Below are 69173 nucleotides of genomic sequence, written 5' to 3'. Positions count from 1 at the left end.
CTTGACCAAGTAAGGGTAGGCTGGGTGAACAGGTACAGGAAGCTTGAGGACATGGCTCTGCCCACTTCCCTCTGAGCAGTGACAACTGGAATGAGAAGGCCAAAGCAGAGACAGTGCCTTGCCACCCAGTGTATGGTCCCCAGACCAGTAGCATTAACATCCCCTGGGGGTATGTTAGAATGCAAACCCTCTAAGATACCAATCAGACCTACTGAGTCAGGAGTCACAGTTGAACAGGACCCAGTGATAATGTGCACATTAGGTTGTGGGAGGCTTCTCGCAGTCGTGCTTGGCATTGGCTATACAGTGGAGTCACCTAGAAAGCTTTTCCAGTTCCTGACACCCCGGCCACAAGGCTGACCAACCAAGTCAGAATCACAGAGGGGCACCAGCATTAGGATCGTGTGTTTCTCCATAGGGAGTTCCTGGCTCAGTGAGGAAACCAATCCCACATCCTTCAACTGAGGGTTCCTCATTGGATGGACCCCCACAAGTTTCTTTTCAGAAAAGGAAGGAGCCAGGACTGAGCCTCTTACCATCTCATGTAGCTGCCGGTGGGGTCCAACCCTCCCCTCTCCTCTTCAGGAAATTGTAGACATTGCTTTCCCAGATTATTCTCGAGTTCTGGGGACTCTGAGTTCAGCCCATGCTCCCCCTTCCCCAAACTGCTCCTATGTTTGAAGCTAGGACTCCACGGGGCAGCTCTCTGTGCAAGTGTGAACAGCAAACAAATCCATCTGGGTACAAACTTCCTCACAGGAACCTCAGTGCCGTGCTAAGCAAACAGCCAGTTGGAGCCCCCATCCCACTCTCAGACCTCCAGGAGGCAGGTGGCCAGGCCCAGCCTCTGCACCTGGCCTGGGTGAGGAGGTTTCCCAGTATTCCTAGTGCCCTCCCCCACTGAGGGCCTCCCACCTGCCCGCCTCTTGGACTCACCCTTCAGGGGTGATGGCAAAGGCTTGGTGACAACTCTAGAAGCCCAGGTGTAGAAGAGCATTAAAAAAAGCAACAGGGGTTAAGGAAAGGTCTGGGCTAGTATGCAAGGCCCAGCACAAATCTGTATTCTTCCCCCTGCTCAACCCCCTGGAATCTACCTGTGAGGCACACTCACCACCAGCACCAGCACCAGCACCTCCGTTTTTCTCTCTACTGAGCAGATACTTCTTTCTAGGTGGTTCTCTCATCCTCTCCCCTCTGTGACTCCAATTGCTCATAAGGCACTTGGAGTGGTCATGCCACCCTAACCCAACATTCTTTGTGTCTGTGTATTTCCACAATGCCCCAAGCTCAATGGTGAGAATGCTGAGAGATGAACTGAGGCTAAGATAGGTGATTTTTAAAAAGGAACTCACACTGGGCACACGCATGTAACCCCAGCAGCTCTGGAGGCTGAGACAGGAAGATCACAAGTTGGAGGCCAGCCTGGGCAACTTAGTGAGACCCTATCTCAAATGAAATTTTTAGAAATAAATAAATAAAAGGAGCTGGGGATGGAGCTCAGTGGCAGAACACTTGCTGACCATGTTTGAGACCCTGTGTTCAATCCCTGAGAGTGCAATGAATGAATGAGAGCACATTTCTTTGTTCTACTCTTCTACTGGGGTAGGAAGTTCAGTCAGTTATGAGTAAACTTAGCCTTTAACAGGATTTACTCTGTCCCCTACACACTCTTCTACTACAACTCTATTTCCTCCTCACCCCCTGAATGGAGGGGAAAAAAATACCTCTTTCACTTCCAAGTCCTGTGAGCCCAGAAGAGAAATCAATTCATTTCATTTTTAAATATTTAAATGCACACTCTGATTGTGGGATTGTTTTTTTTTTTTTTTTTTTTTGCCTATGCTGGGTGAGTGCTCTACCACTAAGCTACAGCCCCAGCCCTCATGTGGGATTTAGAGCAGGACAGGCCTAGGTTTGAATTCAAGCAGCTTACTAACACATCACTTAGATCCTCAGGATCTAGTTTCCTGCTCTATAAAATAGGAATAAAGCACATTTGTGGGGATCAACAACATAGCATGTGAGTACACCCTCGTGGTGCTTGTGGTATAACAGGGGTTCAGTGGGGACCATCCCTCTTTCTTCAGAAACTAGACAAATAGGAAAGAGATTTTTGACTCAATAAATAAGTGCTAAGCACCATGTGCATATGGCCAATAGATACAAAGGTGAATGGAGCACTGACCTGGGCCTTGGATTGTCATAGAGGTGTCGTGTAGAGTGAGTCGGAAGTTCAGAGACCTGGATTAAGTTTTACCTTTTGGAAAAGTTGTTCCTCACTTAGTGGGTCTTCAATGTCCTTCTTATTAGAACAAGAAAGGGCTACTAGTTTGCTACTAAGATTCCAACCAGGCCCAAAGTGCTCCATGTGGCTAGAAAACATACTAGTCTGACTGCACACAGGTTTTCTACCCTGGTTCTCACCCTTCCTCTCTGGTCATTCCTTCTTCCTCTGTCTTTGCCCATCTTCAAAGATGGCAGCCCCCAAGGGTCCAGACTAGCCACTCTCTCTTCTAGTATTTTCTTTCTGCATGGTCTTACCCACTCCTGAGCCTTGGTAGACTTAGCTCTCTTCAGAGGTACCTGCAGAGGAAAGTCTCCTCCAAGGAGTCTTCCTGCACCTCTGAAGTTATCACTGATCTCTCTATCCTTCAAAATCCCATAGAATCTGTCCCTTTAGTTGGGCAGTTGCCTTAGTTAGTTGTGGATGAGCCTCTTTGTCCCCTCTCTCCACCCCCAGAGACTGTGAGATCTCTTTGGGCAGAAACGGTATTCTTCATTGCTCTTTGTACCCCTCATAAAACCCCACACATTGACTAGGCCTCAAACAAAAGCATGTTTGTTGACTTCAGTTTAATTAAAGAGCATAGGATTTCAGAGAGAGTCTTAAAAGCAGCATACATAAGAAAAAGTTAGGAAACATTAGGTAGCTGCAAAGTGCAATGTGTGTTAGCACACATAGCACCTCCTGTCACTGTTCATTCCTGGGAGGGAGGAACAAACAACTTGTTTGCTCTTGGCCTTTCAGGTGCAGGGGATGCAGGAGGGGCAAAGGAAGCAAGTGTGGGCTGGAGCTGAGACAGCCTGGGCAGGGTGAGGAGGTGTGGAGTTCCCCAAGGCAGCCCTGGGCCCTCTCACCCTGCAGGCTGGGCTTGACTTGAAGCTCTTTGGTGTGGGCCTTGTGTCTCAGCTCTATGAACTGCATGGTCTCATTTAGTGCCTCTTCTAGATTAAAAAGAAAAAAAAGCTTCCCCTTGGAAGGATGAGGGGGAGAAGGGGAGAGTGGGGAGGGAGAGAGAGAGGGAGAGGGAGAGAGAGAGGGAGAGAAGGAACTGTAAAAGAAGGAAAGAGACAAGGATTTACCAGGTGTTTGGGAGAAAGGATGGCAAAAGGGCCTCCTTCACATCTTTTCCAATATCCTAGTTCCCCAGTGGCTCTGCCATCTCACCTAGGACTAAAATGTTGGTATCTGTATCTATGCTTCTTCCCTCAATCCAGAGGAGGAAACTCCTTCTCTACTTAAGTGAGACATCCAGGTGCAAAGCTCAAGTGATCTGGAAATACTGCCAGTTACTGTTATTACCACTTTCTTTTCTTTTCCTCCTCTTTCTCTCCTTTTTCCCCTCTCTACTCACTTTACCAGTCCATTAGTAAATTCAGACAGCATTAGTGGGGAGGGTTGGGTAGAGGGAAGGAATTTGGTTGGGGGACAGCTAGAGAGCTTCTGGACAAATTTATCCATTATGTTTATTTATTAATTGACTGACTATAGTACTGGGGATTGAACCCAGGGGCGCTCTATCACTGAGTACATTCCCAGCCCTTTTTATCTTTTGTTTTTGAGACAAGGTCTCTCCAAGTTTTCCAGGCTAACCTCCAACTTGAGATCCTTCTGTCTCAACCTCCCAAATAGCTGAGATTATAGGCGTGTTCAATTGCACCCAGCTTTATACATTTTATTTATGTATTTGTTTTTAAAATTTTTAATACATATTTTTAGTTGTTGATGGACCTTTATTTTATTCATTTATTTATATGTGGTGCTGAGGATCAAACCCAGTGCCTCACACATGTTAGGCAAGCGCTTTACCACTGAGTCCCAGCCCCAGACCTACATTTATTTATTTTTTTTAAGTTGGTCAATTGAATCCTTTGCATTGTGCTAGGCCCCAAGGATACAGAAAGAAGCAAGGACCATGTGGATTTTGAGAACGTTTTGGAAATAAATATGGCATAAAACATAAACTCATATAAATTTCCGTCCATTAATCCTATTCATGGACATTTTTGTATAGAAATAATAGCACCAGGGTACAATAGCTATTTCAAATGGTATCTATTTCCTGTTATGTTTGGGCAGAAGCTGGAAACAACCGGAATGCCCCTGAGCAGAGGAAGGGTTGAATAAACTGGGGCCCACCCATACAGTGGAACACCACATAGTCATTAATAAGAATGAGTTAAGGGCTGGGGTTAGAGCTCAGTGATATAGTACTTGCCTAGCATGTGTGAAGCCCTGGGTTCAATACCACCTAGTACTGAAGGGAAAAAAGGCCCAAAAATATAAGTTAGTTTAAATCAAGGTGGCTTGGCAGGATATCCACAATTGAATGAGAAAAAGGAAACCAATTTCTCTAAGAAAAATGCCAAGAATAAATTTTATCAGAAAATTCTGGGTTGCAGAATTCTCTTAGCACTAGGGATTTAGAGAATGCTTAAATTGACTCCAGGTTTTTGATCCTATAAAAGATACCACAATGAACATCTTTAAAAAAAATTTTTTTAGTTGTAGATGGACACAATACCATTAATTAATTAATTAATTAATTAATTAATGTGGTGCTGAGAATCAAACCCAGTGCTTCACACTTGGTAGGTGACCACTCTACCACCGAGCCACAACCCCAGCCCTACAATGAACATCTTTATGCAAGAATTCTTAAATTGACATTTTAGTAGTTAATATGAGTTATTCTCAAAAAAAAAAAAAAAAGGAACTGGCTAGGGATGTACAGCTAAATGGTAGAGTGTTTACCTGCATGCACAAGACCCTGAGTTGGACCCCTAGCAACACACACCACATAGAGGAGCTAATTTAGATGCTTACCTGTAATCTATGAGAGTACCTAATTCCCTACACTTTCACCAACACTGATATCATCAATCCTTTAAATATTGGGAATTGAACAGCCAAAATATAATTTATCTGAACAGTAAGTAGCATCTTGATTACCAAATCAGAATATGTATCTTTAGCTCAGCATGAAGAGTGCCAGGCTCACCCCATTAACCAGTATATGCAAAGAATGGCAAGGGTACAAGCTGTGGTTGACCTCAGAATCAACCACTACCATCCAGCACCTCCTTCAGATTCCTTCCCAGTAGCTGTGCCACAAACTCTGAACCATACTGCATGCTATCCTCTTAACCAAATTGCTCAACTAACACCAAATTCTCACTTGACTGCTCAGGGTTCCAGACCTCATCCATCCTCCATCCAATGTATGATGGGTTCTATTGTTATAGTCACTCCTAGAAAAACCGTTTAAAAACTATGAGATCAGCTTTCTCTCTCCCTCTCTCTCCCGTCCTCCCTCTCTTTCTGTTTTTCTTCTTTTCTTTCTTTTCCAAGGTAGGGGATGGGTAGGCTTTGGGTAGGCGAGGCAAGCACTTTACACTGAGCTATGAGCTATATCCAGCCCCTGAGACCAGATTCCCCACAGGTCCCAGGAGTCATGGCAAATCAATGCATTGCTAACACATCAACACAGACAGTGTGTCCTCAGTACTGTAGCTGCTTTTGCCATCCACCATTCCACTATATAAACATGCTATGAGTTCACAGTTTTCAGTTACCATGCAACAGCTTGTTGTCCATGTACAAGGCCAGAGACATTTGACTGCTTCCATGTTGATATCTGTCCCTCCTCATGAGCAAAAGCAAAAGCAAAAGCAAATGGTGAGTGAACCACTGTTTCTTCCAATTCAAGCCACGTAGCACTATACTCTTGTTTGTAAACTGGCTGGCGTGTTGTTGTAGATTGATAATATAGAATTTCTTCATATGTTTGTATCTCCAGAGTCTTTCTGTTCTGTGAAGCTGTAGCTGTACTGCAAACCCACCAAGCTAGAGAGGCTGCTCAGAAAGTACTCAAAAGTGCTGCAGTATCCAGATGTTTAAAATTTCTTAGGGATGATGAAGGAAATTCATGCTTTGCTGAAGAAAAATATCAAAAAAAATTTTTAAAAATTTTTTTGCAATGCTGGGGGTTGAATCCAGGGGCCTGAGCATGCTAAACAAGTACTCTTAATGAGCTATATTTCTACCCTTTTTATTTTTATTTTGAGATAGGGTCTCACTAAACTGCCTAGGCTTATCTCAAACTTGTGATCTTCCTGCTTCAGCCTCCTGAGTAAGTGGGTTATATTGACATGTGCCATCATGCCCATCTCAAGTTGTATTTTCTCTTTAAAAAATATGACACTTTTCAAGCCTATAGATAAGGAAAGTGAATAATAAAAAGAATATCCATGGGCTGGGATTGTGGCTCAGTGGGAGAGCACTTGCCTAGTACATGCGAGGCCCTGGGTTCAATCTTCAGTACCACATAAAAATAAATAAATAAAATAAAGGTATATAAAAATTATCATTTAAAAAATAAAAATTAATAAAAATGATATCATTTTATAATTTTTTTTATCATTAAAAGAATCCATATACCTACCACTACCCAACTTTTGCGAACTCTCTCTATATAGATATTTAGTTGTAGATGGACACAATACCTTTTTTTTTTTAATTTTTATGTGGTGCTGAGGATCAAACCCAGAGCCTCATGCGTGCCAGGCAAGCATTCTACCACTGAGCCACAACCCCAGCCCTTAGCAGACATTTTTACTGAAGTTGTTTTGTGTTAAGAAATAAAATAATACAAAAAGTTGACAGCCCACACTTCTCTCTCTCTAGTCCCAGTCCTTTTGCCCTCCCAGAGCTCAGATCTATCTTGATTATCATGCCCAAGAATGTCTCTAGGCATTTACTGTGTAATAATGTTTTTTGGCTTTTTTTGTGGGTGGGAGGGGGACAAGGGATTGAATTTAGGGGCACTCAACCACTGAACCACATCCCCAGCCCTATTTTGTATTTTTTCTAGAGACAGGGTCTGAGTTACTTAGCACCTTGGTTTTGCTGAGACTGGCTTTAAACTCATAATCCTCCTGCCTCAGCCTCCCGAGCTGCTGGGATTGCAGGTGTGCACCACTGCACCCAGCTAATTATGTTTTATGTTATACATGTTTTAGACCTTTTAATAAAGGGTGTGATGCTTTTACTTAGTTAAGCTAGAATTATTCTTGGGATGGTTATGGACTAGGACTAGCCTCAGGAGAAATCTGCATAATGCTTCTGATGCACAGGTGGCAGAAGGAAAGCAGCAACCATGTTAATACCATGCTGGGCAGGGGTTAGGGCAGACCTGCTGGCTCACCTTGCTGGCAGGGAGCAACAGCCTGGCTCCTTTAGCTCCTACTCAGCCCTCTTTGGTTGCCCTAGGAAACAGCATATATGCTTAGTTCCATCCTGAAGGACATCAGATTTTCCTGCTGTTCACCTGCATCAACAAAATGAAAAGCTTGGGGATGTGAGTCTGAGGTGGGTTCCAGTTAATTCTTGTTCTTCCTCCCTGAGTCTCAGTGTGTCCTTGCTTTCCTACTCCACGTCCATCTTTCCTATCCAACTGCCAGCCTGCACACTTCAGTCCCCAGCTCCAAAGTAACATCCTCACATAGACTATGTAACAAACTCCCACAATTATGCAAGGTCAAATTCCCTTAATAAATTCCTTATTCTGTGACTCCTAGTATTTTTGCTTTTCTGGATCATGAATGATAAATAATCTGCTACCAGTCATGGTTCTAAGAGGAAAAAAATGAAGAGTTCTCTGAATTTGACATGTGTTATCTAGAATTGGTTCTGTAATTTAATTACATTTAAAGGCACAAATGATCCTTACCAGGGATTACTAACTGTAAAGAGCTGTCTGGTACTCCAAGATATATAATGAAGAGAAAAAAGTGGTTTGTATCATCACCTGTACTAGCTGTCATCAGGTGCCTATAGAAGTCAAAGCTTTAACCAAGCATTCACTTGGATATAACAATTATCATGGGATTGGTGGATTATTCTAAGCACCCTAAAGAACTTGGGGGGATAAGGCTTTGAATTCTCATTTCTACCTTTTGTCTCCTTTTCTTTCTTTCTTTCTTTCTTTCTTTCTTTTTTTTTTTGTTATTGTTGTGCTGTTGCAGTGCTGAGGATCAAACCCAGGGTCTCACCCTCACTAGGCATGTGCCGTACTACTGAGCTACATTCCCAGGCCTTGAATTCCCATCCCAAGGACCATGAAAAAAATCTGAAAGTCTTATGGGACAAATTGCATTCCCAACCTCACAGATCTCTTCTGTTAAAAATTAGATCATTGATTGGAAAGTAAGACTAAAAATTATAATGGAGTTATATAGGGCCAGGTTCCAATAAATCTAGGGACCTGGAGTTCCTAAATTCTGTGAGCCTTCTTTTCCACCTCTCTCTGAATTTAGATTCCCCTTTCTTAAGGGACCTAAACCAGACTTCTCCCAAGTGATAGCCCTCGAGATATACCTCCATCACTTCTCAGTGTTATAGATTCAAGTCCAAACAGTCTCTAGAGAGTGAAATATGAAGCATGACCTATAAGAAGGTGTTATACACACCCAAACAATAGCATGATGTTGCCAATTTATTTCTATAGGAACCTAAGGAAATATATGGACATAGATCCCAAAGACATGAAATCAGGTTAGAAGCAATATATATCATATGAGGCTGAATTTCTTTCTAAGGGCTCACGAAGCAGAGATTATTGATTCAATGTGTTAGATTCAGAGACTCTGCTTATCCAGTTGGTTGACTGAAATCTGGGAAGTTGATGGTCTGGGGCTATAGCTCAGTGGCAGAGCACTTGCCTAGTGTGTATGAGGCATTGGGTTCAATCCTTAGCACCACATAAAATAAACAAATAAAATAAAGGGATGTTATCCATACACAACTACAAAAAAAATTAAGAATCAAAAAGAAATCTGAAAGTTGAAATGCCAGAACTTCTTTGGTATATTGTAAAAAGAAGACACCTAATGGCTAAGAAAGATAGGGCAGATTTATCACAGAAACTGTTCATTGTCTCTTACTATGTGCTCAGGAAGATCCAGAGAATACTCCCTTTATGATGCCTGTGAGAAACACATTCATGAGTAAAGCCCTGATGTCCTTGAAGAACTCTAGAGTGGCTATTTCCTGCAGGCCAGAAGTGATGGTAGAAACTTCTGCCATAAAGCTGGGTTACCTAAATGATAAGATCCCACGTCAGCAGGACCACGTACTGGTATTCAACCACCTATGACAAACTAGATGTGGTTACTTGTTCTGGAAAAACATGGTATAAAAGACCTGACCACAAAGTACCATGAGACTGAAAAAGAGACAGATTGAGGATTACCCAGAGTGCAACTTATTGACAGAGGATGGCAGTAAAACCAGTGGATCCCCACAATTTGGGTCAAACAGAGAGAGTTTTATAATGGTAGGACAAAAGTGAATTCAGGGGGGCTGGGGTCATGGTTCAGTGGTAGAGTGCTTGCCTAGCATGCATAAGGCACTGTATTTGATCCCCAGAACCACATAAAAAAAACTAAATAAAATAAAGGTATTGTGTTCATCTACAACTAAAAATATTTTTTTAAAAAAGTGAATTCAGAGAGACTGTGGAACCAACCCAGATGCCCTTCAATAGATGAATGGATAAAAAAAAATGTGGCATCTATACACAATGGAGTACTATGCAGCAATAAAAAATGACAAAATCATAGAATTTGCAGGGAAATGGATGGCACTAGAGCAGATTATGCTTAGTGAAGCTAGCCAATCCCTAAAAAACAAATACCAAATGTCTTCTTTGATATAATGAGAGCAACTAAGAACAGAACAGGGAGGAAGAGCAGGAAGAAAAGTATAACTTTAAACAGAGACATGAGGTGGGAGGGGAAGGGAGAGAAAAGGGAAATTGCATGGAAATGGAGGGAGACCCTCATTGCTATACAAAATTACATATAAGAGGTTGTGAGGGGAATGGGAAAATAAACAAGGAGAGAAATGAATTACAGTAGATGGGGTAGAGAGAGAAGATGGGAGGGGAGGGGAGGGGGGATAGTAGGGGATAGGAAAGGTAGCAGAATACAACAATTACTAATAGGGCATTATGTAAAATTGTGGATGTGTAACCGACGTGATTCTGCAATCTGCATTTGGGGTAAAATTGGGGTTCTAACCCACTTCAATCTAATGTATGAAATATGATATGTCAAGAGCTTTGTAATGTTGTGAACAACCAATAAAAAAAAACAAGTACATTAAAAAAAAGAAAGAAAAAAAAGTGAATTCAGAGGAATCACCTGATTTATCTCACATTAATATTTAACAGTGCCAGGAGCTGTCATAAAACGCCACATACCATTTTAATAGTTTTGTTTACTGATAGTATGCTGGGAAACTCTGCAAGGTGGTAGTGATTGGAAACAGGCCAGGATTACTCAGGGGGAAATCATGGTGGTTTCAACTCCTGATGGCTGTAGTCAACTCAAGCTTGGACCCTACATTATTCTAATGGGCTCATGAAAAATGTGGCCATGGTGGGAGGGATGGAGGTCAGGCATGGGCTTAGTAACATGGGTACCCAGTTACCAAGGCCAATCTGGTTACAGTCACTACTGAGTACCCAAATCTCCCATCAGCTGGGATAAACACTGAACTTCCAATATGAAAGTCAACCATCCACTTGGTGGCTGGCTGGTTACATAGAAAGAAGTGGTGCTTTGTTCTCATTGAAAAATCCTTTTCTTATGACACAGATTTGTCTTCTGCCAAAGTTACCATCTGTGAGCTTATAGAATGCCTTATTTTCAGCAATGCTCTGATCAAAGAATTTATTTCACAGCAGATGAAGGACAACAGTAGCCTTGGGCTCATGGAACTCATTGGTCTTACCATGTTCCTCATGGCTTGCTTATGGCACCAGCTGGGTGGCAACTTCTTGCAGAACTTGGGTAATGTCCTTCAGGCTGCAGGATGTACTCTAAACCAGCAACCAACATATGGCACTAAGGGAAATCCCAAACTGAACAGGAAGAAGAGGATAGAAATGAGAACAGATTCTATCAATACAGCACAGTGTGTTTATCTAGCAAAACTTAAGCTTTCTACCTCTAAAACTGGGAGCTCTGCTTATTTAGAGGCCTTAGTTACCAAGAAAGAATTGTTTCCACAGGGGAAACAGCGGTGGTTCCATTGAATTGAAAGTTAAGACTACCCCTGGCTATTTTGGACTTCTTCTGTCAGTGAATTAACAAAAAGGATTAGTGTACTGACTGGAGTGATGGATCCTGAGTATCAAGGGGGAGAACAGGAAATGTCTTGGTTTTCCCAAATCAAGGAATTAAAGTCAAAAGCAAAACGACTACAACTCAATGCCAGAAGGATTGCTAATGGCCAAGACCAGGTATAGCCAAGGTAAAGTATTTATGTGCTTCACATGCTACATGTCAGGCTTCTAAGATGCCTGTTTTAGTCCATCAACCCCCAGAACCAATCAAACTCATAGATGACTCTGCAGGATTGCAGACCTAGAGTGCAGTGACCCCAGACTTCAGACACCTTCACTGCCTTTTGGGACACAGATGTATTTTGCTTGAGTTACTCAGGAGGCTGAGGCAAGAGGATTGCAAGTTCCAGGCTGGCCTCAGCAAATTAGTGAAAGGCTGTCTCAAAAAAAAAAAAAAAAAAAAAAAAAAGGGCTGAGTATATAGCTCGATGGTAGAGCGCCCCTGGGTTTATTCCCCAGTACCAGGGAAAACCAATCAGTAAACAAATAAAAATAAAAGTTAGGGACCCAAGGACCCAATACAAAAATAAGCAAACCAGTGGAACAGGCACGTCACACAAAAGACAATGTCCAAGTGGCTGATAAGCATATGAAAAGATGCTCACCACAAACAGTCTTCAAATAAATGTAAATTAAACCACATACTAGGCAGATTTGAACCAAGACTATAGTTAACTTCTCTCTTCTCTCTTTTCTCTCTCTTCTCCCTTTCTTTCTTTCTTTCTCTCCCCCCACCCAGAGGGAGTGATGGAGGTGGCATCCAGCGGTGCTCTAACATTGAGCTATATCACCAGCCTCTTTTTTTAATTTTAGGTTTTTAAGTTAGGTACTTGTTATATTGCCCAGGCTGGCCTTGAACATGCAATCCTCTTTCCTCAGCTTCCAGAGGCTTATGGTACTGTGGCATGTGGTACTGTGCCCAGGTCCCAGTTCATAATTAACTTCTCTTGCTCTATTTACTTCTCTCTGACCCAGAACCCCTTGGTTGGAACATAGTAAGCTTGGAGCTGGGACCAGTCCTGCCATTCCGCCCCCCTCATTTCACCCTGGATAACCTCACTTCCCAGGCTGCTTTCAGGGTGGATCAGAAGGCAGCTGGTATTTGCTGAAAGGGGTGGAAGATTCCTCTAACTCCTACCAGGTCAAGAAGAAGGGACATGTTTGCATCCCAAATAATCATAGCCAAAGAGAGTGTGATGGAACAGACCTTCTCACTCCATGGCATTGGTGAAGGGGTGGACAGCAAGCCAGGGACAAGTATACACTCCCCCCGTGACTTATTTTCTCCAACTAGGCCCCACCTCCTACAGTTTCCACAACCTTTCAATAATCCATTTAATTATGAACCCATCAATGGATCAATCCATTGATAAGATCAGTTTTCTCATGATCCAAGCACTTCCCCAAAGCCCAACTTTTAAACACTGCTGCACTGAGGACCAGGCCTTCAATAGATGAGCCTTTGAGGGACATTTCAGATCCAAACCATAACAACATTATTGAGTAGGTATCAATTTAGCAAGAGAGCATGCAATGGGAGCTTGGGAATCAGGAATCCCTAGGATCCCCACAATCATATCCTGCAGCTCACCACATACCAGGCCAATACTAAAAGTGTTGCATATACAAACTCACTCATTCAATCCTCCTTGGAACCCCAGTGTAGCCATTATTATCCATTTTACAGGTAAGAAATACAAACTAACTTGTAACTTAGTAAGGACAACAGTTATAAAGTACTGATTATCTATCTGTAAAATGGGGGTGCAAATGCCTGCCCTGTATCCATATGCTGCAAGTCATACTCATATAAGGCAGCCAACTCCTACGTATTGGCAATGAATTAGATTTCTTATTCAAATTCATTACAATACTCTGAATTCTGTATATAAATTTTCCGTGTTTTTTCCCCCCATTCGACATCTTTTTGGACATAGGAAAGTTCTTTCCTATGAGGACCTATGTGTGCAGGCACAGAAAATTCCTAGAAAGATGGGCCTGGTGGTGCTAGCCTATAAACCCCAGCGGCTAGGGAGGCTGAGGCAGGAGAATTGCAAGTTCAAAGCCAGCCTCAGCAACTTAGCAACTTAGCAAGGCCCTAAGGAAAGACTCTGTCTCTAAATAAAAAATATATTTTTAAAGGGGGCTTGGGGTGTGGCTCAGCGCCCTTGGGTTCAACCCCGGTACCAAAAAAAAAAAAGATGATGACCAGAAAATCATAGTGAGCTCAAGGTCTTTCCCCAACAGCACAGGAGTGGGCACTTTTAGTTTTTATTATTATTATTTTTATTTTTGGTAGAGGGGATTGCACCTCTTACCGCCGAGCCACATCCCCAGATCTATTTATTTATTTTTATTTTGAGACAGATTTTTGCTAAATTGCCCAGGTTGACCTGGAACCTGCAATCATCCTGCTTCCGCTTCCCGAGCCTCTGGGATTACAGACGTGCGCGACAGTGCCGGCGACTGGGCACTTTCCAATGCGATGGGAGGGAGAGAGCAGAGTCCTTAGCGCGCTGTGCCCACCTTGCTTCCCCCGGAGTTGAGTGCAGCGACAGATTTAGGAGCAAGTGCGCACGGATTTAGAAGACCCCGCCCGTGCCGCTGGGGTTGGGAGTTGGGGGCCCCGCCCCGCCCCGTCCAGCCCCTTGAAGTTTAAGAGCTCTCGCCGGCAGCTGAGGCTCTAGTTCCAGGGCAAGTCCCCTCGTGTAGGGTCTTCTTACACGCCTTTCGCGCTCCCACACAGCCCCAGAGGCCCCTGCTACCCTTCCGCTCCCATCCCGATTAGGGTCAAGCCATGCCCAGCCCGGGGCAGCTAGGCCGCCCGCTGCCGACTGGCCTGGGCGCTCAGGTCCAGCCCCTGCGTGACAGCGGCTCTCCGGTTCCCGCGTCACCCGCGCTCTCTGGCTGCACGGCGGGCCCAGGCACGCCCCAGTCCACCGGTCGCCTCGAGTCCTCTTTCTCTGTAGAAGCCATCCTGGCTAAGCCCGACGCCCGCGCGCCGGTGACCTCCCCTCCGCCAGTCTCTTCCTGTGCGGCCCTGGGCCTCTGGACCGTTCCCTCTCAGTCTCCTGCCCCAGTTCTGCCCTGCGCGTGCCCAGCAACTTGGCTGCCCGCCTACCTGAGAGTGGGTGTCTACCCGCTGTGCCCACAGCCGGCTGTGCCTGGGCTGCGCAAGGCTCACTTCTGCGGCTTCCAGGGCCTCGGCGTCACAGGTACGGCGGGACAGAGCGCCCGCGCGGGATAATTGGTCAGGGGATGGAGAGTGGAGGCCTCACACTGGAATAGACAAGTACCTGAGTTTGAGACGCGAGGTTTCCCCGCGGGTCGCTGAGGTAGGAGCGGGAGGTGCTGGTGTTCGACAGACTGGATCGGTAACCCAGTGCTGGGGATGCAAGGAGACCCAACCCTCCTCCCAGTCTCCTCCTTCCGGACTCTGCCCCACACCCGCTTTGGCACAGACATTTCCCTAAAGCTGCATGGTCCCAAATCCACAGCTCTGGTCTTTGAGAAGGGGATGCATGCGTGATGCGTGGTGCGGGACCTGTTAGCTGGCAAAGGCCGAGATTCTACCCCTGTCCCTTGCTGCTCACATCTATAGGAACTTGGACTTAACCTCTCTGAGCCTGCCTGCTTACAGCGGTCTTAAAATAGTACCTGAGCAGATCTGCTGCACAGGCACATAATGCCAGTGGGAATTTAACTGTTGAGGTAACACTTCTCCTGTAGCATTAACCTTTTGCCACTTGGGACACCTGCTTCATGCTTCCCCATGTCCCCATGAAGAAAACAGGAGCAAAGTTAGTCAAGCCTCATTAACCCATAACAAGATCATCATAATACAGTCTTACCTGGTTCCTACTCCTGGGACACCCCTCGCCTTGCATGTCCTCAACCCCTTTCAACAGCGCATTAACACCTGGACTCCCAAGCCGATCCAGATTCACACTCTCTGAGAGCTTGTCCATCCCTCCAACTCCCTTTCACTAGCTCTCCACACACCTGAGGGATGAATTGCAGTTTGCTAATTTATGTTCCAACTGTCTAATTTTCAAGTTGGTTTTCCCATGGATATTAAATTCACACATCCAAACTTCAAAATGTATATCAAGATCTATGGAGAAAGTTTCCTCTCCCCCTTCTTGTCCCCTAGCCACTTAATTCTGGGTGTAGTTGTGCATATTAAAATATCTTAGTGCACACAACTATTCTTTCCCCCTTTTCCCTATGCATACCATACACACTGCTCTGCACTTATTCTTTTAACTTGATCATATATCTTGGAGAGGCATTTCCTGTCCATAAAGAGCTTCTTTTACAACCACAGAGTAGTTCGCTGTAAGAATGTAAGATAACTGATCTTGTCCAATTGATTTTTCATTTGCTATTATACATAGTGCTGTGATGGATAATCTGCACATAAGATATTCAAGAATAGCTGGAATCATTGGCTTAAAGGGTAGATGCTTTTGTAGTTTTGTCAGATTGTCCTCCACAGATCTTGTATCCCCTTTTCACTCCCACCAGCTAAGTGTAAGAGTGCCCCTTTTCTCCACAACCTCACCAATGCAGGGTGTTATTCAACTTTTGAAATAGAGCCAATGCAATAGAAGGAAAAAAAATGATTCAGTGTGCATTTCTCAAATATAAGTGGGATTGAGCATTTTTTCTCAGTTTGTTTATTGTTGCAACATTTTGTTTTTAACACTAAACACTGCACCAAAATATAAGCCATTCATCTTAAGAGAACTTTACCATAACTAAAGAGTATTGTACTGATGTTTACAATTAATTTGATTTTTTACTGGGTATTGAACCCAAAGGCACTTAACCACTTATTGCTCATTACTTATTGTAATAATCAAATACTTCATCATTGGTTAAACATAATTATCAAATTAAAAGAGCAAAGTTTTTGTTCCCCTTCTTACCCTCAAATCAAACCAAAAAAAGTCATTTTTTCACCTGGAAATAACACTTATTTTAACCAGTTTAAAACAAAACCAAGCATGCTCTAAAACATGGGAAAACAAGGTTTCCCAGAGTGAATATGATACTTGAAAAGATAAAACTCCCTGGATGAATTTGTTTCCACCAACTTGCAAAAAAGAGAAAGTACTTATGTCTTTCTAACCATTTCTTCTCTCAAAGGCCTTGTTGCACCTTCAAAGCAACTAGAGAAGGGCTGTGTGCAAGCCTATGATCAAGTGGGCTATTCAGGACAGAAACCAGTCACTTAGTTGTACTCCTCAGTTGGTCTCCGCATGACTTTTAGCAGCTTTTGTTTTAGGACATCAAACTACTGGGTTGCTTTTAGATAGAGCTTTTTTTTTTTTAATGTCTAATAACCATCTTTATTTCCTTTTCTGTGTACTTAGCCCGTTTTCTAACTGGACATTTATAACAATCTATTTGGAGCTGCCCTGGCTCCCTGCACTGAGGATTGAACCCAGGGGTGCTCTGTGACCAAGTAACATCATCATTATTATTATTATTATTATTATTATTATTATTTATTTTGGGACTAAGTTTCTGAGGCTGGCCTCAATCTTCCTATTGTCCCGCCTCAGCCTCCAAAGTTACAGATGTGCACCACCATGCCCCCAGCTAGTTCCTTTTATATTGGGAAAATTAGCCCTTTGTAATAAGATGTAAATATTCTCTCAGATTATTGTCTTTTCACTTTGATTATGTTTTTTTTTTAAAGAGAGAGTGAGAGAGGAGAGAGAGAGAGAGAGAGAGAGAGAGAGAGAGAATTTTTAATATTTATTTTTTAGTTCTCAGTGGACACAACATCTTTGTTGGTATGTGGTGCTGAGGATCGAACCCGGGCCGCACGCATGCCAGGCGAGCGTGCTACCACTTGAGCCACATCCCCAGCCCTGGTTTTTGTTTTTGTCACATAAAAATTTTCATTTTTATGTGTTTGAATGTATTAATTTTTTCACATTTTTTTTTGCAGTACTGATTTTGTTTTGCTTTGTTTTTTTTTTTTTTTTTTTTTTTTTTTTTTTTTTTTTTTTTACTGGGGATTTAACCCAAAGGCACTTAACCACTGAGCCATATTCCCAGACCTTTTTATTTTTTGAGACAGAGTCTCACTAATTTGCTTAGGACCTTGCTAAATCTCTGAGACTAGCTTCCTGAGTCACTGGGATCATAGCTGTGTGCCACCTGTCTGACTGCAATATTAGAGATTAAATCCAGGGGTGCTCTGCCATCAGTCCTTTTTTATTTTATTTTGAGACAGAGTCTCAGTAAGGTGCCCAGGATGGCCTTGAATTTGTGGTCTTCCTGCTTCAGCTAGAGGCAGGAAGTAGCTGGGATTGCAGGCATGTGCCACCATGCCCCACTATCACTTTACCACTGAGCTATATTCCCAGCCCTTTAAAAAAATTATTTATTTATTTATTTAATTAATTTGAGACAGGGTCTTGCTAACTTTCCCAGGCTGACTCCTAGCTTGGGATCCTCCTGTTTCAGCCTTCTAAGTCACTATATCTGGCAGGGGTATACTTTTTTTACATTTAAATATTTGTTTCATTTGAAAATTTTCTTGGTGCAAGCTATGAGATATGGTACTGGCTTATTTCTTCCCATATCTGGAAATAATCCACCCCTTCCCCCACTGCATTGTCTATTGTGTTGTTATAGGTTTTTAAAATCATCATTGACTTTCCTTTTGCTCTGTACCTGACATAGCACTAAGCACCTTGTGACATCTGTAAGTATGGATTATTACCACCACTTTATATATGAGGAAATCAAGCCCACAGAGGTATATTGACTTGCCTGAGGCCCTATAGCTGGTAACTGATGGCAGAGCTAAGATTCCAAGTGAAGCTCTTAAGGATCACATTCCAGCCTAATTTTCCTCTTGAAGGGCTCTACTACTTCAGATTTTGAAACAAGGCAGAAGAGACTAGACACACTAGGCTGCATACCTGTTGGGCTTTGCCTGGTCTTTTGGTCTCACCTCATGCAGGCACATGGTAAACTGGGTAAGCCCAGTGGTTGGAATCCTGGGCAGCTGAGATACCAGCCCCAATCCCTACACTGGAGCAGTCTGACTGCTAGCCGTGAGGCCTCTCCAAGACTAGTGGATGCTGAGTGGCCTGAGCACTACATTTGGCATTTCTCTGCCCAGAATATTCTCCTCTGGGATAAGTCAACAGCTCACTCCTTCATCCTCTCACACAGAGTCAGATACTGCTCCCTGGTAGATGTACCTCCACTGGACCACAAGTTGGTGAGCTGAATTAAACTTTTGTGTCCCTTAGAAAAGGGCATCACTTCCTCCAGGCAGACATAACCCCTTGTTAGGGGCAAGAGTTGGCCTGCAGAGAGTGGGCAGATTTTCACACCCACTTACCCTCTCAGCTGGGTACCTATGTGCAAAAGCTATACATAGTGGCCCTGTTCAAATGTTAAAGATGCAAACTGCCCTTTCCCATGCATACACACCCTGTCCCTGCTTCTCCACTTACCCACTCCTTAGCACTTACTGCTATCTGACATATTAAATATTTTACTTATTTACTGTTTACCCACTTCTAAGATGTGAGTTCCATGACTACAGCATTTCCTGTGTTTAACATATAGCAGCTATTCAAAAGGTATTTGTTGAATGAATGAAAAGGGTGATATTTTAGAGATCCCATCTCTGCCCATCCCTTGGAGTTTTCCAAGCAGTCAAGGAAAAAAAGCAAGATAAGGAGGGAGGAGTTTGGCAACTCCTATTAGGGGCCAGAAGTTAAGCCACTTGGCTGAGAGGAAGAAGAAAAAGGAGTCACATTTCACTGTTCTTTCTTTCTCGTCTGTTTTGGGTTGTTTCCACATAATTTCTTCCCACTCCGTCTTCTTGCCCTGTTACCTGGCCAAGGGGGAGGCAGGATAGTAAACCACATGTTTGTTCTCTCCCCTCCAAGATGCGTTGGCAGGTAGCTGTTGGCTGACTCTCCTCTGCTGATGGTTGCTCTTTAGGCTTGGAGCTGGCTCACTGCCCAGGCCTCTGGGGCTCCCCGCACTGGACCCCTAGTGAGGAACTTCGGGATACTGAGAGACATCAAAAGAGGGTTCGAACTATGTTTAACTTGGAGCAGCTGGAAGAGTTGGAGAAAGTGTTTGCAAAACAGCACAATCTGGTGGGGAAGAAGAGAGCCCAGCTGGCAGCCCGGCTCCACCTTACGGAGAATCAGGTGGGAGCAGGGAGTCCTATGGGGCCTGGGTTTCATCTGGGGTCAGATACCAACTCTGGAAGGCCCTAAGTTGGGAGTGGGAGGAAGACATGGACCATCTTTGGGCCAGGCTGTTGGGAGACAGGCCCTAGTTTTTTACACACTCCCTATGTAATGAGAAAAATAGTTGTGGGAATAACATACAAAGTTAATCTAAAACTTTGATAAAGTGTTCTATGCTAAAGTGCTATCAGAAAAATTAAGCAGGCATTTTCTTTTTTAATATTTATTTTTTAGCTTTAGATGGATACAATATCTTTATTTTTATTTTTATGTGGTGCTGAGGATCGAATCCAGTGCCTCACGCATGCCAGGCGAGCGTGCTACTACTTGAGCCATATCCCCAGCCCCTAGTAGCCATTTTCAAGAGACTAAATATTAAAAAAATAATAAAAAAGATTACCTTGACTCCCATATTTCCCTCCAGCTATTGTGCCATTTCTCTGCTCCTTTCACAAGCAAACTTCTCATAAACATTCACTGTCTCCATGTCCTCACTTCCCATTTGCTCTGACTCATTTCAGTATGAATACTTTCCTTCCCATTCCATTAAAACTTCTCAGCAAGTTCTCAATGACCTTCATGTTGCCAAAGCCAACTGATGCTTTGCTTCCTCAACTTACTCCACCACTCAGCAGCTCTCAGTACAGTGGCCACTCCTTCCTTTACTGAAACACATTCATATTCTCTCTCTCTCTCACCGGGGTTTGAATTCAGGGTTGCTTAACCACTGAGCCACATCCCCAGCCCTATTTTATATTTAGAGACAGGGTCTCACTGACTTGCTTAGGGCCTCACTAAGTTGCTGAGGCTGGCTTTGAATTCTCAATCCTCCTGCCTTAGCCTCCTGAGCTACTGGGATTATAGGCATGCATCATGGCATCCAGCTAACACATTCTTCTCTTAACTTTCAGACACCACACACTTGGTTCTCCTTCCTGCTCGCTGGCCATTTCTGTGTTCTTTTCAGGCTGCTCCTCCCTTTGTGACTTCAAAAATCTCTCTCAGCTGTGGGGAAGAAGAGAGCCCAGCTGGTAGCTGGGCTCTATTCTCATCTATTCCCATAGGGTTTTTTTTTTGTTGTTGTTGTTGTTTGTTTGTGTATCAGGGATTGAACTCAGGACCACCCAACCGCTGAGCCACATCCCCAGCCCTATTTTGTATTTTCTTTCGAGACAGTGCCTTGCTGAGTTGCTTAGCACCTTGCTTTTTGCTGAGGCTAGCCTTGTACTTGCAATCTTCCTGTCTTGGCCTCCTCAGCTGCTGGTATTATAGGTGATAATATAATAATTGCCATGCCCAGCAATTATTCCCAGTTTTAAATACTATTTATAAGCAAATGACTCTCAAAATTTCTATCCTCTGCCCAGTCTTCTCTACTGACTAGTATTGCTACCTTGTTAACATACCCACTTAGGTGTTTTTTTTTTTTAATTGCTTTTATTTTTTAGATACATGACAGCGGAATGCATCACAATTCTTATTACACATATAGAACACAATTTTTCATATCTCTGTATATAAAGTATGTTCACACCAATTCATGTCTTCATACATGTACTTTGGATAATGATGTCCATCACATTCCACCATCATTGCTAACCCCCTTCCCAGTCCCTTTCCCTCCAACCCCTCCACTTAGGTGTTTTAAGGGTAGGTAATTCAAACTTCACAAGACTGAACCTCAATTTCTGATTCCCCCTTCAAATCTATTCCATTTCCCATTCATCCAGGTCTCACCATTCATCCAGTTGCTCAAAACACTAATTCATTCTAGATTCCTCCTTCTCCATTTCCAACCATCAGCAAACCTTGTCACCTCTACCTCCAAAATGCAGATGGAATTGCTTCATTGTCCCTAGTTTATATCCCAGTTCTCATCACATCGAAGCAATAGCTTCCAAACTGTCTCCCTGCTTCTGCCTCCATCTTTTCTTCACACAGCAGCTCAACCATGTGCAATTCACTCAAGACTGTAAACAGAACTATGTTATGTCCCAATTAAAAGCCTCAAAGGTGACACTCCTTCCCCATGGCCCACCTAGGTCCTGGTTTTTATGGCCCCCGCCAACTTCTCCCACTTCCTCTCCCTTTTTTTTCCCCTCTTATTAACAGCCACATTCTCCTTCTTTCTGGTTCTCAAACACTCAAGTTTGGTGCCAACTCAGATTCTTCCTACAGTCTGGCCTATTCCTCTCTATCCCCACCAGGCTGACCTCTCATTCTCTAACCCTTAGTGTTGGGTCCTCAGGAAAACTTCCCCAACCCAAACCCTTGTTTCTACCCCTATTTGCATTTATATATTTTGGCTTGTTACATTTATTACTGTGAGCTCCAAAAGGGCAGGGACCATGCCTCTATTGCTCACCACTAAATCACCACTACCTAGGATGGTGTCTAGCACATTATAGGAGCTGGTTTAGGTGGATGAATTGTAAGTGGGATTATAGTAAGGGCATTTTGGAGGAGATGCTTCCCTTAGCAGGAGGAACAAATTTTGGCCAGACACCAAGGGTTGGGTACTCTGGGACTGGGGGAGGAAAAGGACCTGCTGGTCACATTCTGATGTCAGCTCATTGATCCCAATGATAGGTGAGGATCTGGTTCCAGAACCGCAGGGTCAAGTATCAGAAGCAGCAAAAGCTGAACCTGCCAGCCATGTCTGCTATGGCCACCTCCCTGGACGAGCCCTCCAGCAGTTCTGACAGCAGCATCCAGAGTGAAGATGTGGAGTCAGGAGTGGACAGCTGAGGACAGACACCCTACCTGTGCTATTTGGTTTAGTTCTAGGGGAAATCAATGGACCTTCCTGCCCACATCTCAATGAAGAGAGTCCTCAGGGCCAGGGAGCAACAGAGGAATTTGAACTGTCATGCAGGAGTCCCCTTTTCTATATCAACCCCTGAGAGCCATAATAATGTAGTGGTCAGAGGCACACACTTTGGCCATAAGCTATAAACTTGGCCAATTACTAAACTCCTGAGCCTTTATTCTTGATCTGTATAAGTGATTATAAAGGGGCGAGGTGATGTCTGTAAAGCACTTACAATGTGCCAGGACCAGTGGAAATAATGTGTGGTAATTGTTAAGGCTTATAGGCTCCCCCAGTGGGGGTAGGGTGTAGAGTGGCAGGGGAGGGGGAGAGTGATATCTGCAGCAGCCCAGGCTGCCCAGGGATTAATCAGTTTTTTTCTGGCCTGACTTTAGAAAGGGAACTTCACTTAATCAGTTCTGGATTTCTCCACCAGAGATGGTAGAATTAAGAGCAAGGAGGATCAAAAGGTAGACTACTTGGCTTATTTCTCAGTTTCCCAAAGTTTTCCTGTTTTGTCTGAACTATTACCATCTCTCAGCTGCCTCTCTTGGAGCAACATGCTACCCTCACTGCCAGCTCCCTGCTTCATCCATCCCCCCACCATCTTTATGTAGAATACAGAAATTTGACTCCACTTTGTCATAAACTTGCCTGTTTTCAGGATAGTTAATGTGTTTCCCCTTCATGCTGCTGACTCATGGCTCCCTTTCCTTCCCAGAAATCTGCTCTGTTTTCCTCTAGGAAGCTAGCTGAGAGCTTATTCCCTTGAAGACAGCCACCAGCATCTTCAGAGCTGATTTCCATAGCACAGATCCTTGTTTCTAGAACCAGTCCTGGGGTTGAGGGAGAGTGTGGAAGGAGGCCGGCTCTGCCACCTGGTGGTGAGAAGCCAGGCTCTAGCTGCTCTCAGTTTTCTGAATGAGGGGAAGAAAGGAAGGGAGCAAGGGCGGCCTTGGAAAACAATCTGTACCTAAAACAGGGGACTCCTGGACACAAAGTGGCAGACTTGAGTGGAGCCTGGGTCTAGCTTCAAGAACCCTTCTCTATCCCTGTCTTCAGGAAAATCCTTATGCTGAACCCAAAGTCAATTCTATTAATCAATGGCTCATTGACCCCGATTATAGGCAAGGATATGGTTCCATGGTTTAAAATACCATTAATTTGGGTTTTGGTCCAAGGAGTCCAGCTGCAGTTTCCTCGTTCATGAACAAATGGCTCACTTAAACAAACAAACAAACAAAAAACAATAGAACATTTAGCATTTACCTATTCAACATTCACTGGGCTCTACACAATCCCCAAATGTCACCATAAGGCCAAAGCAGGTGTAGACACAGGTCCCTTTTTAAGGAGTACAATCAATTGTAGGACCAGGAAACAAAATAAGGCACGATGGTCACCAGGTCTAGTTGTAGGGACAGGTGTTATAGGTCAGAGGTTGGCGGTTTCTGGGTCTTGAGACAACGTGCCCCTCTTGCGGTCTCAGAACAACGCATGTGCACATTCACTTCTGCATCCAATTTAAGGGGCCCCTAGGTCCACTGTAGACTGCTCTACCAACCCAGCCTGGCAAGGTTCTTACACCCCTGGAGAATGGGCGAGAGGCGCTCGTCCAGCTTGGTTTTTCAGAACTAGTCTTTCCCTTCAGGATGAGGGTCAGCGAGAATAGGAATAAATCGGCCTTCTACGGCCCCCGCCCCGCCCCCTTGTGTCCAAGCCTGGTCCAAAGAGCGTTTTTCACAAAACAAGTCACTATGTGGACTCATAAACTGTGTGGACACATAAACACGAACCTGGACTTAGGTACATCAAAACTACGGAAGCACACAGGACGCTGATGCCGGCTATGAAGACACAGGCACAGAACTGTGCAGATGGAAAAGCACAAAAGCAGGCCCTTCTACACCCACTCAAACAACCCGAGGACCAAAATTCTGACTAGCCAAATCTCTCGCCTCTCAGGCACTCACGCCCCGGGAGGGGCTGCAGGGGGCGGGGCTTCACGGGTCGAGGCGGGGTCAAGGGTCAGAATGCGGAGGCGCGCCCAAGATGGCGGCCTCCATGTGCGACGTGTTCTCTTTCTGCGTGGGCGTGGCGGGCCAGGCCCGGAGCGCCGTGGAAGTCCGTTTTGTGAGCAGCGCCAAGGTGAGGTCGGAGAGGGTCCCGCCTGGAGCCCCAACCCCGTCCGGTCTTGGAGACAGCCTCGGGCACCCATGCTCAGAGCCTAGAGGCTCTTAATGTAGCATGGACACTGCAGCCCGGCCTCAGCTCGCGGCCCGGAGCTCCCTGTCTGTCCCCGTACCCAAGCTCGTGGAGCGTTCACATGATAGACCCCGGACTCTGGAGTCCCGGTGCGCGCCCTCCGCCTAGCGGAACCTGGTCCTTTACCCGGCGGCCCTGCTGAGGCTGCTCCGGGCAGGCCCACGGGGCGGTGGGGGGAAGGGGTGTGGGCTCTGGGACTCCTAGCTTAGGCCGAGAGCATTGCTGCTGGCGGTTGGCAGGGACGCGCTGGGCAGAGGCAACCGAGAAACATAAAAACCTGGGTCCTCTGGACCTTTCTGAGTGAAATATGGGTGGGAGAATAAGGAGAGAGTCCAGGACTCTTTACAGAGGGTCTTGGAGTGCTGGGAAACTTGGACCAAACCCAAAGGCCTTGGGATTATTTGATGAATTTAATCACGAATGACATGATGTGGTCGTTTTGGTTGTCATGTTTTAGAAGTTCGTTGTAGAAGAAAGAAAATAGAAGATGCATGTAAGGAAAGTAAAGACAATAATTATTCATAATCCAATACTTGTGCAAATATGTATATATTAAAACCACATTTTTAGAAACTGCTTTTATGATGCAGCAGTGACTCTTTTAACATCAATAAACCTATTTCTACATATTAATTTTTAAGAGTGGAGCCTGTTCCACGGTAAGGCCAAGTTCACTCAAACAAATCCTGATTTATGGGCACTTTATGTTGTATCTTATTCACCCTTGGGCTCAAAGGTCTTGGAGTTAATTTCTGTGCAGACATCCTTTTATTCTCTCCAACACTATTTTCTTTCTCGGTTATCTTTGCCAGTTGATATGTACAAAATGGTATTGCTTTGTTCTCATTTACATTTCTTTGGGTAATACTGAGGTTGAATAATTAATAACATGTAGTGGCTGAATGTATCCTTGGCCCTTGCCCAAGATATTAGCCCTCTAGTCATCTGTCTCCTGCTGTCAGCGTCTTCATATTGATCCAGCTTCCCAGCCCAAGCTTCCCTTGACCTCATTCTGAAGCATCTGGAGCATTCTTTTTGGGAAATCAGCTCCCCTGCATCCTTGGTCTCCTTCATTGCTCACATCTTCTACTCCACCTGGAGCCTCTAGTGCTACTGGGTGGCCCACAGTTTAATGGCGTCTTAGTGTCTTATTGTATCACTCCTAGTTTACAGCAGTATTCACTCGTGTGTGTGTACGTACGTACTGGGGAGTGAACTGAGCAGTGCTTTACCACTGAGCTACATCACCAGCCCTTCTTATTTTTTATGTTGAGACAAGATATCCCTAAGTTTCTGAGTCTGGCCTTGAACTCAGAATCCTCTTGTCTCAACCTTTCAAGTTGCTGGGATTACAGGCATGTGCCACTATGCCCAGCTCACTATTATCTTTATTAGCCCTTCCTGCTGTTGCTCATCCTCCTCGTTTCTTCACTTCTTTCTTATTTAATCTTTTCAGCCACTTTTCTTGCCTAGTTGTCCTGTCCCAGCCTTTTATCAAGACCCCTTGCTGGTTACCCTCTCTAGGCCTTTACCTAATCTGCTGGAGAAAATCACATACCTACATACCTACTTGGATTTGATAACAAGATGGATTGTCCTGGGTTTTTGCATCTGTAATCATTAGTAGGATTGGTTTATGATTTTGTTCTTCTTGCCATCTTCCTCTGGTTACCACATGAGGGTTTTGCTTGGTTTAGGATAAGATGAGATTCCTTGTTCTTTGAAAGTTTCAGAGAACTGTTTAATGAAACCATGTATGTAGATGAGGGGCCTGTTTGTGGGGGTAATTTTCTATTATTTTATTGCTTCTATAAATATTGGCAGGAATGATTGTCAAGAGTGTACAAACTGTTATGCCAGGGACATGACCAGTTGGGACAGAAGCCTTATCAGGTCCAGGTGACGCCAACTGGAATGCCATGCTGGTATACACTAGTAGATCTCAGCACTGCTTGTTTATCCAGGCTTCTTTTTTTTTTCTTTTTAATTCAGTTTTGGTCATTTGTATTTTTGTGGAAAATCATTTAATCAGGATTTTAAAATTTACTCTATGGTCTTAAGAATTTTGCATAGTCTTTTCTTAAAACTTCTTTTTCAAATTACAAATCTGTTTGTATTATTTCTCCTCTTCAGGTTCACTGTTCTTCATACTCCTTCATATTATGAAGTAGAACTGTTTTTCTTGAGACACTTTCATCTGTTTTGGGAATGAGTAGCATTATAAAGGAACAACTTGATTCTTTTTCCTTTGTTTTGATTTCTAAATATCTTCTGCATTTGGTCCTCCAGACAAAAGGAAAGGGAGATCTGTATTTATCCAATATTGAGATTTGAAATTGTCAGAGATAATGTTGTTCTTCTTGATCATCATCATCATCATCATTATGATTATCAGGCAGTGCTGGGGATTATATCTAGGGCCTTGTACTTACTAGGCAAGTGCTTTGCCACTGAGCTGCATCCCCAGCCCCTGTTCATGTTGCTTTGTCCTGTAGATGAAGCTAAGTTTTCATTTTGCTAGATTGGGTGTCAGGCTATAAGGTATTGGGGTGGGGTTTCCAGGAAGACAGTCAAGCATGCATTCATTCTTTGTCCCTGGTTGTTTCACCTGTCCCAGTCTACCGTGAGAGCTCCCAATGGTGTTCCAAGGGTTGAGACTTGTGGCTCATGGGTTGCCCAGGGTCTGTCCTGTTCTACACATTTTTGCTGCTCTGAGTTTGGCGGAATCTCTGTCTTACCAGAACACCAGTGCTAAAAGGACATGGGAAACTATTCAAGAGGCCACAGTGACAGGATATCTTACTGCTGTGTCAAACACTTTTTTCCCTTTCCCTTTGTGGTGGCAGTTCAGTGTTGGCAGAGTACCACTCTCTTCTCTAAGTGAATAGCCAGAGTAATACGGACCAGCATGACCACTAACTGTCTAGGTTCTGAAGCCACCTCCTGAGTCCTTGTACACATTTGGGAGATGGCAGTTTACAGGTTTCTTTCTTGTCTTCCATCATGAGTTATATAGTGTTGTATACCTAATGTATACAGTGTGACAGACCAGCACTTCTCAGACTTCAGCATCCTAGGAATCATCAGAACATCTTAAGATACAGATTCTGATTCAGTAGGTTGGGGTTGGGGCCTAGGATTCTGCATTTCTAACAGTGTCCCAGGCAGTGCTCATGGTGACAATCAAGCACCTCACATTGAAAAATAAGGAGTAATAGCTCATCAGGGACATTCCCCTCTTTGTTATATTATTGCGTCGTGGAAACCATATGGTAGATATTATTACAGTTACTTCTCATGTGGGAAACAGATGCAAAGATGTGAAGCAATTGGCTCAAAAGTTCACATCAAATTAATACTAGAGCTGGTGCTAGGATTAGCTCATTCCTTTCAGTGCATTCCCTGAGCAGGTACCTGGCACTGTGCTAGATACCCTGGGTACCCAGCTGACTAAGGAAAAGAGCAGTTCTCTCTCAAACTGAGTTTCCTTCTCCTAGGATGTGGAGTTCTCTGTAATCCCAAGCAGCAGCACTCTGCTGGGATCTGGAGGGATCTGGGAGACCAAGAAGCCTGCCTTGCCATTACCGGCTCCTGGTGTAGGAGGCTTCAACCTGCTAGAGCCTTGGCCTTGCTTTGGCAATTCTAAAAATTCTCCTCTCCTGAGTAGCCTAAGATGGCTGCTGTGGTGACTCCCTCCCAAGCAAGACCTTCTGCTCTAAATGGACTGAAAGAGGTGTAACTGAAAGTAGGTCCCCGCTGCCTTTCCAGAGGAAGCAGTTGTGGAGGCTATTGACCACTCTCCTTGAGGCTTCTGCCAAGAGGAGCATGTGAGGGTAGGGCCAGATGGCCTTCTGGGAGCCCTTGGAACTATGTCTCTTGTCTCTTCTAATGACCATCCTGTTTCTTCTCTGCGCTTTTAGGGAAAGGGACTGTTTGCTACACAGCTGATCCGGAAGGGAGAGACCGTCTTCGTAGAAAGGCCCCTGGTGGCTGCACAGTTTCTCTGGAATGCACTTTATCGGTACCGAGGTGAGCACATCTCACCTATTCCTTATGGCTGTTGAACCTGGTCACTGTTATACATGGAAGAGCTCTGCATACATTCATACTGGCTGATGTCTCTGGGACTGTGGATGTTGGGAGAAAATGCTGTCTTCCTCTGGAGAACTGTACCTGACCAGAACCACACCTCTGTCCACTCTCAGGAGTTTGGGGCTGTGTACCGGCAGTAGCAGGCTCCTCAGCCCTGGGAGAGGGCTGTCACTTAGGCAGAAATCAGTCTGGACCCATAGTATAAGGGTCTGTATGTTATGCTGAAGGGCTCTATGCCAAAGTGGACCACCGACCAAGATGCAGCTGTATGACCCTTGTTCAACAGGCTGAATTAGAGGTCAGAGCAAGTAGGATGCCTTAGCTTTGCTGGCCACACACTTCACACTTTTCTTAAACTGAAAACAAGCATGAAAAGAGGGCCAGTTGGCTCCAGAGTGTAGGAAAAACCCAGCCTAGGGCTGGCAGGAGGAGCCCCACAGACTGAGTCTGATGGATAAGTTGGGAAAGTTGGAAGGAGGGACTGGGGGGTTCTTGAGCGGGAAGAAGGGATCATCCACCTTTGGATACGTGAAATTCATTCATTTTATTTATTCCATTCATTATTCACTAATTCATTCCCCAAACTTTATGGAGTACCTATTGTACGCCAGGCGCTCTTCTAGCCAGAGAATATTGCTGTACAAAGGACAGATGTGGCACCCTCCTCTTGGGACACTTACATTCCTATGTCTGGCTTCACCCCAGCCTGTGACCACTGCCTACGGGCACTGGAGAAGGCAGAGGAGAATGCCCAGAGGCTGACTGGGAAGCCAGGCCAGGTTCTGCCTCATCCAGAGCTATGCACTGTGCGCAAGGATCTCCACCAGAACTGTCCCCACTGCCAGGTAAGCCATCCCGAGGAGTGCACCTGAAGGGGGGAGGGACTGGGAGGCCTTAGTTGAAGTCCTCACTGGGGAGACAAAAGCCCAGATAGACCTGGTCATAGCCCTTGAGAACCACATGTAGGTTAAGACATTAGAATGGCTTGGTAATTATTTCAGTTTCATGCTCTTTGTCCCAATTTCATTGTCCAGAAAATGGACTTGATGGATGATTGCCTTTTTCTTGGGGGCCTCGCTCTTTCCATTCTGTGGTTTTACAAGCTTATGTTAGGTGCCCTCCTGCATGCCCTCAGAGCACCCTCTATATTTTTTCATCTTTTAATATCCTCTGAGCTCCTGCCCAGAGGCTGCTTGTGGAAGGAATGCAGTTGGAGGTGAGTACCCAAGTGGATGTCTGTGCCTCCATTCCTTACTCCACGGCCAGATCCTAGGGTGCTGAACTCCTCCCCACCTAATAGGTAATGTACTGCAGTGCGGAATGTCAGCTGGCAGCTGCGGAACAATACCACCGGGTCCTGTGCCCAGGTCCCTCCCAGGATGACCCCCTGCATCCTCTCAATAAGCTGCAGGAAGCATGGAGGTAGGCTTCTTCTTTCTTTCCTTTATTCCTCCCTTCTTACCTGCCTGCTTAGATTCAATAGATGTTGCCAGATTTCTTTAGTTACCATTCCCCAGATTCTTCCTCCACTTAGGCAAAAGTCATAGCACCCAGCTCCCTGCCTTGAATCTTGCCTGCCAGTCCTGCCGTTCTCAGCATTTACATGCTCCCAGAAAGAGCCCCATTAATCCCATAGGGATGCAAAGTCTGCCTAATCCTGCCAATGACTTTCTCTCTTTGGTAATTGATGGAATCGATAGGGAGATTCCTGTGTAGTGGTCAGATTGAGTTTTGCAGAACTCAGTTACTGGAGAATAAGCTTCTTTTCCTCTCTTTTCTTAAAATTAATTTTGAGACAGAATCTTGCTGAGTTGCCTAGGCTGTCCTTGAATTTGTTATCCTTCTGCCTCATTGTCCCAAGTTGCTGGAATTTTAGTATGTGCCACTGCACCTGACTTAAGGAGGAAATTTCTAGTCTGAACTTTTTTTTTTTTTGACTGAACCCAGGGGTGCTTAACCACAGAGCTACATCCCCAGCCCTATTTATTTATTTATTTATTTAATTGTCTGGGAGGTACCAGGGATCGAACTAAGGGGCGCTCAACCACTGAGCCACATCCCCAGCCCTATTTTATATTTCATTTAGAAACAAGGTCTCACTGATTTGCTTAGCATCTTGCTTTTGCTGAGGTTGGATTTGAACTCACTATTCTCTTGCCTCAGCCTCCCAAGCCGCTGGGATTATGGGTGTGCATCACCTTGCCTGGCTATTTATTTAATTTTAAATTTTGGCTTTGGAACTGGGGATTGAACCAGGGGTTTAACCATTGGGCCACATCTCTAGTCTCAGTTTTAAATTTTGAGACAGGGTCACACTAAGTTGCATAGGGCCTCCCTCAATTGCTGAGGCTGGCCTCAGAATTGCAGTCCTCCTGCTTCAGTCTTCCGAGATGCTGGGATTATAGGTGTGCACCACCACGTCCAGCTCTAGCCTGAACATTTTTTTCTCTTTCCCCAGGAGTATTCACTACCCCCCTGAGACTGCAAGCATCATGCTAATGGCCCGGATGGTGGCCACAGTAAAGCAGGTGAGCTCCCTGACCCTTCCAGGGAAACTGACTTGCCCCATTCAACTCTGGGCCTCAGCCTTCCCATAACCTCAATATCCTAGCTTGATAGTTACTCCTGACCTCTTAAAGGAGAGCTGCTTGCTGTGTAAAGCTAGCTGTATGAGTATATTAAACATACATTGGGCATAGGGAGCTGGAGCTTGTTTTGCCTATTATCTTTGACCTATGAGGAGATGGCTTGTGTGGTAACAATTCATGTATTGATTTATAAAGCATCACTTTTTTAGTATTGTGTCTCTTACATAAAGTGAGAGAAGCCACTCTAACTCCCTTCCGTGGATACCATCATTCTTCACCATCATTCTCCTATTTTCCAAGTGTTTTGCACTGGCTGGCCTGGTTCCTGAAGGGGAGATAGCTAGCTGGGTATGGGCAGGGTAGGGATGAAATTTCAAGCACAGGCAGGGACCCTAGAAGCCTATGCATGGTCATCATTCTCTGATGGCAAGTGTTTAAAAACATTGACTGTCCATTTCACATAGGCAGTAAGGAGGTGGGTGTCTGTGACCATTCTATTTATATTTATAGAATATAAACATATTGGGGCTAGGGTTGAAGCTCAGTAGTAGAGCACTTGCCTAGCACACATGATGCACTGGCTTCAATCCTCAGCTCCACATAAAAAAATAAAATTATAAAAATATATTTAAAAAATATATATAAATGTATTTTATATTTATATAAAATATATAATTTCCAGGCAAGTTAAGCCCAGGCAGAAGGATTTCCCACCACCACCCCATTTCTTTCTTTAGGGTAGGGGTCCCATCTTCCCCAACAGATCAAGGCCCTCAGGTATATTTATCCACTGCAGGCAAAGGACAAGGACCGTTGGATCAGGCTCTTCTCCCAGTTCTGTAACAAAACAGCCAATGAGGAAGAGGAAATTGTCCACAAACTCCTGGGGGACAAATTCAAGGTTAGTCTTCTTTCATGACTTGTCTTCACCCCTCACCCTTCCCAGATAGCCCAGGGAGGAATTGCAGCTACCTATGGGGAACTCCAGATTTGGTCTTTTTCCAGCTACAGGAAGGGGTTAAAACTTGGGCCCGAAAATATCATTCAGAGGACTTAAGTTCCTACTGCTCTTTATCTTTGCGACCTAATGTGGACCTAAAATTTGAGAAGTGGGCAACTAGGGTGGTGACAGAGGAAGGAGGGGTTGGATGTCCTGTCCTGAGAATGATCAATATGGGAAAGTGAAAACGAGACCCCTATCAGAGGTTAGCAGTGGGCAAATCAGGTGTAATGGAGAATGTGGAGCTGGGGGTCCTCAAGGTCAGGGAGAACTGTGAAATTGCCAATGTGCTAAGTATCCATTCTCAATCAGAGCACAGATTCCTACTGAAGACAGCAGATTCCCACACAGAGTTGTGAGAGGGTAGAGGCAGCTGTGTGGAAGGGATGTGCCTGGGGTGGGCCCTCCTACATTGAATTCAGAGGAAGGAAGAGGAGGACCAAGCTGGCCTGAAGGTCAGGTTGGGGGAGCAAAGGTAGATATTCTAAGCCAGGCTGCTTCCGCCTTGCTGGTGCAAGTACTAGAAAACAGTAAGTTTGAGTTCACCACCCTGGGTTGGAGCAGGCCAGTTTTCTGCTAGAGCTCTTTGAAGATGAAAGCAGCCCCTTTTTCCTTCCCTCACCTGATCATCTGGGCCCTACCTGGGTGCTAAGGGGAAATCCCCAGAGATGCAAGTCTTTCCTTGCCTCCCCTAAACCAGGGCCAACTGGAATTTCTGCGGAAACTCTTCACAGAAGCCCTTTATGAGGAAGCACTTAGCCAGGTAAGTGTGGGGAGGATGGGACCAATGGCTTCCTGGTTGTTGCAGTTCTTCAAGAGCAACTGAATCAGCTTCTCCTAGAACAGCTGAGCCAAAGCCTACTTACTGGGTCTCCGGAACCAGGATGGGACTGACTCTCAGAGTCTTTTTTTTTTTTTTTTTTTTTGTGGTGCTGGGGATTGAACCCAGGGCCTTGTGCATGTGAGGCAAGCACTCTACCAACTGAGCTATTTCCCCAGCCCTCAGAAGTCTTACTGAACAGAGTTCTATCAGGAAGAAAAACAAGTGGCTATAACCTGAGTGCTCATCTCCTCTCTCTCCCACAGTGGTTCACTCCAGATGGATTTCGGTCTCTCTTTGCTCTTGTTGGGACAAATGGCCAAGGAATTGGGACCAGGTTAGAAGAGATTGTCCTAGAGCTATTACATGATCTCTTGGGGCTTGGGTGGAAAACTGAGTGAGGAAAGTAGCCATAGCTTCTTTCAACATTGGGGTGGGGCAGGTTGTGACTCTGGCTAGAACACTGAACTGGATGTGGTGGGGGGGAGGGGGGAGAAATGAAGCAGTGGAGTCTGTCCTGGGGGCCTTGATATGTTGGGGAAGACAGAGCACCTACCCTAGAGAAAGAAATGGGGTGGGAGATCCTTCTGCCTGGGCTTAACTCTCCTGGAGGTGGAGAGCCCTGTGACTTGGGCCTTCTCTCCAACCACGAGCTGCCTGGCACCCTCAGCTCTCTGAGCCAGTGGGTCCATGCCTGTGACGCTCTGGAGCTGAAGCCTCAGGACCGCGAGCAGCTGGACACCTTCATTGACCAGCTGTACAAGGACATCGAGGCAGGTTGGTGAGATGGGGCCATGACCTTACCCAACCTTGGAGACCCCTCAGTGAGATGATAGATATAGTCGTTTCCCAGGGACCTCTGAGCTAATGGCAAGGGGTGGTTTATGGGATGCTTCAGAACTGTCCACAGGACATGCAGGTGAGAAATGGCCCTGAGATCCATCCAGAGGCTCTGCTGGGAAGAGGGGGAGTGCCGGACAAATAGGGTGATGTTGCAGACAGAAGAGCAAGGCTTGAGCCTCAGAGAAGCAAGTTTAGGTAGGGCCCGGGTGCATTAGTGTGGTAGGTGGCAGGTCACTGGAGCTGGTCACTATAAGCCTAGTTTTCTTCTCCCTCCTGTAAAATGGGTAGAACACCATCTGCATATTACTATCTTACAGCAACTGGCGAGTTCCTTAACTGTGAAGGGTCTGGCCTCTTTGTGCTTCAGAGCTGCTGTGAGTCATGACATTGGAAGGGATGGGCCACCCATTTCTTTCTTTCTTCCTTCTTCCTTCCTTTTATTTTTTGTACTAGGGATTTAAATCCAGGGGTTCTCTACCACTGAGCTATATTCCTGGCCCTTTTTATTTTGAGACAGGGTGTCACTGAGTTGCTGAGGGTCTTGCTAAGTTGATGAGGCTGGCCTCGAACTTGCGATCCTCCTGCCTCAGCCTCCCAAGTGGCTGGGATTACAGGTGTGCGCCACTGTGCCCCACAAGCCCACCCATTTCTGCCAGGTGGTCTCACCACCACACTTTATCTTTCTCAATTGGTCCTTTTCTAGGCTGGTGGGGTTGAGTTTGGGAGTGGGGTTAAGGCTGAGCTTTGGGATTCCCTTGGGCCTTTTTACTCCATTGTATTTTTTCAGTCATTTATTTAACTGTATGTTCTCTTTTTGTAAGGGAACTCGGTGCCTTGGGCGTATTAATAAAGCACTCTACCACTGAGCTACATCCCCAATCCATTGCTCGAGTTAATAGATGCTAATATATAAAAATTTACAGTGGACCAGGCCATGCCTAAGGCAGGCACAGAGCTCTACTTCATGCAAGGGGAAATGTGGGCTTTGTACTCTTCTGCCCTGTGGTATAGGGGAGCGTTGGAAGAGTCCAGGAGGTCCGCAAGATCCTAGGCAGAGGGAGCTCAGGCTAGAAGGCAAGTCTCCTCAGATATGTTGGGGAGGGCCAGGACCAGCTCCCACAACTGTCTTTTTCTGATCTCAGGCCTCGAACTTCCTGGTTTCCTCACAGCACGCCCCTCCTCCTAGACCTCAGGGCCACTCTGTGCCTCCCAAACTGATTATTCAGAGGGCCCAAGTCAGCTGGGACCATATCCAGTAGATGACAAAACTGAGTTAAGTGGTCTGGTGCAGGCATTCCTTCAGAGCCTGTCCCTCCCCTAGTGAGACATGGGAACACAACTGAGATTGAAGTTGGCCAGTCTTGAGAGACTGGAGCCGGATTGATGGGGCAGTGCATTGTGCCTGTGCACCATGGTCTTCAGGGAAGAAGAGTGGATGTGGAGGCAGGAAACTTGGGGTCTAGTACCTGCTCAGATTGTTGGGGTTCAGAGAACAAGGAAATGCTCTGCAGAATTGAGACTTTTTTGTTATTGTTGTCATTAATCTTCATTACTCTCCTTTTGTGACCCAGGCAACCACAGCTGTGTCCCTAATGCAGAGACTTCCTTCCCAGAAAACAACTTCCTTTTGCATGTCACCGCCCTGGAGGATATTAAGCCAGGAGAGGTGAGGGAGGCCAGGGCCATAGGGGTCAGGGTGGGCAGTGGGTTTGGTAAGTTATCTTCAGGGATCTGGAACAGCAGTAACTAGAGCCCCTCAAAGTTCAGGCTGTTGGATGAATCAAGGCCTTACTCTTTTCACATGTTATAACACTTCTTCAAAAAATAACTCTAGAGCAGTGTTTGAGGGACAGCTATGTTCCCAGGTTCCTGTCCCAGCCACCTTTTGATGGACAGATCCTAAGAAAGCAGGAGGTAGCTCTTTGTGCCTTGAGCTGTGGTGGCTGGTGTGGGTTTGGGGTCTTGGCTGTGAGCTCAGTGCACAGATCCTGATTGGAATCATCTTCCAAGCCATGTAGCCTCACATCAAGATAACCTCCAATTCTAGCCATAGATGTTGGCCATTTACTGACTTTCAGTTTCCTCTCAACCTCAAACATGGGTTGTTGAAATTTCAGAGCACCTGCCCACTGAAGGAATGGTGGAATGGATTAGGGCAGCCCATCCCTTCACTGAAGGGCAGCTCAGTTCTGGCTCCCTGGGATGGGCAGTAGTTGGAGATAGGACAGTTGTTGGGGAAGCCCTTATCCTATTGAATGCAGAGCACAGACCCTCAGACCCCATCTCTCCTCTGCCCCACAGGAAATCTGTATCAGCTATCTAGACTGCTGTCAGCGGGAGCGTAGCCGCCACAGCCGCCACAAGATCCTCAGGTGCCAGCTGGAGACATGGTTGGGTAGCTGGGCTGTGGGTTCCTCTATCCCAGTAGCTGCCTGACTTTTTGCCTTCACCATTCCCCCATCCCTGCAGGGAGAATTATCTGTTTGTCTGTTCCTGCCCCAAATGCCTGGCAGAGGCTGATGAACCCAACGTGACCTCAGAGGAGGAGGAAGAAGAGGAGGAGGAAGGAGAACCAGAAGATGCAGAGCTAGGGGATGAGATGACTGATGTGTGATTTGTTCTGTTCAGAAGTGGCCCTGCCCCAGATCCTGCTGGGATAGGAGGTCCTTCCCCAAGACATGAGGCTTGGAAGGAACCCCCCCGACTCCCATTGCCTGCTTTCCCCCTTCCAGTGCTCGCTGCCTGAGGGTAGGACAGAGACTGGACCCCAGGCCCCATGTCCCCCACTAGACCTCATGCCCTGAACACTGCTGCTGAGTTGGCTCAGGCCCCTTGCTGTCACTGAGCCTTCCAGAACCGGCCTCCCCCGAGGTCACTCCACTGTAGATGTGAGGGGCTGGAACCAGGGTCAGGCCCTAACAGCGTCTCTTCCCCTTGGCCCCTTGGCCTGTACTCATCCACTCACCTGAGGCTTTTTCCCTCTCAATTGGCTATTATTTTGAGGGGGTAAAAAGTGGTAAATGAGCACAGATGATGTCACTGAAATGGAAAGGGGAGGTATCCCACTGTCCTTGCTCCACCTGCCACAGCTATAGTTGATAAGACAATGGTTTGCCCACTAGCCCAATAGGGAAAGGCAAGGGTCTGGACCTCTAGAGCATTTTCCCTGAGGCCCACTCCCAGGGAACACTGGGAATCTGCCACCCCTGCCCCTCACACACACATACCCTTCCCACTGTTTGGATATCAGGGGAAGTCGAGATTAACTCCTTTCCAGACCCTAGAATCTCTGTACCTCGTGCCTTTCCTCTCATGCCCTGGCACAGTGCTGGCCCCATGGGGTATGGGGAAAGCCTCTGCCTTCCTTAGGAGGGGTGCATGGATGATCATCACCCTTTCCTGCTGAGGACTCTAGCAGTATGGCTGACAGGTCTATGTTCCTTAATTTAGAATGTTCTAGTCTTCCCTGGGGCCAGTTAAAATGGGTCAATGAAGGGCTCTCCTGGCCTCAGTCTCCATCTTTGGGGTCTCTACAGAAGAACATTGAAGTCTTCCAGAAATGTAGAGGAGCTAGGTTAGATGCTCAGAGATTAGCTGACTGTCCCCTCCTTTTCCCAGATGAGCACTCTCACTTTTGGGTAAGGTGCTGGAGGAATTACATCCATCATTCCCAATTCCTTCCTGCCTACCTTCTGTGAGGTCCTGTCATATCCCCCAGCTGAGGGATCTCAGGGAGAGCAGGTTCCACCCACAGGACATTTATTGATTGGATCATGGAGTTAGGTTGAACCTGCCTGTCTGGCCCCCTCACCTATTGGGTTCTTACTCCTTCACAGCAGCCAGCAACCCTTTCCCACCCTGCCTGCCCACTGTCCTCAATAAAACATGAGTGGTGACAGGCCTCTACAGGAATGCTTTGTAGATAATAGCTGAGAATAGTTTGCTGAATCCATGTAGATGGGTGCCCAGAGGCTCAGGTTAAACTAGGTGGGAGCAGATAGGGAGCTGCATCTCTGGTCTCAGCAACCTGTTGTACAAATATTTCTAAAGTCAGAGCATGGGACCCCTAAGGTCCAATCTTGATCCCTAGCACTAGGCTACAAGATGAGTCTTCTTCCCAGGGGGCTGAATTTCACCTCCCTGGGGTTTCTTGAGCTCTTGAACATAAAGCTGTGTTGGGCAAGTCCTTGTCTTCTCTGGGCCTTAATTGCATCCCCTCAAAATGATTGTATGGTCCAGTTGTGGTGGCACATGCAAGTTTGAGCCTTGGCAACTGTCTCCAAAAAAAAAAAAAAAGACTGGGGATGTAGCTCAATGGTAGGATGTGCTCCTGATTTCTATCCCCAGTTCCACAATGAAACAAACAACAACAACAAAAAACTGGGACCAGAGATGTGAGTCTGGAGGCCCCTCCCATCCGTGTGTTTTATTCTAGGACACAGGTGCAACCCTGATGAGAGGCTTTATTGCTAAAAAGTCAGTGATGGTTTATTGAGTCCCAAACACCAGTTCCTTAAATCACTCCAACAACTGCTGTGAAGGTCACTGTGAGGAGACCCTGGGTGGGGGAGGCTGAACCAGGTGGGATGTGACAGGTCACAGACAGCTCTCAGGCTGCCTGCCTTTGGCTTCTTTTGGTCCAGATTCTAGCCAGAAGCCCTGGGGGATTGGCTCTTTCCTCTTCCTGTAGTATGAGATGTCCTTGGAGTCCCTGAGGATGGGAAAGCCAGTGGTGTGGCTTCCCTCCCTCAGCCTGCCTAAGGCCCAAGCCCTTTTTCTCTACCTGGCTCCACTTATCCCCAGGTGCAATCCCTAAATTCCAAATAGTAGAATTCCTGGGTCTCCCCTTCCCAGCTCAGAGTTGCTTATGTCTGGAATGTGAGTCCAGCTCTTCTACCAGAAGGTCCAGGGAGGTTGCAGCAGCTCAAAGGTGGGGATACTGGTGACATTGACTGGGATGGAAATGATGGCCCATGGCAGCCCATGTTGTTCCAGGGAGCGACGGATCATGTAGCTAGGAGGGCATGAAGAGAGGTGGTGGTGATCACATTTTCTGAGCATCGTAACATGTCCCACTTTCCCCATCACTCTTGGGTTCTAAAGCCCAAGGAGTCTTTTTGCCCTCCAACTGAGGCACCCCAAGATGAGGTCTATGGGAAGAGGCTGGTGATTGCCCTTCACCTCCCAAGTCATGTTACCCAGTTGCTGCTGACAGCCGAAGACAAGGACCCCTCACCCATCTCGGCCGAGCAGGAAGAGAGCAGGGATGTCCACTGTGCGCTGGGTACTGTCCTGGATCATCTCCACATAGAAGCTGTCATTGTCAACTGCATTGTCAGAGATGATCACGGCCCGCCCACCGTGCTCCTGTACCACCCGGGTCTTGGAGAGGAAGGAGCAGCCCCTGGAAGAGGTGAGGTCAGAGGAGAAAGAAGGATCATGTAGAACTTGTTATAAAGACTCCTAAGTACAAAGCCAAAAGTATGGATAGCCTTGAGCCTTTAAAAGAATTCAAAACCAGCTATTACCACCACCACCAGCCATGATCTCAGAATCTGCCCTATGCCTGCCCCCTACTTGTGCCATGCCCGTTGACTCCTTACCCCCTCTCCACCAGAGCAATCTGGTCCTGGATGAAGAAGCCGTTGCTGAGTTCCCCACAAGCCTCTGGAGGTTCAGCAGGGACAAGATGAATCTGCTCATATCTTGTGTGCTAAAAAATGTTTAGGCATTTGAACAGGAGAAAGTTTAAGAAGACCAGACACATCTGCTTTGGGACTGGGCTTGACGGGCCCATCTTACTGGCCCTCATCATAAAGAGTGAAGGAAATGTGGAGTGGTTTCTTGTGTTGCTGGGCACTCCAGCCTTGATTCTCACAAAGGCCTATCTGGTTGTCCAACCCCAACCCACCTTGCTTTGAGCTAGGTAGGTAAATTTGGTCATAGATTCAGGAAAGTAGGTGCCCAGAGGGAGAGCTGGCAGAGAAGCTCGGTGCCCTTGTTTTTTCACTATTTCATGACCCCCAAAGAGATGGTTTGTCCCTTCATGGAACCCAGTCTATTGTATGCTTGGGGAAGTAGATGGAAGCGCTTCTTTTCTGTACTGCAGCTCCTCCAGAGCATAGCTGATCTCTCCTTCCCTGACTCTCAGTCACCAGAGCTCAGGGAGGCAAAGGGGCAGAGCAGAGGATCAGAGATCAGGTACATCCTTGGACTTACAAAGATACCACCGAAGTCCTTGGCAGGTGTGGCTGTGAAGATATATCGAATGTCCCCAGGACTCAGCACTTGGAAGTACAAATAATCATGGATGCGTAAGCCTAAAGGATAAAGAGTACAGGTGAAAAACCTCCCAGGAACACAGGTTTAGATCACAGACCCCATGTCTTCAAGTGGGTTAACTGTAGTCTTGGGTCCTTTGGATGGGAGTGTGGGTCCTCACTCCTGAGGAAGAGAATCGATGTGGAGTTAGTAACCTCAGAGATTTATATTTCCTGCTGCTGCTTCTTTAGGTGAGCAAGGAAGACCGAGAGGCCTATGGTTAATTCACCTTTGCTCTAAAGTGGACTTGGGAAATTCACAGTGGAGATACAGTGTCCTGAACACAAAAATATTCCTAAGTGAAATTTGGAAGTTAACTCCAGTTCACTGTCATTCCCTTAGTCCAATTATGATATCTCTCCTGAGAGTTTTTCTTTTTTTTTAAATATTTTTTAAGTTTTAGGTGGACACAATATCATTATTTCATTTTTATGTGGTGCTGAGAATTGAACCCGGTGCCTCACGCACACCAGGCGAGCATGCTACCACTTGAGCCACATCCCCAGCCTTGAGAGTTTCTTTTTAAAAAAAATATTTTTAGTTATAGATGATCACAATACCTTTGTTTTATTTATTTATTTTTACGTGGTGGTGCTGAGGATCGAAAATTGTGCCTCACACATGTGAGGCAAGTGCTCCACCACTGAACTACAACCCCAGTCTAGTTTCAGCTTTATTTATTTATTTATTTATTGAGAGAGAGAGGGAATTTTTTTTTTTAAAGAGAGTGAGAGAGGAGAGAGAGAGAGAGAGAATTTTTTTTTTAATGTTTATTTTTTAGTTCTCGGCGGACACAACATCTTTGTTGGTATGTGGTGCTGAGGATCGAACCCGGGCCGCACGCATGCCAGGCGAGCGCGCTACGGCTTGAGCCACATCCCCAGCCCCGAGAGAGGGAATTTTTAATATTTTATTTTTTAGTTTTCGGTGGACACAACATCTTTATTTTATTTTTATGTGGTGCTGAGGATTGAACCCAGGCCACACGCATGCCAGGCGAGCGCGCTACCACTTGAGCCACATCCCCAGCCCTAGTTTCAGTTTCTTAATGGTCTACTGCCTCCATTCTTCTTTCCTTTTTGTCTGAGGCAGGGTCGCACTATGTTGCCCAGGCTGGTTTTCAACTCCTGGGATCAAACCATCCTCCTGCCTCAGTATTCCATCTGCTTCTATTCTGGGTTGCCAAGGTCCATCCATCAAATAAACACCAGGGATTGTTTTTTTTTTTTTTTGAAGGTAACTGGAGGTTGAATCTAGTGGTGCTTTGCCACTGAACTACATTCTATCCCTTTTTATTTTTTGAGACAGAGTCTTGCTAAGTTACTGAGGGTTTCAATTGTCGAGGCTGGCCTCAAACTTGCCATTCTCCTGCCTCAAGGTCCTAAATCACTGGGATTACAGACATGCACCACCACTCCAGGGATCTTAAAACATCTTAGGAATTATATCTTCACTCCCAGGGCTTCAGTGCTCTTCAGCAATTTCCTTTGCACTTAAAGTTGACACTGCACTATGGCCTAAAAGACCCTGTATGATCTGACTCTTGGCCACTGCTTCAACCTCATCTCCTTCCCACGCTACACTGGCCTCCTTTCAGTTTCTTCACTTCTTTGGGTCTTTCTGCAAGCTGTTCCCTCTACCTGGAATGCTTCCTATTCCCGTATCATCCCACTTCTTTGCCTGACTCACTTCCAGTCATTTTTTAAGATACAGCCTAAATGTCACTTTCCCAGATCTAAGTTTTTGCCTTATGATTGCCCTGTCCTAGTCAAAATGTACTTTTTTTTCCCATTTGATACATTCAACATAATTCATACTTTATAGTATTCCTACTTTTTAATGTCTGCTTTCCCCACTAGGACAAGGATTGTTAAGTTTGTAATCCCTGTTGCCAATATAATGGCCAGAATGTAGTGGGTGCTCAGTAAAGGTTACTGAATGAATGAAAAATAACTATGTCTAGCTCCGTTGTCCTGAGCAGGAGAGTTGCCAAAACCACCAGAATTTTCTGGGTATGGGAACTTCTTTTCAGCATCAAAGCCTAATGATTTAGCTGGAGCTGAGTCCCTGGATTCCTCAGCAGGGAGAGACTGATTAATATTAAAGGAAGGAAGCTGCTGCCATAGGTCTGTTAATAAACAAACCAAGCTATCACCGTATGCCAGGGTTGAGATTGATTGTGGCTCTAGCTGTCCTTGTCTACTGTCCAAAACTCAGCCACCAGGTAGAGCTCCATGAGCTTGGCACTGGGGTATAAGCCTTTTATCTTGGGAGTGGGGATTCCCCATCAGATACAATGACATCCCGGAGAAGCCATGCTGGATTAGCGTTAAACGATTCCCTCTTGCCCCCTCTCCCACACTCTTGCTTGGCATTTGCATATGCTTTTCTATGTAAATTGTGGGTAGATATACCTCATGTACATGCATAGTATATATATTTATGTGCTTGTGCAGGTGCAAGTGGGTTGTGTAGGTGAATGCTTGGGCGTATGAACACACATGTAGGAATACGTGATCTTGTAGTATATATGTGAATGCTGACATATATATCTCTGGTTCGTGCCTCCATCTGTCCCTTGTGCTTCCTCCAGTTCGCACCTCAAGTCCCCGGGGTTGTCCTTATTGGAGGGGGGTGGGGGCAGCTTCGACGTGGGTAACTGAGGATTCAGAATCCAGCTTGAAGCTGCTGCGCCCAACTCACATCCCTATGGAACAGCACCCACCCACCCACTCTAGCCGCCCGTCTCCAGACTTACCCGACTCATAACTCGCGGGGTCCCCAAGGTGACCCGTGGCCCCTGGCCCGAGACGCGCGTAAGCTGGACGGTCAGCCCCGCCCCACAGCCCCGCCCGTTGCCGCTTACCATGGGCCGCGACGCACGCGGGGAGCCACAGCGCGAGACAATACCAGCCCGCGGCGCCGGGGACCATCTCCAGCGCCCGGCCCGGCGCCGCGTTTTCTCCAGCCGTCCAGCAGCGCGTAGCTTGCCGGACTTTAGCCTGACAGCTGCTCCGGTCTCCCGCCCACAGACCCGCTCTCCTCGCCTGTTGGCGGACGGGAACGAGGTCCACGGCTGATTGGCTCTGACACCTGCTCGTGTAGCCGCACTTTCCACCTCTGCGCCCTAGCCCACTTTCTATTGGTCGAGAGAAGTGGAGCTGATGTGTGATTGGCCTAAACTCTTTAACAGTAACTGCTGGCCCTCGACTCAGCTCCGCCCCCGCGTTTCTTGGTATAGATTCGACTCTCCAGTACCCTGCTGGCAGTAGGCGGGGCGAGGAGGATGGGGAACTGGTGGGTGGCTCGCAAGGATCTCTTCAGTTGCTGAAAGTTCTGGCCGTAGGCTTTTGTGGTCTCAGCCGGACCCTCATCATTGATGCTTCGCTGGACGATTTGCCTTTCCCTATCTGTGTTTTCCTCCTCCTCCTCCTCCCCTTCTCGGGAAAGCAATTGTCTAGCTAGTCCTTCGCGCAGTTACACCATCGCTTGCGGGCTCACTGTCGATAAGAGTTGGAGCCGCGACTTGACGCATCCCACCCGCGAGGAGGCGCTGGCCAGCGCGGAGCCAGACTCCGGACATCGAGGCTAGTTTCTTATGCCCGCTTCGCTCCCACTTGCTGTGCATTTGTGATTGTGGACACTTTTCTCGACCTGTCCTCGTCTGTAAAGTGGGCACAATAATAGTATCAACGCGATACGTGATCTTTCACATTAGCACACACAGTCGGCGTTCAATAGATGTTTGCGTTTATTTCATTCCTTGTCCTGGCGTCCGGGAACGGAGGGGAGTGAAACCAATGTTAGTGGGTGACACAGGTCTATAAAGGATCTTACATCCTCTAAAAGAAGCATTTTCGAAGTCCAGCGACCCCTGAAGTAACGCCTCTAACTAGAGCAACCCAGAAACTCAGCCTCAGGAACTTCTAGCCACACCGACTCGGTGGTAGCAAACCATAGAGTGGCGGAAGTGGCCCATCCTCTTCCTTTACCGGCTCAACGGCTTGGCTAAGCTTCTGGGGACTTCTCCGGCGCAGGGCATTGTGGGCTTGCTGGGCGGCCCGACAGCGAGAACAGAGGACTAGCGGGCCACTGAACAAGCTTCCAAAATGATGGTGAGTGGTGTCTCGAGCATCCATCGCCATCCGCTGCCATCTGGTCGGTGGCTGTCGCCGCTCAGCCGGGGAAGCCTTGTAGGATCTTTTCCAGACTCGCCTCGGACCTCATCTTGGCGCCCTGCCTGCGGGCGACTCCGGCTGGCCGCGGCCTGAGTCGATTCGGGCATGGAGCTGGAGCGGTTGGCTTGCGTTCTGTGGGGCTCAGGGTTCTGGTAGGGTCGGGGACTACAGATCCCAGGGTGCTTCGGGACCGTGAAGCCACGTTGGGAACCCCTTCTCGAGGCTCCCCACAGTAGGGACCTGTGTGAAACGAGTGTGGGTCGGGCGTGCATACGCGGCCCGCAACTAGGCTTGAAAGCCCGGGCTGCCCTGGGAGATTGCTGGATTGAAAGAGTGTGTTTTTAGAACGGACACAGGCAGCGTTGGGAATCTTTTGTTGGGCCGCGCCCAGCGACCCGCAGCTCTTCGGCTGTTGCATATATGAAAACATTACTCCACTCATACTTAAATTCATTCATTTACTCGCGCAGTCACCAAATTGGTACATATTAATGCTTACTGAATGTACCAGGCCCAGAGGATTACTGGGGATGCAGCCTTTCAGCTGGGAAAATGGGCAAGGCAGAGGGGGATACAGTAGCGGAGGTGGGACGACCTGCACTCTGTTTCCGGTGACATTAGACAAGATTTTCTAGTTGGCGACCAAACTCTGTCTAGTTTTCTTAGAAGTGGATGTGTGTGCCCGCGCTTGCGCACATTGCTGCGTTATGAATGTTGGAGTGTCCCAAAGGTTTCCCTGTAGCTCTGCAACACGGCTCCCCATTTCTCCCTCTCAGAGTTTCAGATACCTTCCCTGTGTCTCGAGCGTTGGTGGTGTAGTGGTATAATCTAGGTTGCTTCTGAGAGGGCTAACTTAGCTTCTGAGCAGGTGATGGCAATACCTTGTATCCTTCCTTGGCTCATTCATTTTCCAGTCTTCATCATTACTATTCTCTTTATTAATTTTAAGTTTTTTTCATTATTTGTTCTTGAAGATGTCTTGCTCTTTGTAGAGATAGCACACATAGTGCAATGTTTGAAAATAAGGTCTCTGGAACTACATTAGAGTCCTATGTGTATAACTTAGCTCTGCCACGGTTCAGCTGTGTGATTTTGAGAGTATATTTAATTTCTGGCTTTCAGTCTCTTAGAGGGAATAGCAATAGAATATTGGTGCACAGAATTTTTTTTTGATCTTTATTTTTTTTATTGGTTCACAACATTACAAAGCTCTTGACATATCATATTTCATACATTAGATTGAAGTGGGTTATGAACTCCCAATTTTACCCCAAATGCAGATTGCAGAATCACATTGGTTACACATCCACAATTTTACATAATGCCCTATTAGTAATTGTTGTATTCTGCTACCTTTCCTATCCCCTACTATCCCCCCTCCCCTTCCCTCACATCTTCTCTCTCTACCCCATCTACTGTAATTCATTTCTCTCCTTGTTTATTTTCCCATTCCCCTCACAACCTCTTATATGTGATTTTGTATAGCAATGAGGGTCTCCCTTCATTTCCATGCAATTTCCCTTTTCTCTCTCTTTCCCTCCCATCTCATGTCTCTGTTTAAAGTTAATCTTTTCTTTCTGCTCTTCCTCCCTACTCTGTTCATAGTTGCTCTCATTATATCAAAGAAGACATTTGGTATTTGTTTTTTAGGGATTGGCTAGCTTCACTAAGCATAATCTGCTCTAGGGTGCACAGAATTAAATGAAATAAAACATGTAAAGTGCCTGGCATGTAGTAAACACTTAGCAGATGTTAACTAAGCAGTTGCTTCCTTTCCTCCCTATATTACTTCCTGCTGCCAAAGTTTCTATGAGAGCTTTGGTTGGCTTTTAAAGAACTGATGATCAGAACCACAGTCCTCCTGTGCTGTGATAAAACCCCTTACCAAAGGGCTACAAACTACCGCATTTGAGTTTCACTTGAATTGATTCTTCTGCTGTGTCAGATTGACTGTTTACTTCTTGGATGTCTCACCTCCTTTTGGAATGTGAAACTTCTACCACTAGGAGTCCTCTATGCTGGCATAAAATTTGTCTCTGATGTTCTAGAAGCCTGTGATGGAAAGAGAGGTAAAAGAGTCCCCTGAAGCTTTAACCCCTCTCCCGCTTTGGCTTTGTTATTTTTGAGACAGCATTCACTGAGTTGCCCAGGCTGACCTCAAACTGGAGGTCTTTCTGCCTTAGCCTCCTGAGTAGTTGGGATTCAGGTGTGTGCCACCAAGCTCAGCTCCTGAAACCTAAGTTCTGTGACTTTGAGACAGTTTGAACAGAGTGTATGTCCCTGCCTTTGTGGTATTGAGCTCTGCGTGCTTTGTTTTATAGAACATCAAGCTTAATGTTTAATAAACATTTTTAAGGAGGATGAAGAGGAAGATCATTAAGCTAAAATTCCAGCCTTTCGTGATTCCCTTGTCAGAGTACTGGAGGAATAAAAATACTTGACATTGAGGAGCTGGACTGTAGCTCAGTGGCAGAGCACTTGCTTTCCACATGTGAGGCACTGGGTTCAATCCTCAGCACCCTATAAAAATAAACAAAATAAAGACATGCTGTCCATCTACAACTACAAAAAAAATTTTTAAAAATGAGTGACATTGAAAGTAACTTATGCTCTCCATAGCAGAATCTGCTGCTGGGGAACTGATAGAAAATGACCCACCCTGCTTGGCCTGGCTTGGCTCACTCCAATTCTGCCACCCTTCCCTCCCTTTAGGATCTCTTCTCTTCAGCCTACTATTTCTGTATGGCCTACAAGGATAGGTAACTTGGAATCTGTGATGAGCTTCTTCTTGATCCTTGCTTTGTACTTAAGAATTCTCAGTAAATTTAGTGCCATTTTATTTCCAAAAAAAAGTTAAGAAGCCATTGCTATCTTACATCAAGCACATTCACATAACAGTTGAATTTTCAGCTTGAAAAGCTGATGCATATTGTTTCATCTGTGGCCAGATCTTGGCCCTGTAAGGTTAGGATACTGTGTTCCTTACCTTTGGGAAACTCATACTTATTTAAGATGCATGGTGATATATAAGTTGTGAGCAAGGGGGAATGAAGAGAAAGGAGATTCCTCTCTTCCAATTGTCCCATTTACTGCTCTAGAGAAAATTCGTGGAAGAATTGAGGCTCTTAGGAATTTGGTCTCGTGGTAGGAAAGTGGTTTTGGTAGAAAATGGTAGGGTGACTGTTGTAGATAAGGGTACAAGTTGGATGTGGAGTTGAGAAAACATCTATAAAAGCATCAGATAAAGTAGCCTGTCAAAGAGACAAAGAACCCATTGAAGGTGCTAAATGGATTTGACTTAGGTTGGTTTTAATTTAAAGCAGAAGATTCCAAGGCTGGGGTGAACCAGAGAAAACTTTAGGCATTCCTAAGGAATGACTTAGCAGGACTGGGAGAAGGTGGTACCTTACAGAAGACACATCTGCCCATTTCAGAAGGTGCCAGGGACTAGGTCTGCTGAAGGACTGGGAGTATAGAGAAGCCGTTCTTGCTACCAGACCTGGGCCATCCAGGAAAAGGAAGGAGTTTTTCCCTATATCCTCATCCCAGGTCCCAGATACAGGGGGTTTTCTGACAAGCAAAATGCTTATCAGGGAGGACTGGAGGGTGTTTTTAGTGGTAAAGCACTTGCCTACCCTGTACCAGTTCATGGGCTGTATCTTGCATGTGTACCCACACCTGAAATGTGTGCTTATTTGACATATATATATATATATATATATATTTTGAACACAAGACATTTATTTATTTGTGTCCTGCTGAGAATTGAACCCAGTGCCTCAGGTGTGAGGCCAGAACTCTACCGCTGAGCTATAAACCTAGCCCCCAAATACTCCTATTCTTTTATTCCTTACAGTCTGTTGGACATCTTTCCATCCCTTTTATACATTTACATATTATATCTTGCCTTTTATATGTTTTCTATGGTAGTTTTTGTTTTGTTTTGTGGTACTGAGAATTGAGTTGGGGGTAGTCAGCATTGTGCTACAATAGAGCCCTTTTTAATTTTAAGATAAGAGTCACTGGGATTATGGCCCATCCCCACTTTGTGACACCAATCCACTGCTAAAAATTTTTTCTGGGCTTGCCTTTTCTGTAGGAATAACATCTGAACTTCTTGCCATAGCTAGCCTCAGGTGTGTGAGATCTGCTTCCTGCCTACCTGTTCATCTTTATTTTAGTCTTCCTATTGTTCATTCCCGCTGAGCCAAGAAGTTGAGCATTTTAAAGAATTGCCTAGTTCATATGGAACCAGGCTCATGGATCGATAGACTGTTTCTGGAATATGAATTCTTTACTCCTTATTGTAAGGCTGAGGCAACCTATACTTTTTTTTTTTTTTCCTTCCCTTGCTCAGTACCTGAGGTAGGGTTAGCACCCTAGGGGTGGATGGCCTGTAAACATTTTATTTCATGTTACAGTAAGAAATAAATATAAGACTAAGGAGGCTGAGGCAGGAGATGGCAAGGTTGAATCCAGCCTCAGCAACTTAGTGAGACCTTGTCTTAAAATACAGAGGGCTGGGGATGTAGATCAGTGGTAGAGCATCCTGGGTTCAATACTCGGTACTACAGGGGGAAAAGAAAAGAAAGAAATTAAAATCATTGCTAGTTGACAATTATAATAGGCAGTAAAACGTGTTGAAATAGTTCTGATTCACTTGAAAAATTGGCCCAACACCCAGAATACTAGATCTGATTCACAACTCATCTCTAAAGGCTTGGGCTTGGATGCAAACTCTGGTTCGCTAGCCATTGTCTGTGCTACTTGCCACTGGATAAAAGATCTAAGTAGTCCCTTTAAGAAAAAGTGGTATGGTAAGATATATTCTGTGCTTGTATAATTTTATCAAAATGGATTATACTGTTGTTGGTGGGACTGCAAAATGGTGCAGCCAATTTGGAAAGCAGTATGGAGATTTCTTGGAAAGTTGGGAATGGAACCACCATTTGACCCAGCTATTCCCCTCCTCGGTCTATTCCCTAAAGACCTAACAAGAGCATGCTACAGGGACACTGCTATATCGATGTTCATAGCAGCACAATTCACGATAGCAAGATTGTGGAACCAACCTAGAAGCCCTTCAATAGATGAATGGATTAAAAAAATGTGGCATTTATACACAATGGAGTATTACTCTGCAATAAGAAATGACAAAATCATAGAATTTGGAGGGAAATGGATGGCATTAGAGCAGATTATGCTAAGTGAAGCTAGCCAATCCTTAAAAAACAAATGTCAAATGTCTTCTTTGATATAAGGGGAGTAACCAAGGACAGGGTAGAGACGAAGAGCTGGAGAAGAAGTATAACATTAAACAGGGATGATAGGCGGGAGGGAAAGTGAGAGTTAAGGGAAATTGCATGGAACTGGAAGGTGAGCCTCAGGGTTATACACAATTACATATAAGAGGAAAGGAGGAGTAGGAGAAAAATTATATAAGTGGAAGAAACGATTTATAGTAGAGGGGATGGAGAGAGAGTAGGGGAGGGGAGGGGAGGGGAGGGGTGAGGGGACAGTGGAGAATGGGATAGACAGCAGAATACATCAGTCACTAGAAAGGCAATTTGTAAATCAATGGAAATGTAACTGATGTGACACAGCAATCTGTATACGGGGTAAAAATGGGAGTTCATAACCCACTTGAATCAATCTGTGAAATATGGTATAATAAGAACTATGTAATGTTTTGAACAACCAACAATAAAATAATTTAAAAAAATGGATTATACTGTTATAGATAACTAAAAAGAACCAATAAAATAAACTTTTTAAGAATTAGAAAAAGCAGTATGCCAGGCATGGTGGTACACACCTGTAATCCCAGCAACTCAAGAGGCTGTGGCAGGAGGATTGCAAGTTCAAGGCCAGCTTCAGCAACTTAGCCAGACTCTGTCTCAATATAAAATAATAAAGGGCTTGGGGTGTACCTCAAAGGTAGAGATCCCCTAGATTCAATCCCTAGTACTGGTGTGTCTGTTAGGGGTTGGGGGGAAGACCAAGCTCTCTGTCTTCCCAGAGTTTCTAAAGCAGATCTTCAAATGAAGCCCTTAAAGGGATAGTGGCCCTTTTGAGTCCAGTGTGACAAAGGAAGAAATAAACTTCTGGGGCACCTTCTTGGAAATTAGTCACATGGAAGCTTTACGGAGCCAGCATAAGATGGAAACATTGCTGTGTGAATTAGATGTGTTGTCATTTTATGAAGCAAGACAAAGGTGCTGTTTCTCTGTCTTCTACACTCACTCCAGCTGGTAAAGCCCTGTGCCTCTCTAGGATACACCTCAAGCTGTCTGTGCCTTGCATACTGCACAGGTGCCCCATCTGTTTCTTTAAGATTGAACTGTAACAGACCAGTGGATGTTTTGCTTTGGGGTTGAATCCTGACCAGGGCCTCCTTCTTCCTCTTGTTCTGTGATCTAATCCTTAGCACAAGAAATAATAAGGTCAGAAGTTGAAAAGGCCATGCTCATTCAACTGGGCACTTTAGAACATGTGATTTGTTCTTCTAGTCTAGGTCAGTGCTCCTCAAACCATTTTCCTGCCTTGCATGCCTGACAATGCCTCTGGAGGTAAATGGTTGGGGAATGTGGTTTAGAAAGGCCTTCAGATAATTGTATGAAGGAGTTGGGAGCATTTTTCCTGACCCCTCCCCTCTTGAGTTTCGTTATAATAAATGATTATTAAAAGCAGGTAATTGTTCTTTCTTTCCTAGCCCACACCAGTTATCCTGTTGAAAGAGGGTACTGATAGCTCCCAAGGCATCCCTCAGCTTGTGAGCAATATTAGTGCCTGCCAGGTGGTCGCCGAGGCTGTAAGAACTACCCTGGGTCCTCGTGGCATGGACAAACTTATTGTGGACGGCCGAGGTAAGTCTACTGGGTTCCTCAAGGCCTATTTTGCAGGAGAGGAGGGGCTTGGGTGGTATTTGGAACTAGTACAGGTTGGCACCAAAAATCCCACTGCTTATAAGATCTCTAAGGGATTGCTCAGATTAAAGCAGTTCCACTTCACACATTGTCCTGATTTTTGAACACTTGTAGGAATATATGGGAGAACCTGGTCTCAAAAGCCATTGCCTTGTAGGAAGACGTGACCTAGAAAACTGAAATAAACCAATTGGAGTTCTCAGTGATCACTCCCACTGTATCATGTCAAGACAAGGAGAAAATTCTCTTTATGTTTTAGTGTGTTAATTGACATGCAGAATACTAGGGTATCCACTGTGTATCTTCTCGTTTAAAATATTTTTCTACATCAAATTGATCTGTATTGATTGCTGTTGAAAGAAAATTGGGAACCTGTGGTCCATAAAAATTTGTGCACAGAGCTAATTACATAAAAGATGATATAGATATCTTTCCCTTAATTCCTACTGTGATCCCCTCTTCCTCATCCCAAGACAAAGTGTACATGGACCCCAGGTCCAAATAGAAGACAGAATTTAGGAAAGGGGCTTTAAGTTTTTGTTTGTTTCTCTTAAGGCAAAGCAACGATTTCTAATGATGGGGCCACTATTCTGAAACTTCTTGATGTTGTCCATCCTGCAGCAAAGACTTTAGTGGACATTGCCAAGTCCCAAGATGCTGAGGTAGGAAAATTAATCATATGTTTTTAAGTGGAGATTGAAACTCATACCTGCTTGCTACCTTCCTTTTATCTCTTATAATTTTTTAGTTTTATGTCTAAAATTATACTTTTATAATATATGCTTACAAAAATAATCTTTTGAGAATTTATACTAGGGCTGAGGTTTTGGCTCAGTGGCAAAGCACCCACCTAGCATGTGTGAGGCACTGGATTTGATCCTCAGCATCACATAAAATAAATAAAGGTATTGTGGCCATCTATAACTAAGAAAAGAATTTATACTATTATATCCAGGAGCGGGGTGGTGCATGTCTATAATCTCAGTGGTTTGGGAGACTGAGACAGGAGGATTTTGAGTTCAAAGCCAGCCTCTGCAGTTTAGCAAGGCCCTAAGCATCTCAGTGAGACCCTGTGTCTGAATAAAATATAAAAAAGGACCGGGATATGGCTTAGTGATTAAGCACCTTTGGGTTCAGTCCACAGTACCAAAGAAAAAAGAATTCATACTATTCTATTGCATGTAGCTTTCATATCTGTTAACACATTGTCAATGGCAATGATCTTTAGGTATGCGATCCTAAAGACTAAGTCTAAGCTCTTAGGAGCAGGCCCATGTACTGTTATCACATGAATTACTAAGTAGATAGTTTCACTTCTCATCTTTTAGTTACCTACAAAATGGGGCTGGAAACTCTTTCTGGTGTGCCTGTGTGTGTGTGTGTGTGTGTGTGTGTGTGTGTGTGTCACTGGGGATTGAACCCAGAACCTTGTGCATGCAAGGCAAGTACTCTACCAACTGAGCTGTATCTCCAGCCCTTGGTGTACCTTTTTTAATGATAGTAAAATATAACAAAATTTATCCTTTTAGCCATTTTACGTATACAGTTCTGTAGCATTATCCTGTCTTTCCTAAATCAGTTCTAACACTGGAGTCTTGATGATAAACACTGAAAGAGATGGGATTATGTTTTAGAATACTGTGGAATATGTATATTCCAGATATGTCCTGAAGTGTAAAGGTTTGTTAGGACCCAGTAGCTTATAAAACAGTATGGTTTAAAGTTAAAAGTGAATATTGGATTATCTACAAGGAAATTATGCCTTTCTGTCCAGAAAGGGACTATCACAATGCCTTGACTACAGTTAATATGTTCTCAGTTAATTCATGTATGTGGTTTCATATACTGAGAAAAATTTTTTATATAATTTTTTTAGTTGTGGATGAACACAATACCTTTATTTTTTTATTTTTTATGTGGTGCTAAGGATCAAACCCAATGCCTCACACATGCTAGGCAAGTGCTCCACCACTGAAACACGACTCCAGCCCCACAGAAAATTGATTACCTAAATCAACCCTCTTTGGAGAATGGGGTTATCTGGGAATTAATTTTTGTAGTCCAGAACCAATTGATAAGTAGTTAGAACTACTATCATGTTCTTTTTGTTGCAAAAACCTGTGTTTACAGAAAAAAAGCTTGACACCTATTTAAATAATGTCCAGTTTAAATGTGTAGGTTGCCTGAAAATGGAGTTTCAAGGTGCTTCCTGAACATCAGAGAATGTGTGTTTCCTGTCATTCTTTTCCAGGTTGGTGATGGTACCACTTCAGTGACCCTACTGGCTGCAGAGTTTCTGAAGCAAGTGAAACCGTATGTGGAGGAAGGTTTGCACCCCCAGATCATCATCCGAGCTTTCCGAACGGCCACTCAGTTGGTACGGGATCATTGGTTCACCTGACCTTGTACTTGGGCATCTTCACATTCCTCTTAGGATAATAATTTAACTGGAGTGACTGCAAGAATAGGGTTATTTGGGCATTTCCTGACTTCTTTCTAGGAACTTCCAGTAGCTGTTTGATGAGATAGATTAAACCTCTGGTTGGAGTCAGCCTGGTAGATTATGATATAGATATAGTCTCAGTAAATGACAGCCTTTTTTTTTTTTTTTTTTTTTGTCTTGCTATGATGGGTGAGCACGCTACCACTGAGCTACATCCCCAACCTTATTTCTATCAAGTACTTCTAGCTCATCTTAAGACCTAACTATTTTGTGACCTAGGACAAGATACTTAATCTTGCTAGGCTTTACTTTCTTCCTTTGCTGTCATCAGCAAGGGGAGAAGGTTTGGTGGTGACATTAAAATGAGATTATATATGAGGAGTGCTTTGGCAAAGATAAAGTACATATACACACGTATCTATACACATGCGTAAAAATATATATATGTGTGTGTATACACATTGTATTTGGGGGGTGGGGATTGAACTCAGGGGTGCTTGACCAATGAGCCCCATCTCTATCCCTTTTTTATTTTTTATTACGAGACAGGGTTTCACTAAGTTACTTAGGGCTACAACTAATAAAGTGCTAGAAGTCAGAGGTGTTTTTAGTAAGCCAGAGGTTTTGTCCTAATCTAGTGTCATGACTTGTTTTCATTCAGTTGTGTTCTTTTGTTTTGTTTTGTGGTGCTGATGATCAAACCCAAAGCTTTGGACATGCTAGGCAAGTGTTCTACAACTGAGCTGTATCCCTAACCCTTCACTTACTTGTTTTAAATATATTACCTGATCCAGAGCTGAATCCTGGGAGTACCCTGATGATTCTTCTACTTACTCTACACTTTCAGAATTTTCTAAACTTACAGAGTTTTACATATTCATAGGCAGTTATAGGACCTAGGAATGTTGTTTGAGCTGTAGAGTAGAAATGCTTAAGGTTTGGAGTAAACAGACAAGGCACTAACGAGAAATTGTCCACTTTACCAGTTTGTAACATAAGAAACTCACTCAACTTCTGTTCTTGGCAGGCAGTTAACAAGATCAAAGAGATTGCTGTGACTGTGAAGAAGCAAGATAAAGTGTAAGTTTGCAGTGGGCTTTGTCAGAACCTTGACTTCTGTCGCCAAATTGGATGCAGGGAAGCACTTGGCAAATCCCTATATGGGCCTGAGGCACTTTGGCTCTTGTTAGAACTTTGGCTGTGCCCCAGCCAGCACGGCAAAAAAAGAAGCTATAGATCGTAGTTTAAAAGGTTTTCACATGGGAGGTCTTTGACTACAGCCGCCCTCTGTCACTGATCATCTGTCCTAATGATACTGAAGGTGAGATTGAAGAGGGCTGAGACTAAAGGCTGGAAGGGAACTACCTCCACATCACAGTAGAATCAGGTAAGAAGGATTAAGTTTTCAAGACCTGATACAGATTCTGCCTTTGTGTCCCAGGGAGCAGAGGAAGCTGCTAGAAAAGTGTGCCATGACGGCTCTGAGCTCCAAGCTGATCTCTCAGCAGAAAGCCTTCTTTGCTAAGATGGTGGTTGATGCTGTGATGATGCTTGATGATTTGCTGCAGCTTAAAATGATCGGAATCAAGAAGGTACAGGGTGGAGCCCTAGAGGTAAGCCTGCTGTGGCCTCTGTAGACGGCTCCTGCTTTCACCTTGGCTCCTGAAAGTTTCATGTGGGAGTGGGGTACACAGTACAGATGGAGAGAGAACGCTTATTGGACCAGAAGTCAGACTTGGACTGTACTCCCATACTGCCACTACAGGATATAGATAAATTTTATAACCTCTGCAGAGCTTTGTGAGCAGAGTGGAAAACTGGAATAATTGATTTTCAGAATCTTGGTTTCCATCATTGTTCGGGGTATGGTAGGACTAATTCAGATATTATCTATGACCCTCCCAATTAATAAATCTAAGAGATACTTTCCATTTTTCACTCACCAATGATACGGTCAAGCTTTCCCTTTTATTCATTTAACTGGGATAAACAAACTGTAAAGGGGCCTAAAATTAAAAGTGCATGTTCCATATACCACCCCTGTCCCATATATAGGCACTGTTACCATTTTTGTGTGTGTGTGTGTGTGTGTGTGTGTGTGTGTGTGTGTGTTGTGTCCTAGAATTACATATGCAAATATAAGCACATTTGTAAATACTGTTTTTAAAACACAGATGATTGCTTATAATAGTGTACTGTAACTTGCTTTTTTATGTATGGTCAGGTACACTCCTTCACTGAGCTACATTCCCAGCCTTTTTTATTTTTTATTTTGAGACAAGATCTTGTTGAGTTGCTCAGGCTAACCCTGAACTTGTGGTCCTCTTGCCTCAGCCTCCCAAGTTGCTGGGGTTACAGACGTGGGCCACCATACCTGGAAAGATAAATTTTAAATCTAGTTTATTTTAAAAGGCACCATGTGGCTGATGCCTACTGTATTAGCATAACTGTAACTTTTTTTTTTTAATACAATATTATTTGTCTGGGGAAATGTTCTTTGATGTTAGTGGCTCCATGTTACTTTTTATCTTTTTAATCTCTGGGCTGCCATGCTTATTATTCTTCCTTGGTGATTTTTTTCTTTTTGATACTAGGGATTGAACCCAGGGGCACTTAACCACTGAGCCACATCGATAGCCCTTTTTGTTTGGGGGAGGTAGGGTTTTGCTAAGTTGCTTAAAGCCTAAGTTGCTTAGGCTGCCTTTGAACTTAAGATCTTCCTGTGTCAGCCTCCCAAATTGTTGGGATTTCAGGCATGTGCCACTGTGCCTGGCCTTGTAAACTCTTATACATAAAACCTAACTCAGAATTCAGGTAGTGCTTCTTTACTTAGGGTTAATAGAGAACCTTCTGATTTATATCTTTCATCCTCATTTCACCCCTGAGCCTCATGTTCCTGTATCTGTTAATTAAATTGTCAGGTTCTATAAACCAGTAGTATTTTGTATAATACTTGTCATAGTTGGTTTATTCTGTTACACTAAAAATCTAGGGGCATCCTTGAAAACTTTACTGACTAATTTACTAATTATTTCTTTACCTACTGATTTACTAATTACTGTTTACTTACTAATTTACTAATTATTTCTTTTATCCATCACTTTTATTAGAACCATTGTCACCCTTCTCCAGTCTTGCATCCCCTAAATCATTCTTCATGTTACAGGGTGGAATTCCCTGCTTTACTACTCTGAGTAAAGCCTTCTGGGTCCACATTGCCTGTAGCCTAAGAGCTAGGCTTTCATGGGGCTTATAAGGTATTCCTGAATTGGCCCTTGCCCACCTCCCCCTACTCCTCTCTAGCTGGAATTGTCCTGTCTTTTACATTCCAGCAGTTCAAAGGGCTGTTCATTCCCTGGTTCCACAACACTGCCCCCCATCTCTTGTAAACACTCCTTTCTTTTTTCTGTTTGACTAATTTGTTTGTCCATCATGATTCAGCTTAGGTGTCACTCTCTTTAGGAGGTCTTTGATTTGATGCAGGAACTGGAGGCCATGGATTTGGGAGGCCATGGTTTTGATGCAGGAACCGGAGGTGTACACTACTCAGTGATGGGCTATAGTATTATAGACTTATATGGGCAGAGAACCTAAAGATCATTGAACTGATTATCCTTTTTCATGGAATGAGGAAAGACTTGGTCATTCCGTGAGAATTGAGATTTGAACCGAAGTCTCAATGCCTAAGTCAGTCTGAAGTGCAACATGCTTTCTGTTATGTTCTGCTATTAAATCCAACCCACAGGAAGTTCTGTTAAGAAAAATGTGGTAGAGGGCTGGGGATGTGGCTCAAGCGGTAGCGCGCTTGCCTGGCATGCTTGCGGCCCGGGTTCGATCCTCAGCACCACGTACAAAGATGTTGTGTCCGCCGAAAACTAAAAAATAAATATTAAAATTCTTCCCCCCCCCCCTTTAAAAAAAAAAGAAAAATGTGGTAGAAGCTCATGTCTGGAAGGGATCAATATGTGATGAGCCATAATGATAACTGATTTTTATTATCTTTTGTCTTTGCCTTCTAGACTATAGCATTCACACAGTGATTGTGTGTGTGTGAGTGTGTGCGCGCACGTGCATGCACAGTGGGTAGGGAATTAGGGGTAGACGAAGGCTGCATTGCTCAGCTCCTGCCCTAACATAACTGCCTGGCTCCTTTCCTGACACTGTATGTGAATATAGAGTTATTAATTGGCAGGTGCTTTAAAAGACAGTCCTAAATTTGTCTCTGCAAACGGAATGATTTCCTTCATACTAAAAGGATAACTAAAAATATGTTTTGTTTTTTTTAAATGGGTTGTTCCAAAATTTTTGTTAATGAGAAGGCAGTGAAATAAAGAAATGGTTAACTCTTTCAGGGTTACAGAAATGGACAAGTACTAACCCAGCAAAGTACAAACCTGATTGGGGGGTGGGGGCAGGGTACCAGGGATTGAACCCAGAGGTGTAGAGACAGGGTCTCACTAAGTTACTGAGGCTGGCTTTGAACTTTCCGTCCTCCTGCCTCAGTCTCCTTAGCCATTGGGATTACAGGCATGTGCTTCCATGCCCAGTTTGTTTTTTATTTTATGCTGGTACCAAACCATTGAACTGTCTGTTTCTAACTAGGAGTCTCAGCTGGTGGCTGGTGTTGCATTCAAGAAGACTTTCTCTTACGCTGGCTTTGAAATGCAACCCAAAAAGTACCATGACCCCACAATTGCCCTTTTAAATGTTGAGCTTGAGCTGAAAGCTGAGAAAGATAATGCTGAAATCAGAGTCCACACAGTGGAGGTAGGCCTTACCAGCTGGAGGCGGTGTGGGAGTGGGTACCTTTCTGGGCCAGGGCCTCAGGTCTTGACTGTCTCAGGTCTAGCACTGCTTCTCAGGCTTCTTATATTCCCCTTTTCCTCTCCCTACCCCAAGCATTAGTATTTGAATACCAGATACACTGCTTTTCTCACTCTATGCTTCTTCCCTAGTGATCTCAGCCTAGCATAATTTGGATACAGAAGAGTTGTTGAAATATTGTGCTCTGGCCCTGGGGGCGGCATTGACAGAGGCTTTCTAGCTATATATCTTGCCTGATATTTTGCTTCCCCCTAGTCAGCCTCCTCCCACTGCACTCCTGTCATTGCTGTTATCAATGCTGCTGCTGGAAACACCATTTCACCCAGTACAGGGTGGCCTTTGGTGGGGAGGAGGAGGTCTTATCATTGGGAAGCCCATGGTGCAGCACCTCAGTGCAGGTTAGGACTTCTATGGGGAACTATTTTTCACACCTTGGCTGTGCCAACTATGGTGTAACTCCCTGCTCTGGGGTTAATTTCTGCTTTTGTGTTTGAAAGTATTACATGGTTCCTAGTATCTTAAAAGGGCCTCATTTGTTTGGACTAAAGAGTAGCTATTTACCCCTGTTAATTACCAGATACAGCAGCATTCTTTATTTTAGCCTACCCTAAATGCCAATGTATCCTCATCATTTTCTGGGTCTTTTCAGGATTATCAGGCAATTGTTGATGCTGAATGGAACATTCTATATGACAAGTTAGAGAAGATCCATCGTTCTGGAGCCAAAGTCATCTTGTCCAAACTCCCCATTGGGGATGTGGCCACTCAGTACTTTGCTGATAGGGACATGTTCTGTGCTGGACGTGTACCTGAGGAGGATCTGAAGAGGACCATGATGGTAACCAAATGTTCACAGGCTGCTCTTTGGCCTTTGTGGCCCCAAGGGGATTTCGGCTACCGCTGGTATACCATATTTGGTTGGCCCTGTCTTTTTAACTCTTTCTGCCAGGAGATCCTTCATTCCCAGTGTTTCTGTGCCTAACAACCACAAACAGGTCAGGAAGTAAATATCTTTCATGAGAGAACTAGCAGTAGCACTATGATTAACTGGACAATCTCATTGGGAGTGGGCTTCCTGCCAGATGTTTTTCCTTTCTTAAACTGTTTTGTTTTCTGCTTTCAGAGGCGTTTAAGGGTCCGCTGGAGGTTGGGGGAAAAGGGTAGATATATCTAGTACAGAGGGCTCTGGGCTGCTTTGGCAGAGTCCAGTAAGGGAACTAGCTTGGAGACTGGGTGACAGGGAGCTGAGTAGCCTCATTGGGAGCCTTTGCTGCTAGATGATTTTGCCTTCTTTGCTCTTTAGGCCTGTGGAGGCTCTATCCAGACCAGTGTGAATGCTCTCTCAGCAGATGTGCTAGGCTACTGCCAGGTGTTTGAAGAGACCCAGATTGGAGGCGAGAGGTGAGTGGGTCTGGCTTTTTGCCATCTTCTGGGCACAGCTTGTACTGTTGTTCCTTTCTTGAGGAACCTTTGGGGGCATGAAGAATGTTAGGGGTGGGGAGAAGAGCCTGTTGGGTTTTAAGTCTGATTCCACAATCTTGGTTCCCCCAAGGTTAGCACAGATCTTCCCAAGAAAATGCCTTTAAGGTTGGGATTGGGTAGCCTCAATGAAAACGGAAGAGCAGCTCCTAAATGTCGAGAGGGCTTGGTGGGGAGAACAGATCCAGCAAGATGGCAGCAGGAAATAGTTTACATGTGTGCGATTTCATCTTGAGCATAGGTATAACTTCTTCACTGGCTGCCCCAAGGCCAAGACTTGTACCTTCATCCTCCGTGGAGGCGCTGAGCAGTTTATGGAGGAAACAGAACGGTCCCTGCATGATGCCATCATGATTGTCAGGAGGGCCATCAAGGTACTGGCCGCCTCACACAGCCCTATCTCCCTACATGTTCAGACTCTGGATTTGTATGGTGATCCTTTACCTGCATGGTGGGCTCTCTTTGGCCCCAGAAATCATAGAAAAACTCAGCTTTAGTCTCAAAAATAGGTTATGTTGTCTTAAAGGTTAAGGCTAGTTCTTGTTCTTGTTAGCAAAGTGTGGAGTTGATGTAGTTGGGTATTCCAGTGATTATGTCACTGTCCTCAAATTGCATGTTTCTTGATGGTTTACTAGGTTGGAGTTGGGGTGTGTTAGACGGGAACCATGTCTGGGCTATTTTAGGGCTTCGTTTGGGGTAAGGAAGGAAACACCATTTTCTGGGCCAGAGGACCTACCAGGTGGCCCAGCTTAGAGCTTGGACCATGATCTGCTTGCATTGAGAGGTGGTCTGGTTTCTGCAGAATGATTCAGTGGTGGCTGGTGGTGGAGCCATTGAAATGGAGCTCTCCAAGTACCTTCGGGATTACTCAAGGACTATTCCAGGAAAACAGCAGCTGTTGATTGGGGCATATGCCAAGGCCTTGGAGATTATCCCACGTCAGCTGTGTGACAATGCTGGCTTTGATGCCACAAACATCCTCAACAAGCTGCGGGCTCGGCATGCCCAGGTGGGTTGTTCTTCTCGTCAGAATCCAGGGGTTGGGTGGGTGGGGCTAGATCATGAGTGTGTTGTGCTTATTACTCAAGTGCACATACTTGACCCCAGTGATGGGCTGGAACTAAACCTAGTGTGACTGGGTAACTGCCTCCTCTTCAGGCAAAGGCCACATTGCCTGCCATGGAAACAACAGTGTCCTGGGAGAGAGCCTGGAGCTGTGTGTAAGAAACTTAGGATCAGTGCCATATTGCCTCTCCTCTTTTCCTTATTCTTTCAGGGGGGCATGTGGTATGGGGTGGACATCAACAATGAGGACATTGCTGACAACTTCGATGCCTTTGTGTGGGAGCCGGCTATGGTGCGGATCAATGCCCTGACAGCAGCCTCTGAAGCTGCATGCCTTATCGTGTCCGTAGATGAGACCATCAAGAACCCTCGCTCCACTGTGGATGCTCCTCCAGCAGCTGGCCGGGGCCGAGGCCGCCTCCAGTGAGAGGTGCACACCCATCACACACTGACTGGCAGGCTGGCTGCAGGTGTGCTTGCCTTCTCTGGCTTGGTTAGCTGATGTTATGAGGAAGTGGTAGTAGTTGGCCCACTGTTTCCACTAGTGATTATTTAAATAAAATTTCAGACTTGGAATTAACCTTGTAAATTATTTGGGCATAGTTGTTTTACTCATATTGCAACTCAGAATTTGTGCTTTGCATGTACGTACTCAGAGATACAAAAAGGAGTTCTCTGAAGTTTTGCTGTGATTATGTTGATTCCAGAAGTGGCTAGATTGTGTGGAGTTACTTCCTTTTCTTTCTTGATAGCTTATTTCACCCTCCCTAGCCTGGACCCTGCTCTTGGGGATTCTCTGGTTTGAGTAGATGTTGTATTACCTTGTCTGCCTCTCCATGTTCTCTGGGCTCAGACTTTTGTTTCCTCTTATTAAAGATCTTGAAGTTTGGCAGAGGTCACATCCTCTCATAACTCTGGTGACTTAAATCCATTGAGAAGGAAGCTGAGGGCTCCCACTTGGTATTTTTTGTTCAGCCACCAGTGATTTTATGAGTCCTTGTGTTTTCTTATGACCAGTGATAGTTTGGCAAGGCTGCCACAGAGCCTCCTGGAACTCCGACAGATCTAACAGTCATCTCAGTCAAACTGATCCTCATAGCTGGCCTACAGCTAGTGCTGTACTAAATAATTGTTAGAGCTAGAGGTAATGATTGTCACCTTGAGTTACTGAAGGCAGCTGCCTGAAACTAGTGATTTTAGAAAAATTTGGGCTCAGCTTTTGTGGTTAGATGGACTCAACAGCAGAATGGGCAGCAGGTATTCCTGCCAACTTGGTAGTCTTTAGATAAGTTATTATTCTGAGCCTCACCTGTTTCACAAGTACAACAAGGTAAGAACAGTTGGCTCACAAAGTTGGATTAAATGCCCATTCTAGATGCATTTGAAGCCTAAACACCTGTTCTTTTTTCCCATTTTAAATATTTTCAGACCCTAGTAATCAAATTAGTGAGGCAAGCCCATTTTGTTAAGATGTATAATTCAAGGCAAGGCCATGGTGGCAACTTGGTATCCTCTAGATCAAAGCCTGATTGGTTGTTCAGAGCTTCCTAAGGAGGTGGCCACATACCAGTGTTGGTAGGGGACAATTCCTGCTACTTCTCCTGAACTTTGTGCTGGGTTTGCCTTTGAAGATAGCTTCTCCAAGCTGACAATCAGAAGTGACTTGTTTCAAGTCCATCTGTTTGAATGCAGACACTGAAAGCAGGGTTGAGCTGTGATGGGGACAATAATGTGAATGGCATTCCTCCAACATGTTCTGCATCCCTGGGGTGACTCTTCCTGATCATTCACCCCATTAATGCTGATTGGGTTACCAGCCTCCTGCCCCAGTGCACTTTAGTTGTGCAAGGCTGTGGTAACATTAATGAATATGGTTGTGGGGTAGATACACCAGTTTCACCGTCTTTTATTGGATACAGAGCCATAAATTCTCTGATGCCCATATGAGTCCTTTTAAATACATACACTCAGGTACATTGGGCAAAGGGCATTTATGGGTAACATGGAGCAAAGTGCTAGGATGGCAATGCCTGGATAGGGCAGAGAAGTGGGGCCAGGGAAGGCCCCCTGGGGGCTGGAGGTACAGGCACCACTTTAGAAACAAAAGTAAAACCAAAAGTTGCTCTCCACCCCTCTGCCTGGTGTGCTTGGGGTGGGGGAAGCTACCTCTCACACAGCTCAGGTCCTTGCAGCCTGGCTGTGTGGGGAAGGCGGGGCCTAGAGGCCAGTTGTGGAGGTCCCCACCAGCAGTGCCCCCTAGAGCCAAGCCTACTGGCACCATCCCAGGCCAAGCCTGAGTCACTTCAGGCCTCTGCCCCTAGGTATAAGACCACTGCTGGGGCAGAGCTTAGGCTGGTGGCCCCGGTCCAAGCCTCCCTGGGGCTGTGCTGTGGTGACACGAGAGGCTTGGCCTTATGGTGGGGGCCTGCCTGATTGTCAGGGCAGTCTTGGGACTGGCCAAAGTCCCAAGGAGTTGGGGAGGGAGGCCTGGTATTCTCATCTTCACCCAACCCTAAGCCTTATCCTCAGGCAAGGGCTGCAGATGAACACACTTGTCCAGGAATTGATACATACACACGATACACAGCAATATGTACAGGAAAGCAGGCCTGGAACAAGGCTGGGTGAGAAAGCACGGCCACCAGGGGTCAAGAGAAGTGCCAAGCCCCTGGAGGAGGGAAGTCAACACTCCTCAGGGATTGGCAGGCCAGGATAGATCCCATGGGTGGGAGTTAACTCCTCTGGGCACTTCAACCATACCCCACTCACCTCCTGTTTCCACTCCAAATTCACCAGGAACTGGGTCTTTGGCACCAATAGTCACTCTGGGAGGGTCTCCTTCAACTTAGCGCCTTAGAGGGATTGGGGCTTTGGTGGCTCCCCCACCTGTTTCCAAAGGATTCGAGACCAGGGGGATAGGCAGGATCCAAAAGCAAAGGACAGCGCCACATGTTAGAGCAGCAGGCCTGGGGCAGGAGGTGTCTCTCTTTTTTTTTTTTTTTTTTTTTTGAAGCAATTCCTGAGGGACTGATTCAACTTCTGCCGTCAGGGCTAAGAAAACATTAGAGGTCATGCTCTCTGGGTGGTCTTTCCTGGCTAATGAAAAGCAGGGGTCTTGGACAGCCCACTTTCCCCTGTAGGGGTATGTGTTATGCATCTTTACCGTTTGCCAGTGCTGAGGGAAAGCAGCTGGAATAAAGCATGAAGTACTCAGGCCAAATATGCCCACCTTCCAGGTGTTGGGGCCAGGCTATATGTGTTGAAGTGCAACGGACATTAGATGGCACCTTGGGATCTCTCCATTGACCTGGGGTCCTTGGAGCAGGGCCTGCCTTGGTAAGCAAAATGTCATTATTCCTTTTTTTGCATCCTATAAAGTATGAGATTAAGGGTTCCCTTTTAGGAGGTGAAGGTGGGATGAAACACTTCTGGAAGACAGGCCCTCTGGTTTCCCTCCTTGGCCCCAGCTGAATGGTTGCCATGGAAGTGAATAAATGGAGCACCCAAGCAAATAGGTTTCCTGTCCAGCAGCATGGCTCATCCCCAGAGGAAATGAATAGCAGCAAGGTAGGAGGCAGGAAGCTGCTGGTTCTCAGCATGCGCAAAGGCCAGGGCATACAAGGCTGCCAGTCCAGGGGTGGGTGTGCAAGGGACACACTGTGTCTTGTCATTTGCATTGACAAGGGCTTGGGCCTGTGCCATATGTACTCCCACACAGTTCTCACTCACATAACCTGAAAATACTGGATGAACTTGGTGGGTTTCCTGGAAACAGACCTGTGAGAAGGCCAACTTTACCGGGTAGGAGAGGGGGCCTGTTCACCCTTCTGCCCCTAGGGCTGGTGTTATGCAGTGCTGTTATGTGAATAGCGCAGTGAAGGAGCCTGTGACTAGCATCAGCACCCTTCCACTGAGCTTACTGCTTATGCCACCTGACCTTTCCCAAGGCTGATGCCAGGTACTCCAGTGAGTGCCACTCAGGGAGAAATTGCCTAGAGCCTTGTACTCAGTGATGGAGGCTCTCTGGGGCACAGAAAACCCTTATGTTGAGCAGGCTTAGACCAAGCAGGAGATCCCTTTGTGCTTTGTCCAGAAGACAGGGAGGGTGGCACTTTGGTCCTCGAGTCATAAGGAGCAAAGGCCACAGGGGTACAGTTGGTATGACAAGGCAGATGTACCCAGGGAAGCAAGGGCCTGAGTAGACCTTGACTTCCCTCCCAGGCCCTTGGAAGAGAGGAAGTTGTGCTGCTCTTTCCTGTATCTCTTAGGGACAGGACTGGGGAGGCGGGAGCTAATGGAGGCAGCTGCAGGGACTAGGAGTGGCGGTGTGGTGCTACACACAGCCAAGGTTTTGTGCAGGACTGGACAGAGGGATGCTGACATGACACCCTTGGTAGCCCAGGTCTTCCACGGGCAGGAACATAGCAGGCCACAGGAGGAAAAGTCAAAGCAATGATGAGAAGCCAGGACACCTGGGGCTGCTGGGAGCACTGCTGAGGCCAGGCATCGGGGTGCAGTTCTAGAGAACTTTTACAAGGTAACCCAGGGCTGGGCTAGATGTTCAAGCCAAGTGGCAGCAAAATTGGGTCCCTGGAAAAGCCTGGGAAATGAGAATCCCAGATCCAGTCAGGACCAACAGCCTAATGGCAAGGCTGGGAACTGACCTTATACAGGAGTGAAGAAAACTCTAAGATGGATTTAGGTCATGTTGGGAAGAACTGTCCAAATAGGTTGGCAGGACCCCCCAGCCTTTGAATCACTGTGTTAAATCTGAGGGGATAAACTGGGGTGACCTTGGTGCCAGAACCTGATCCTCTGGGGACTGTGCAAGGGCCAGTGAAAACCCCCAGTGGCATTCTGTGGCTTCTAAGCCCTGAGGCAGAAGACCCCAGCTGCAGCCTTAGCCTGTGGCTGGTGGAGACTGAGGAAGGGGCAAGTTTATTAGGATTCTCTACCTCTTCCTTGGCCCTAGGTCTGTCCTTGCCAAAGCCACATCCTCAAGCAAGCTAATTAGACAGAAAGCAAAGTCAACCACCCTCCTCTAGGACCCAGCACAGTGGGCAGCCCAGTGCCCCACTCCCAGACAGCCTAGATAGCATAGGGGACCCAAAGGCCATCAGATTCCTGCCCAAGCACCTGGATTAAAAGGAAATTCCTTCTCACTATAGGCAGGCCTCCCAGGGCTGGCACCTTCACCCTCCCTTCGATTTCTTGAGAGTGATTGGTAGGTACAGAAACATGCACCTTTTAGCTCTGAGTTTCACTCTGGAGTGTGTGTGTCTGGGTAGGGAGCCTTTCTTACAGGAAAAAGTAAGTTTTCTCCACCTCGAAGCTACCCCCATCCCCTTTTGTGCCCACCTTGGGAGGAGTGGTCTCATTCTGGGGAAAAGTTCTAGGTAACTTTTTTCCTTCCAATCCTGCCACTAGCTTTTTAATGACTGTACCTAGGTCCCTAGACCTGCCTGGGTTATCCCTGGAGAGTGTAGACCCAGGGCCCAGGCAAGTTGTGAGAATGGTGGAACAGGTAGGAGAGAAGAGCCCTCCCTGCCAAGTCTGAGCTGCCTTGTGGGGTCCCCTGGGGCCTGGGGCCTCAGGAAAGACAGGCCTGCCTGAGCAGCTGGTAGTTATTGCAGATCCTCCGAGTGAAGACACCAGTGCTGGTGGTGACAGCTCCTCGCTGGCTGTGCCAGAAGTCTGCTCCAGAGGGGATAGGGTGGGGGTCAGAGGGCAGATTCTGTCCAAGCCCCTGCCTTGGGTCAGACCTGTTGCTCTGCTGTTCCAGTAGGACAGGATACTCAACCCCTCCCTGGAAGCTGGGATAACACTAGGCCTCCAAAGGTCTAGTCCAAACCAGGATCCCTCTGGAGGTACAAATAATGCCTTGGTGTGGGGCTGGCAGGTGCCCTGCCACCCCCTGCCCCCCGGGTTAGCAGCCGCCTTCCACCTTGATGTGCAGGATCTTAGAGAAGCCAGGCCTTCGTCGCAGGGCCTGTGAACCAAGCCCTGAGTTAGTTCTCTTGCAAAGCTGGTGGGGTCCTCCCTCCACACTCACCCAGGCCACCAGCCCCAGCCTAGGAATGTCACTTGGGGATCTTGGTTGGCCTCAGAGCCAACCTCTCACCTGGAGTTTTGTCACCATATCCTCAAATAGCTTCTGAGCCTCAGGGCTGCTGGGCTCCTTGAAATAATCAGCAATTCCAATTTGGACCACAATGGACTTGAGGTTCCGACAGATGCCTGGGGAAAGGTGGATAAGGAGGCCCCACGTTTGGCCTGCACAGCGGGGCTACCACCTCTCATTTCACTGATTAATGACATCAGATACCCCCTGAGGAACCATCATGTGGCAGCCACAGAAAACAAAAGTAGAGCAGGCCTACGATGGCCTGGGATGCACAACTGGACCAGGGAGAAGGTGGATGAAGGTACTCTGGGAAGACAAGTGGACAACAGCCAACTGCTCAGCAGTTCTAGCAAATTCCCTGGCAGAGGGGACAGTTTTACCCTGGTCTGTACACTTGGAGGTGATTATGAGGAACAGAGTGGCTGAGAGGAAGCTTGAGCATGAGGGTGGAGGAGATGGGGACAAACCAGGCAGGCTGCACAGGGTTTACAGGATGGAATGTGGCTGTTCACTAAGGTCAAGGGCTGAGGAGCCTGGAGAGTATGAATTTGAGGCTGAGCAGTTTGTCCTGATGGTGTATCCAGGGTGTGGACATGGGGCTGAAGGGGAGGGGAGAGGAGGGTTCTGGAGGTGATAAGGTAAAGGAACCTTCAATCTGGGAACAGGGTCTTCCCAAGGGCCACAAAGTCCTGGATGATGGTCTCATTTGGGGGAAGCAGCCCAAGCTGGGTACCCTTGTCCTCAGTGAAGGCAGAGAAGTGACAGAGTAGAGAGTGGGTAGTATTAGGTGAAGGGCCAGAGGAGGCCTAAGAACTGTCCTAGGGAGCTTACACACATTACTGCCCACCTATTCTAAGCTACACGAGCAGTAGACCCAGAGCTGAAACCCAGATCAGTCTAGCTCCAGAAACTGCACTTTTAATCTGTCTGCTCTCCTGCCTCAGCCCTGGTGAAGACTTACACAGGGACAATTTCTGCATGGCTTCTGGCTCCAATGAGACTATGCCAAAGCACAACAGATATCTTTGGAACTGGACTATTAGGAGTGGATACTGGCAGGCTCGGAATGCCCACTGGCCTAAGAAGACACTGCTGGCAAAGCCAAGACCAGATATTGCTGTCTGCCCCCCACCCCCATGCTGGTGTTTGCTGATTAGAGCATCAGGGAATTGTTTATGCTACCTGCTGACAGGCCATGGTGACAGGTGAAAGCCATATCCTGCCCTGCATTCCCCCATTACTCACTGTTGAAATGCAGTAGGGCCTTAGGAGTGACAGGGGTGGCCGTGAGTACCAGCATCTCTAGTCCCTTCAGGCCTTCCCGGCAGACCTCAGCTGCCACCTCCTGGGTGATCTCTGACACATGGTCCAGCTCCAGGACCTGCAGCCGCATGCAGTTTCTTGCTAGGAAGAGGAAGAAGGCAGGCCCTGCTGACAAACTCCCTAGGTCACTTCCTGCCCAACACCCTTGGTCCCCTGCCACCACCCAAGATGCAGCCCCAATCCCCTGTAGAATTTTGCAGGATATTATTGCACCCTTACCAGCTTCTCACCTCACCCCACCCCAGTCCCAAGGGACTCACCAAGTGATGCCAGGCCCTGCACCCCACAGCCGGCGCCCCCAACCCCCAGAGCCCGGAGGTGGGGCCAACAGCGACCGATCATCTGCAGGCAGCGGTTACTGA

General features: G+C 45.8%; 5 protein-coding genes across 7 annotated transcripts in view; 3 read left to right on the top strand and 2 right to left on the bottom strand.

The window, feature by feature from the left end:
* Positions 1-14014: 14014 nt before the first annotated feature.
* NOTO (notochord homeobox) lies at positions 14015-22628 on the top strand. Its single transcript, XM_081265545.1, has 3 exons — positions 14015-14686; positions 19455-19669; positions 22301-22628. Exons 1-3 carry the CDS (start codon positions 14269-14271, stop codon positions 22457-22459), a joined length of 792 nt encoding a protein of 263 aa, XP_081121671.1. The 5' UTR covers positions 14015-14268; the 3' UTR covers positions 22460-22628.
* A 1913-nt stretch (positions 22629-24541) lies between these two features.
* SMYD5 (SMYD family member 5) lies at positions 24542-38024 on the top strand. Of its 2 annotated transcripts, XM_081264160.1 has the most exons (13): positions 24542-24668; positions 28706-28814; positions 29583-29722; positions 30178-30299; positions 31336-31405; positions 32262-32366; positions 33166-33228; positions 33552-33622; positions 33956-34062; positions 34446-34502; positions 35700-35794; positions 36430-36500; positions 36598-38024. In XM_081264160.1, exons 1-13 carry the CDS (start codon positions 24573-24575, stop codon positions 36740-36742), a joined length of 1251 nt encoding a protein of 416 aa, XP_081120286.1. In that variant the 5' UTR covers positions 24542-24572; the 3' UTR covers positions 36743-38024. The 2 variants fall into 2 exon arrangements, with proteins under 2 accessions (XP_081120286.1, XP_081120287.1); XM_081264161.1 differs by lacking the exon at positions 34446-34502.
* A 497-nt stretch (positions 38025-38521) lies between these two features.
* PRADC1 (protease associated domain containing 1) lies at positions 38522-43483 on the bottom strand. 2 transcript variants are annotated; one of them, XM_081264162.1, is made up of 6 exons: positions 43316-43483; positions 40348-40448; positions 39732-39841; positions 39365-39532; positions 39026-39142; positions 38522-38839 (listed from the first exon to the last, which is right to left on the bottom strand). In XM_081264162.1, the coding sequence occupies exons 1-6, from the start codon at positions 43380-43382 to the stop codon at positions 38725-38727; spliced, it is 678 nt and encodes a 225-aa protein (XP_081120288.1). In that variant the 5' UTR covers positions 43383-43483; the 3' UTR covers positions 38522-38724. The 2 variants fall into 2 exon arrangements, with proteins under 2 accessions (XP_081120288.1, XP_081120289.1); XM_081264163.1 differs by having other exon boundaries at positions 38522-39142; positions 43316-43481.
* A 247-nt stretch (positions 43484-43730) lies between these two features.
* CCT7 (chaperonin containing TCP1 subunit 7) lies at positions 43731-61940 on the top strand. The gene is made up of 12 exons (XM_081264159.1): positions 43731-44564; positions 51340-51493; positions 52109-52215; positions 53805-53930; positions 55024-55076; positions 55438-55609; positions 58599-58763; positions 59470-59658; positions 60124-60221; positions 60541-60673; positions 61102-61308; positions 61576-61940. The coding sequence occupies exons 1-12, from the start codon at positions 44559-44561 to the stop codon at positions 61789-61791; spliced, it is 1626 nt and encodes a 541-aa protein (XP_081120285.1). The 5' UTR covers positions 43731-44558; the 3' UTR covers positions 61792-61940.
* A 5157-nt stretch (positions 61941-67097) lies between these two features.
* FBXO41 (F-box protein 41) overlaps positions 67098-69173 on the bottom strand; it is a gene marked incomplete at its 5' end in the record, with an annotated part of 9251 nt that continues 7175 nt past the window's right edge. Inside the window, 4 exons of the mRNA XM_081264023.1 lie at positions 67098-67353; positions 67486-67601; positions 68734-68892; positions 69072-69173. The exon at positions 69072-69173 is cut by the window's right edge and continues 17 nt beyond it. Coding sequence (XP_081120149.1) covers positions 67291-67353; positions 67486-67601; positions 68734-68892; positions 69072-69173 — 440 coding nt within the window. The 3' untranslated portion in view covers positions 67098-67290. The remainder of the gene's footprint in view (positions 67354-67485; positions 67602-68733; positions 68893-69071) is intronic.

Source organism: Spermophilus citellus, assembly GCF_964194105.1.
Source record: "Spermophilus citellus genome assembly, chromosome: 13".
NCBI lineage: Eukaryota > Metazoa > Chordata > Mammalia > Rodentia > Sciuridae > Spermophilus > Spermophilus citellus.
Note: the sequence above shows the minus strand (reverse complement) of the source record. Positions and strands in the feature narration are given on the sequence as shown.

Bases quoted from the DNA above. Each gene is read 5' to 3' on its own strand.
- NOTO (XM_081265545.1), top strand. From the start codon at position 14,269: ATGCCCAGCCCGGGGCAGCTAGGCCGCCCGCTGCCGACTGGCCTGGGC. The intron at 14,687-19,454 runs GTACGGCGGGAC...GTTGCTCTTTAG, and splicing joins CCAGGGCCTCGGCGTCACAG to GCTTGGAGCTGGCTCACTGC. The intron at 19,670-22,300 runs GTGGGAGCAGGG...TCCCAATGATAG, and splicing joins TCCACCTTACGGAGAATCAG to GTGAGGATCTGGTTCCAGAA.
- SMYD5 (XM_081264160.1), top strand. From the start codon at position 24,573: ATGGCGGCCTCCATGTGCGACGTGTTCTCTTTCTGCGTGGGCGTGGCG. The intron at 30,300-31,335 runs GTAGGCTTCTTC...CTCTTTCCCCAG, and splicing joins AAGCTGCAGGAAGCATGGAG to GAGTATTCACTACCCCCCTG. The intron at 34,503-35,699 runs GTGAGTCATGAC...TTTGTGACCCAG, and splicing joins CTTTGTGCTTCAGAGCTGCT to GCAACCACAGCTGTGTCCCT.
- PRADC1 (XM_081264162.1), bottom strand. From the start codon at position 43,382: ATGGTCCCCGGCGCCGCGGGCTGGTATTGTCTCGCGCTGTGGCTCCCC. The intron at 39,533-39,731 runs GTAAGGAGTCAA...CACCTCTTCCAG, and splicing joins ATTGCTCTGGTGGAGAGGGG to GGGCTGCTCCTTCCTCTCCA. The intron at 38,840-39,025 runs GTAGAAGAGCTG...TCCCATCCTCAG, and splicing joins CAACCTCCCTGGACCTTCTG to GGACTCCAAGGACATCTCAT.
- CCT7 (XM_081264159.1), top strand. The intron at 52,216-53,804 runs GTAGGAAAATTA...ATTCTTTTCCAG, and splicing joins CCAAGTCCCAAGATGCTGAG to GTTGGTGATGGTACCACTTC. The intron at 55,077-55,437 runs GTAAGTTTGCAG...TTTGTGTCCCAG, and splicing joins GTGAAGAAGCAAGATAAAGT to GGAGCAGAGGAAGCTGCTAG.